At 37.3% G+C, this 72,089-nt stretch overlaps 1 protein-coding gene across 4 annotated transcripts; it reads right to left on the bottom strand.

Annotated features, from left to right (window-relative positions):
- Positions 1–21,977: 21,977 nt before the first annotated feature.
- Positions 21,978–32,742, bottom strand: LOC100781872 (putative disease resistance protein RGA4). Of its 4 annotated transcripts, none has more exons than XM_006578432.4 (3): positions 32,650–32,742; positions 29,154–32,017; positions 21,978–22,218 (listed from the first exon to the last, which is right to left on the bottom strand). In XM_006578432.4, the coding sequence occupies exon 2, from the start codon at positions 32,014–32,016 to the stop codon at positions 29,449–29,451; it is 2,568 nt and encodes an 855-aa protein (XP_006578495.1). In that variant the 5' UTR covers position 32,017; positions 32,650–32,742; the 3' UTR covers positions 21,978–22,218; positions 29,154–29,448. The 4 variants fall into 4 exon arrangements, with proteins under 4 accessions (XP_006578495.1, XP_014630157.1, XP_006578494.1 ...); XM_014774671.2 differs by lacking the exon at positions 21,978–22,218 and adding an exon at positions 26,813–27,336; XM_006578431.3 differs by lacking the exon at positions 21,978–22,218 and adding an exon at positions 26,813–27,316.
- Between the last annotated feature and the right edge of the window lie 39,347 nt (positions 32,743–72,089).

The following is a 72,089-nucleotide window of genomic DNA, read 5'->3' as shown; positions in this document are numbered from 1 at the left end:
GGAAATTTTCCTTCTCTTCCTTTTTGCTTCCGAGGGTAAGGATTATGGTGAGTCAGGATTTTGGCTCAAGGTTTGTAGAATGGCTAGACATGATACATGTCGGGGTTTGGTTTGGCTCAAGGATAAAAGGGATGCCTCACATTATTTCCATGACACAAAATGCAAAAATGATGATTTGGAAACTTTATGCAAAACTGGTCATGCATGCACCTATGTGGACACTCAAGTGTCAAATTTTTATGGTCATGTGATGCTAGGGCTCAGGATTCATTTCCTCTATTTTAGTCAACCCAATGTTTCCAAAATATGTTCTTTTATCAATTTGTGCATTCATCCGAGTCCATTTTGGGCGTCCGGGGAAATTTCATAGCATTCACCCTTCAGGTGTACACACATTTTTTTTCAAAAACTAGTTATGATCAATGAATTTTTTTTTCAAAGAAAAGTTGGAAATCATCTCTTTTCAAAAGCATGTCGGTTTTTAGCTAGATAACTTATTTTTCTTTTTTCTCCTTCTTTTTTTTTTTATCATTATCATTTGTTTATTTCTTTTTCTTGTTTGTTTTTTTTTTTTTTTCATGAGGTATTTTGCTACCTAAACATGTCCATATTTTTGTGAGGTATTTTTGCTATATACATGCATATCCAAGGTATCTTGCCACCTAAACATACATATATATGTTTTGCGAGGTATTTTTTGCTACATACACGCACATCTAAGGTATCTCTCTACCTAAACATACATATATATATTTTGTGAAGTATTTTTTTGTTTATATACATGCATATCTAAGGTATCTTTCTACCTAAACATACATATATATATTTTGTGAAGTGTTTTTTGTTTACATACATGCATATCTAAGGTATCTTTCTACCTAAACATACATATATATATTTTGTGAAGTGTTTTTTTGTTTACATACATGCATATCTAAGGTATTTTCACTACCTAAACATACATATATATATTTTGTGAGGTATGACTACCTTCCGAGCTTGCGCTTGTTTTATTTAAATCCCCAGGATCATGAGCAACTAGGTGCGTCCTACTATAAAAAGTGATCAAATAACAAGCATAGATTCAAAAGGTACTAGGTTGCCTCCTAGTAGCGCTTCTTTAACGTCTTTAGCTGGACGCATGATGGCTTGTAGGTCACGGACCTAGTACTTTGCTTACCTTTGGCTTTGGACTTGGTTGCCTATTGGTCGGCCATGTGTCGTAGGCAACGCTCTAACTTTTTTGCGGATGAGCTGAGGTTAACTCTAGAGGTGGTGGCGGTGTGTCTATTGCCCGCTACCGGCCATCCCAATGCTGCTGTGGTGTTTCGCCCTGCGCCTGCCTGGGGGCGCAGTACTTCTTGATGAAAGCTCGATTAGTAGGGGGCCTGATGCCCTTGCTGGAGGTTACTGGTACTCCGTAGAACTGATAGAGACCTGTAATTAGAGCTTGACAACTCCAAGACCCTGTTGGACTTCTTCGGGTCCACTGGGTGTCTTGCAGGCGCGATCCCTGCAAGCAATAGATGAAATCAGAAATCAGTTGAGCGATGTGCATACTTACCTATGATGACATAACCTTGCCGGGGGGGTACGGGCACCCTATAGGACTGATAGAGGCCCGTAACCAGAGCTGGAAACCCCAGGGCCCTGTTGGACTTTTCCGGGTCCACTGGGTGTCTTGCGGGTGCGATCCCTACAAACAATAGATGGTATCAGAAATCAGTTGAACCATATGCATACTTACCCATGTCGGGACGACACAGACCAACTGATACTTTTGCAGGGGGAGATTGGCATTGCGGTCGCTGGGCAGAATATTGCTAAGTAGCAATGTCATCTATGTAAGAGTGGTCATGTTGGTGCGCATGATCCGCACTCGTCTCTTTGCAGCGGCTCGGGTGAAATCTTGCCCCAGTATGCATAGTAGCAGTGTGATAGCCTCCCTCTCTAGTTGTGCTCGCACAGTTGGCGCTCCTCCAATATCAGGGGGTGGCCCAGGAACCATTAAAAGGAAACTACTGGTCCCTTAACCGGGAGTGCAAGTCTCGGTTAAGCATTTAAGGACAGAGGACCTTAAATTATCTGAAGGTGTGGATATGGAGCCCACTGAAAGTGAGGACACGTAGTCCTCTAAAGGTGAGGGCGTGCAGCCCTTTCAAGGCGAGGATGTGTAGTCCTCTGGAGGTGAGGGCGTGCAGCCCTCTACTGGTGAGGACGTGTAGTCCTCTCAAGGCGAGGACGTGTAGTCCTCTCAACGGTGAGGGTAACTAGTACCCAAGGTGAGGGCGTGTAGCCCTCTCAAGGCGAGGACATGTAGTCCTCTGGAGGTGAGGGCGTACAGCCCTCTGATGGTGAGGACGTGTAGTCCTCTCAACGGTGAGGGTAACTAGTACCCAAGATGAGGGCGTGTAGCCCTCTCAAGGCGAGGACGTGTAGTCCTCTGATGGTGAGGGCGTGCAGCCCTCTGATGGTGAGGACGCGTAGTCCTCTCAAGGCGAGGACGTGTAGTCCTCTCAACGGTGAGGGTAACTAGTACCCAAGGTGAGGGCGTGTAGCCCTCTCAAGGCGAGGACATGTAGTCCTCTGGACGTAAGGGCGTGCAGCCCTCTGATGGTGAGGACGTGTAGTCCTCTCAAGGCGAGGACGTGTAGTCCTCTGACGGTGAGGGTAACTAGTACCCAAGGTGAGGGCGTGTAGCCCTCTCAAGGCGAGGACAGGTAGTCCTCTGGAGGTGAGGGCGTGCAGCCCACTGATGGCAAGGACATGAAGTCCTCTGATGGCGAGGACATGTAGCCCTCTCAACGGTGAGGGTAACTAGTACCCACGGTGAGGGCGTGTAGCCCTCTCAAGGCGAGGACGTGTAGTCCTCTGAAGGTGAGGGCGTGCAGCCCTCTGATGGCGAGGACATATAGTCCTCTCAACGGTGAGGGTAACTAGTACCCAAGGTGAGGGCGTGTAGCCCTCTCAAGGCGAGGACAGGTAGTCCTCTGGAGGTGAGGGCGTGCAGCCCACTGATGGCAAGGACATGAAGTCCTCTGATGGCAAGGACATGTAGCCCTCTGAAGGTGAGGACGTGTGGTCCTCTAAAGGCGAGGACAGATAGTCCTCTGGAGGTGAGGGCGTGCAGTCCTCTGATGGCGAGGACATGTAGTCCTCTCAACGGTGAGGGTAACTAGTACCCACGGTGAGGGCGTGCAGTCCTCTGATGGCGAGGACATGTAGTCCTCTCAACGGTGAGGGTAACTAGTACCCACAGTGAGGGCGTGTAGCCCTCTCAAGGCGAGGACGTGTAGTCCTCTGAAGGTGAGGGCGTGCAGCCCTCTGATGGCGAGGACATGTAGTCCTCTCAACGGTGAGGGTAACTAGTACCCAAGGTGAGGGCGTGTAGCCCTCTCAAGGCGAGGACGTGTAGTCCTCTGAAGGTGAGGGCGTGCAGCCCTCTGATGGCGAGGACGTGTAGTCCTCTCACTGGTGAGGGTAACTAGTACCCAAGGGTCCACCCTTATGAGAAAGCAAGAGATCGACTCATCGAGAGGGTCGGTCATCCCAAATCCACAAGATTTGGACATTTAGATGTAGGGAATCTATGTAGTAAACATGATTTTTAGGGATGCAGATGCATGCAACCTTTGTTGTGAAATTTGGTAAATGCGGACTTCATATGAAATAATGCAATGAAATGGAAAGTTTGTACAATGTTCATGTCATTCTTTCCTTGTTTTGTGATTTTGATTTTGATTTAATTTTTTTTGGAAAACACAGATTGACTGTCCTTTTGAAAGAGGTGATAATTCATGCAACCTCACCCTATCCTTTTTTGCAAATCTCCCCGGGAACTCCCTCAGAGTGTATGTTTTGTTTGATTTAGTCGCTTGACCATTTTGGAATGACGGCAATGGAGTCGTTTGATGTTTGATCAATCCATCGAAATCCTAGGGTTTGTCCCCCCCCTTTTTTTTTTCCTTGTTTAAAAACATCGACGGGTGTGAACTTTTGATCGGCCCCTATGTTCACTTGAGGCTCATGCACGGTGCCCCTCATTGCCCCAGTGTAAGGCTTTGAGGTACCAATCGTTGCCTTTCGTCATGACCTTGTAGGAGGGAACCTATTGGGTGAGAACTTCTAATCTGCCCCTAGGTTCGCTTGAAGTTTTTGCATGGTGCCTTTCGTTGCCCCAGTGTAGGGCTTAGAGGTACCAATTGTTGTCTTGTTTTCACGACCTCGTAGTGAGGAAGAATGAAAGAAGCAGTTGATTCTTGCAAAAAAGAATTTTCCAAGGACGAGAAATAATTGAAGGATCTTTCAGTTGATGGATTAAGTCAAATGACTCCTATGTAGAAGCAAGATGTTTTGATGTCTTGATGATGCTAAAGGATCAAATGCTTCTAAGTTTTAAGACAAGAATCCAAGAAAATCAAGATATATGATCAAGTTGATCTCTAGAATCTTAGGAAGAAGTTTCCAAATTGAAGAAGCAAAAGGTTTGACCAAGGAATTCTATCCTTTCAAATTGAGATTTGCTCTCTGGTAATCGATTACTAGCAGTTTGAAAATGTTTTAATTCAAATTTTTAAAACCTGTAATCGATTACATAAGTCTTGTAATTGATTACCAGAGGGGATTTTCAGAAAATAATCTCCCAGAGACATATCTATTCAAATGTTTTATGAATGGCCATTCAAATGTTTTAAAGAGAGTTTTCATTGCCCAAACAGTTTTATCCTCTCGAAAGATCAAGAGTTTTTCTGAACTGAAATGTCTTATCCTCTCAAAAAGATTCCTTGGTCAACCACTTGCTTATTCAATAAGGAATTTTTGATTGATCTTCATTTTACAATCTACCTCTTTTACGAGAGACCTCTTCTTCTCTTCTTCTTATTTCTGAAAAGGGATTAAGAGACCGTGGGTCTCTTGTTGTAGGGGATTCTTGAACACAAGGGAAGGGTTATCCCTGTGTGTATTGTTAATCCGAAAAGAGAGATTGATAGCTCAATTGGGGAATAGTCATTCAACCCCCCTTTTTCTTAAGGTAACTGAGGCCATTTGTCCAACATCCTATTCTTGATAACTCACTTCTCTCTAAAAAGACAAAATGAGGTCACATGAACGTCTATATTTTTACTTGAAAACACAGTCAATCAAATGTCTTTTTATTTTTTTTGATTTTGAAACTTATTTTTTATTTTGAAACTTATTTGTTTTGAACTTTACTCATTGTTTTACGGCAACCCCACCAACGTGCAAGACGAGTAATCTCTGATTGAACGGTCTTGGAAGTCCAAACTCAGGAGCAGGTCGCTTGAGCAAACTGACCAATGGCTTGCACTTGAAAATCCTGATGAGTCATTAGAGACATCTAACAACAGTTTTCAAAATTGCCCCATGTGTGGCATCTCTTGTCAATGTCAGGATTTACACGCGATTCTCCTCAAATTTCAGCCAGCCCGCATCAATTAGACCTTGCACCTTACGCCTGAGGGTCATACAGTGCTCAATGGAATGCCCCAGGGCTCCCCCACGATATGCACATGTTGCGTTCGAGTCATATCCTCAGAAAAATGGGGGTTTGAGGGAACCTAGCAGGGGTTATGGCTACCATTGCGTTATCAAGTAGATATGGGAGCAAGTTAGCATATGACACCGGAATTTGGGGTGAATCCTACAGGCTTTTCGCTGCAAAATTCATTTCTTGGTTGGTGTTTTTTCTTGGTTTGTGCTAAAGGTGGTCTTCGTCATTGGAAGTGCGGTAGACAGGCTTTGTGGTTGATCTAGGGATGGCCTTTGTGGATAACTGGGTGGTGGGTAAGGAGGTGGTTTGTTATTGACTGAGTAATAACGTTGTTGGGTTTGTGGGAAACTTGGCCGTACAGGGATGGCAGTCACAGCATGGGTTTCTCCCTCATCCTCACCCTCTTTATTTGCCCCAGTTTTCTCATTCGTCCAAGCAGGATGATTAAATTTGCCTCTTTTCAGATCCACTTCGATCCTTTCACTGGCGAAGACCAAATCCGCAAAGCTTTGAGGGTGCGTAGCCCACCATCTTTCCATAGTAGAGTATCGATAATGTGTCTACCATCACGATCATCGTCTCCCTTTCCATCATTGGGGGTACCACTTGGGCCGCCAGATCCCTCCACCTTTTGGGCGTGTTCTTTGAAAGATCCGTCCCCCTTTTTGCAAATGTTCTGTAGTTGCATCCTATTCAGAACCATATCAAAATTGTACTGATACTGCCTAACACAGGCAACCATTAGGTCCTTCCAAGAATGGACTCGGGAAGGTTCCAAGTTAGTGTACCAGGTAACAGCTACCCCAGTAAGACTTTCTTGGAAGGAATGTATCAGCAATTCCTCATCTTTTGCGTATTCCCCCATCTTCTGACAATACATCTTTAGATGGTTCTTGAGACAAGTAGTCCCCTTGTACTTGTCAAAGTCCAGCACCTTGAACTTGGGAATGACCATGTTTGGGTATTAGGAACAACTTTTCTAGGTTAGCAAAGGCATAATCTTCACCTCCTTCAATGGCCCTGAGCCTTCCCTTTAGATGATCCGCCTTTCCCTTTTCGGCCATAGCAGGAGGGGCTCTTCCCACCGCAAAATGCAATGGTTGTGGTTGTGGGCGAAACTGAGGGCCCTCCAAAGTGTTTTTAAAGGGTATACCACCAACTGCTTGCCCTTCAGTGGCATATCCGAGCCAAGGCTCGAAGTCAGCTAGATTGTGGTGGGGAATTTCATGTGTCTCCCCCATGGTTTGAGAGATATGTGCCTGATGAGGTTATTTGTTCTCAATGAGTATCGGAGTGGAGTTATTGAGATTTTCATTGAGAGTGTATGCCACATCGGGTGGTGTATAGTTGGGAGCCAAGCCATATGATGGGAAGGCGTGCTTGTTTTGAATTTGCACATCATGGGGTCATCCGTACTTCCCAAATCTTTGCCTACCATATTTGAGGTTGGATGATTCATTTGGTTGAGGCCAGATGGGAGCATCGGGTTCACTTTAGCGACAGCACTAATAGCGGCAACTATAATCGCATTGGCTTCCATTATCTTCTTCATGCTCATCATGGCCTTCATCATTGTGGCCATTTTTATGGCCTCCATCTTCTCTTGCATCTCCTCTACTTCACCCATTACTCTAGCTCTAGCACAAGTTCGGTGAGGACGCCGTAAAGCATGTTTTTTCTTTTAATAACAATGATTAAGTTCATTTTATTTTTCAAGGAAAGAATGCAACGAGCAATGCAACCAATGAAAAGCATGGATGTATGCGAATGATGTACAGTTGAAGTATTGCGAATGTTTACGCAGGATATGGGATTGAATCAATTTAGATTTTCAACATGGTCCATGACATCTTTGTCAAAGTGAAACTGGAAGTAACAAGGACATCAACAATCCTAAATATGTTTGGCAGTAGATGAAGCAGTGATGTGACTCGATTCATCTTTTGCCCCAATTTTGCAAGACGGTTACTTCCATATTTCAACTTGACTTGATGAACCTTTTTGTAAAAGCATGAGCTTGGTTCAACCCCGTAATCCAAGGAATGGCAATTCTGATCGCCAATACTTCAACAACATCTCATAGGGATGAATGACTCGGGCATACTTTAAGCTATGCATGAAAAATGTAATTATGAAATTGAGATGCCCGAAGAAACATCCTTTCTTAGTTAAACATGCATTAGGTACCATGTTCAATCATTTTGTTTTTAAGTGAAATGGGTTTATGATCCCAACATGGTTGGCTCATGGTACCGAATATATGCAACTAAGAATGTAGTGTGAAATTTCACGCTTCCCCCTTTTTTGTTTTTGTTTTGTAGAGGAAAACGCAAGGATGAGCAAACATGAAAACAAATGGTATGCAATTTTGCAGACCAAAAAGTTTGTTGAACGCATATGCATGATGATGCCATGACTCATGCAAAATGTGAGGCTGGAATATGATAACGGACAAATGCAGGATATGTCCATTATGATGTTATGAAGAGATGCTTATGCGATGCATGATATGAATGCATTTTACGGACACGAGAGCCCAGAAAATTATCTCTTCTTACTTGCGCATTTGGGGGCGCAGTGCCCCATGTGCACAATTAAGAAGGTGATATGGACCTTCCGGCTTCCCATGACAAAGGACGAGACCAACATACAATGCATGCTAGAGATAAAATGCGGGAGTGATTTGATTCGCACTGATTTTTGGAGTAAAAACGTGGGATAAACTCATTTTTTTCAAAAAGTTATAACTAGTCAAGATCTGAGCGACAATACAAACTTCCTAGCGGTTTCTAATCATATGATCCATTAAGTCTATCATATGCTGACAATAGCTGAGAAGTCCGTGGATCTCCTCGGGGGCAGAGTAGGTGTCCGCCACTGCTTTGGCCTTGGCTAGCAATCGGGGAAGTTCTTGACTCCTGTTCAAAGTAAGAGCAAATCAGTCCGTCCACATTGTTGCCTCTTGGTGCAATGAATCAATTACCCTTTCCCTTTTCGACGCACGAGCGGTGACCTTGTAGCGGATAGACGGGCCTACCTTCTTGGAGAAAAAAGGTGTGAAACCAGCCACACCTAGAGAGCCAGTGCACAACAATTCTTGCGCTGCTCTTTTCACATCCCCGGTCGAACATGTCATACATGGCCAAAATGGCGACGACCGGGCTTTCCTTGCCATGATGAAAGGCGAGGAAAGCGTCAATCGCTGCTAGGTCCACTAACCCTTCCATATTCGGAAAGAGGACAACTCCAAAGATAAAAAATGCCAAGATGTCAATAAAAGAAAGCCCATTCGCCTTGATTTTCCAAGGCCTTTGCCCTTTCCTCCAAACACTTCCTTGGTACTCCGACTACTCCATTTCTGTTTTGCTTTAGACGTTCCAACTCTTGTGCTGAGATTTTCACTACCTTGGCAACTCTTGTCGTGGAGGGATAGAACCCAAAGAAAAGATATGGCTTCCTTCCTCCCAGTTGGCATCCCAGGATTTCTTCCAACTCTTTCACAGTCGGCACTAGCTGGAAGTCCTCAAATGTGAAGCACCTTAGGGGCTGGTCATAATACTGGGAAAGGGATGCAATCGGTTCCATGGAGACTTCTACCCTAGCTAGGTCCCAAATCTTACCATAGGCTTTGCGAAAGGCTTACCGTTGACCCATTAATTGCCCCAACTCTCCTAAACTAGTGACCTCTAAGCTCTTGATTTTGACTTGATAGAACCTCTTTTTAAGCGAAGGCTTTTGACTTGATCCCATGTTTTACTAAAGTGAAATAAAATCTAGTGCGAATCAATAACTCTAACATCTATCATGGGTGGAATGGATGAATGCATGAAGAAATGCATATGACACAGATGCAATTTACGAATACGGGAGCCCGAGAAACTGTCTCCTTCTTATATACAACGTCTAGGGGTAGCAAAGTGCCCCAACGTATGTATTTAAAATGGTGACACGGACCCTTCGTTGGTTTGTTTACAGAGGGGATCAAGACAGAACCCATGTGCGATGCATATGCGAAAGGCGCAACACGGGAATGTACATAGTATGACAATACTCACTGAATATAAGTAAAAGGGTATATGACACTTATGCATGGCAGTGTGAAAAATGGCACGCAGCGTGTTTGCTCCGTGCCCCTATTTAAGGGACCTATAAGGGAGAGAGCTAACTAGGCTTTTAGTAATAACCCCCAAGGTAGTCATATCTCTTTTGATGGTTTCTAGAGGTATCATCCCCTTCGAAGAACATACTGCAGCAGTAGGGACTACTAGCAACAATATGTTTTCAAAGAGAAAAACTCTAGATGAGGGTTCACTGTAATCAAGCAAGTCGGAGACCTAGCATGATCACGGATTCACCTCCACTCCTTATGTTCCCACAAACCCGGGTATAGGGCCCTTTTTCAACTCACCGTGTGTGCAAATAGTGTTAGTGTTTGTGTGCATCAAATGAATAAATATTTACCTCATGCATACATTCTAAAACACACTAAAAGCAACAAATAGTTTATATACACAAGAAAATAAGACAAATAAAGGGAAACCAACAAAGGAGAAAGTCATGATAAAACATTGCACAAGATTAAATGGCCTAACTCTCTAAAAAACAGTCCCCAGTGGAGTCGCCAACTGTCGCAACCTACCCTTCGGCGGGAGGGCGACGCGTGACTCGCGGGATGCGTGTTCCACGAAAGGAATACGCGCGGAGTCGCCACCAACGTTTATTTGAGGAAAACGTCGGAAAAACCGGAAAAGACGCGATCTACGAACTTTTAAGTGAAAGGTTCGGGAGTTGTATTTACGCACGGGGAAGGTATTAGCACCCCACACGTCCGTCCCAAGGGACGGCAGCCTTTAATCGAATGTGCAAACATGACTTTGATTTTTATGTTCCCTTTTATGTTCTTATATCCTTTATACCCTTTTTATATTTTTTCCTTTTTTGTGGTCGACAAGGGTGTTTCCCTTTGCTCCTACGTATTCCTCAATTTGGGATGAGAAAATCAGACCTACGTAGTTCTTTTGGAACAAAGTGTTTCTTTTTTATTTTAAGAGGTGATCATTTTAAGGCGTTGGACCTTAAAAATGATCCATTTTACTTAGTGAGGAAATGAAACGACAAACTTCAAAAGCCTATTTTTATGGACGAGCTTGACTAGGCGAATTGATCTTAGCCTTTAGTTTCACTTTAGTTATTAATCAATTCGATTAAGAATGAGAAATCCCAAAGAGAAAACGTCCGATTGATTTTCCGCTTTATTTTACTAAAAGATGTTTTTTTGATTATTTATATTATTTTTTACCTCTTTTTGATTTCCAACGTGGTTACGGCATGACCGAACGGTCGAAATTTATTTTAACCGAAGTTAACGGATAATGCAATTCAAATGTTCGGTGAAAATTTATTTTATTTTTAAGTTAAGCGAGAAATGACTTAAGTAAAATGGCTTAAGCACGTCAACAGGGGGTATAAAGAGTAAACAAAATGAGAATCAAAATGCACGAAACACAATGTGGACCACTACGGGTGCATAGAATGAATCGAAAAGCTTGGTTCGAGGTACTTACCCGTTGAAGATCGAAGAACGATGAAGAACGAATGAAGAACGTCGAAGAACGGTTCAAACCTTTGCGAGATTCCTCACGGAAAACGTTACGGAAACGTTTCGGAAGCGCCTCGGCTTAGATTTTCTTCACGGAAACAATTTTTCCAAGCAAATTCCAAAGAGAGAGAAGTGCCTAAGGGGCTGGGGTCCTTTTCTTCTTCATTTTCTCCCCTATTTATAGCAAAATAGGGGAGATGCTTGCCGCCCAGCTCGCCCAGGCGAGCTCAGCTCGCCCAGGCGAGCAGGGTTGCTTCCTCCAGAAGCAACCGCCTTCTGGAGGAACCTTCTGGAGGGCCCAAATGGGCCTGGGTGCTATTTGCACCCCCATTTTTACTAAGTTCACCCCCTCTGCTGTTTTTTGGTGATTCTTTTTTCGTAAAGTTACGGAAACTTACGAATTCCGTAACGATACTTGTTTTCTTTCCGTAATTGTTACGGAACCCTGCGGATTACATAATCATCCCCTTTTTGACTTACGGAATGTTACGGAACCTCACTTAATTATGCAACGACGCTTCCTTTTGATTTCCGGTGTGTCACGGAAACTTACGGATTGTGCATCAATATTTTTTTGGTTTTCCGGCATGTCCTGAAATTTCACAAATTGCCTAATGATGGGTGCCAAGCACCTCACGAGGACCAAAGAATGGTCGCACGTCATCGAGCAAAGGTTCCCGGACGAAATTAGGGTATGACAGGTTCAAATTCTGTAAGTATAATTTACGTTACATATAAAATTTAATGTTGTGACAAATTGTCTTTCACATAGAAATTTAATTATACAAACTATAATCGTAACAAAAAAGAATATGTCCCGTTAGAAAATAATAAAACTACAAAGAAGAATTCTATATGAATTATTAATCTCTCACAAGTATACTCTAAAGGATTTGAATCCTTATATTTTCTCTTTTTTCTGATTAAACTCTTAAAATCAAACATTACTACTTTACATTACTTTACTTATTTAGGGTTATACATCTTACTCAGTGATTTCACCTAGACACACATGTTTTGCTACTCTATATGGCACATGACACTTATTTATCTATATTTGGTGACCAACTGACCATGGAGATTCACTTGTTTATCATTATCTATTATTTAAGCATGTATGATTTATTTATATTTCTATTTTTTTTCTCGCCAACTCAAAGTCTTAAGAAGTTAAGTGATTATTACGTTTTACTAAGCACATTTTGAAAATCAAGTGATGGTTTACGAAATTGGAATATAAAGTTTTTATTTTTGCCATAAATTTCCGTTATCATTTCTAATCTTTTGAGTTAACCTTATTGAGAATTGAGGACTATCTAATTGTTAAGTAAATCAAAGGATTATTTTGATAGACTATATTAAGAGTGTTACATTAACACTACCTCCAAGTATGAAAATATAACCAATCAAGGACCTCTTACAATCAAGATCACCTGCATAGTTTGAGTCACAAAATTCAATGACATTGTAACATCTCATTTTTTGTAAGCCAATTTAAAAAGAATTTTTATTGTTAAATAAATAAAGTTTTAGAAAAATGATCAGATTTTTATAAATAAATAAATAATGAGAAATAATGAATTGAAAAAAAATAAAGAACATTTGATTTATTCATTTGATAGGGAATAAAATAGAGTTCATTTTTATAAAATATTAAAAATAAATAAATAGAGTAATAATAAGTTGTGTGTACCCTAGGTATAAATAGCGATGTTAGGTCAGTTTTTAGATTGACGATGTCTCTTCTTTCCCTCATTTTCGTTTTCCCTCTCCTCCTCCCCAAAACCCCAAAATCCTTTCTTTTTCCCGCAGCCCACAAAATCTGTCTCAGAAAAACGATGATTTCGAACTCATTCACCGTTGGATCGTCGTGAAATTTGAGTACCACGTTCGCAACCCAATTCCGAACATTCTCACCGTTGGGAATTTCAAAATCATGTATGAGCTTAGAGGAAAACCCTTCGCATTGTAGCCTTTTATTTTCCCACAGAAACCAAAAACTGTCTCGGTAAAACTATGATCTCGGATTCGTTAACCGTTGTATTATAGTAAAAATTGGATATGTTGTTCGAAATTCAATTGTGTACACTTTCACCGTTGGGATTTGCGAGATAATATTCGTGGAGGGAGAAGAAGGAATCGCATGAAGACAGTACAAGTGGAAGCTTCAATTTCTTCTTTGACGTTTGGGAATTATATCGTAACAGTCGGAGAAATAACTGGAGGAATATCAGGGAATCGCTAGAGATGCCGCTATCGCTGTCAGAAGACACGTGAGTCCGCTTAAAGGTAAGGGATGAGTTTATCGCAATTGGGATTAGAATAAACATGTGTAGGGATCCTTGGAGAACTAAATTTGGGTTTATTTTGGGATGTTTATTGAATTATAATTTTTCCTTTATGATTATAAATACAATATTGTTGTGTTCTACGTACCAATTGATGTTTTGATGAGAATTAATTAATAAACTTGAGTGTTCTTGATATTTTTGCGTTTTGACCCATGATTTTGATATAATTGTGTGAAATTATTTGAAGGGTTTTATTGCCCATGTTGTGACAAACCTTTTATATAAATTATTATATTGAGATTACGAAATGGTGATTCAAATTACGAGTATGTGATAAATCGAACCTGTGATAAATGGTGAAATAAATGTATATTGATGTGTGTATTGAGTTGTGAGCTATGAACTGTGCAATGACACAATTATAAGACCCTTTAAGGGCGACGGGTATTGTGATGAGATCCACTATGGGAACCCGACGGGTTAAAATGACTTTGAAAACAATTGAGTAAATGTGTGTATTGCATAGTTCATAGGTAAAATGTATATGATTCATGAGGTGTGATAACGTGTTAAATTGAGATTATACCATTGTGAATGAGATTAAGTGTATGTGATAAATTGAGTATGTATATGATTGAGATATATATGTGCATTGAGGTGTTGTGTGCATTGAGTTGTGAATTATGAATTGTACAATCACGCGATCATAAGTCCCTTTAAGGACGATGAGTTAATGCTAAGTCCCTTTTAGGGCGACGAGTTGATGTTAAGTCCCTTTTAGGGCGACGAGTTAATGATAAGACCCTTAAAGGGCGACGAGTTAAAATTATTTTGAGAACAATTGAAGAGTCGTGTGTTTTGTACAGTTCATAGATAGAGTCTGTGTGCTAAAATGTTTTTTGGGTTGGACCTGAATCAGGAGGGAGAGGCCCTGACGGACTCTTCGGAGTGTAGGCCTTGGGGGTCACACGGTTTGAGTGCTCCTTTAAGCCTATGTTGATCCTTTATGGTTGGAGCATTCTTGCAAAACACTGTGACCCTAACTGATCTCCCTATGATATTACCTAGTGAGAGTGACTTGACTTGCTAGTGTGTGGTTTGTCTTGTCATGTACTCCTAGGCGCTCGACGAGGTTTTTCACTGACATGGTACCACATTGCATATAGGCTTGAGTCTTAGCACAACTGTTGCATACGCTTGCTAATTGTTTATTATGAAATTGATGTGTTATTGTGTCTTGATCGGAGTGTGTGATTCTTGTGTATTGTGATTGATGATTGAAAAGTGAATTTTGAATGATAAAGTGATGAAATAATGTGAGATATGCTAAGTAAATTGTATTTGGCTACTATATGTTGTCTTGTTTCTCTCTAGTAGTTAGGAATGTGATAACTCACTCCTGGTTTGTTGTTTGTGTTTGGATCCTGTGATGATCTTGAACTTTGTATTCGGGGGAGCAGATGAATAGGTGGATGACTATGAAGAACCTCATGCTAGAGGACACGGGAACACAACGCTCTGATAGGATGTGGCATTAGGATATAGGTTCTATATTAATTGTATGAAGCTTAGACGGCCTTGTTTGAGCCGAGATGACTTTATTATAAATTTGGACAAGTTTAAATATGATGTAGAAGAAAATGAATGTGAGCCTTTTATCCCTTTGAAAGACTTGTATTTAAAAATGTTTTAAAAATACTTTTAATTAATATTTGATTTTTTATTCCTTTATTAGTATATATGTGAGGGGTAGAGGGTGTCACAGACATGACTATGAACTTCATTTATTCCTTTGCCAAATACCAATCCCATGTCAGTTTAACCCTTTAAGTATCTCAAAAACCACTTCACAACTTGCCAATGAGCCTTCCCTAGATTAGCCATATAACTACTAACAACACTCACTACATGTGCAATATAAGGTCTAATTCAAACCATGGCATACATTAGACTTTCAACTACATTATAGCAAGGCACTCGAGACATGAACTCTTCCTCTTCTGTTTGTGGTGACATTTTTGCAGATAACTTAAAATAAGTCACAAAAGGCACGCAAGTCAATACCATGTCTTTGTGTAAAGCCTTTTGCTACAAGTATAGCTTTGAACCTTATTTTGTCTTTGTTCTTAAATATCCACTTACAAACCACAATCTTCTAACCAATTGGTTTCTCAACGAGCTCCCAAGTATGATTCTTATGGTGGGATTCAAGCTCTTTTTTCATGGCACCATTCCATTGTGGCACTTTATCATAATTAATTGTCTCATGGAATGAAGTGGGTTCTTGTTCATCAATGCTTTCTACCATGTTGAGTGCAAAAGCAAAAAAATCCCCACATCTTTTAGGTGGTTTGATCTATCATCTTAGCCTATCTCTAGCCAATTATACCCAGACTCTATTATTGCGACTTCATCATGTGTCTACTCCGATTTTTTGTTTAAGAGCTTCAGTTTCATGCTCCACCTTTTTGCAAACACCATGAACTTCAAATTTATTATTATGGTCCTCATGTGGTCTTGGATTAAGTATGATTGTCTCATCAAAGATCACATCTCTACCAATCAAGAGCTTTGATTCCTTAGGGTCCTATAGCCTGTACCCTTTTACACCATCTTGATAACCCAAAAATGTGCATTTCTTGGCTCTTGGCTTCGATTTTCCTTTATTAACATGAGTATAAGCTAGACACCCAAATACACACAGAATTGAATAATTTATTCTAGAGCCTGACCACATTTCCTCTAGTGTCTTGCAATTAATAGTTGTAGAAGGAGATATGTTCACCAAATAACATGCAATATTAATTGCCTCTGCCCAAAATTGCTTAGGCAAGCTTGTATTTGAGAGCATGCATTGGGCTCTCTCAAAGTAATGTTTTGTTCATTTGTTTTGCTATGTCATTTTGTTGTGGTGTATGTCTCACGGTTCTATGGCGAGCTATTCCTTCATTTGCACATAACTCATTAAATTGCCTATTGCAAAATTCCATCCCATTATCTGTCTTGAGTTGTTTAACCTTTTTCTCTGTCTGCTTCTTCACTATAGATTTCCATTGCTTAAACTTAAGGAATACATCACTCTTTTGTTTCAAGAAAAAAATTTAAACTTTTCATGAGTAGTCATAAATGAAAGTTAACATTTACCTCGCTCCACCATGGGAAGGAACACTTGACGGACCCTATAGGTCTGAATTAATATAATCAATAGTCCCTTGCCTTTTGTGAACTTCATTGCTAAATTTTACTCTGCATTTTTTTTTCCATAAACACAATGCTTGCAAAAATCTAGCTTTCTAGTCCATTGTCTATCAAGTAAGCCTCTCTTGCTAAGCTCATCCATTCCACATCCACTCATATGGCCTAACCTCATATGCAATAAATGAGTTTGGTCAATTTCATAAATAGAAGAAACTACGACTGCACCTACCATTGTGCTACCTTGCAAGATATATAGTTCATTATTCAACTTTCCCTTCATAATTGTTAAGTCACCTTTAGGAACTCTTAAGACTTCCACCTTCAGCTCAGTATGAATAGCCAAGAGAGTCTAAAGTGCTCAAAGAAATTAAATTCTTGTGGAGTTTGGGCACATACCTCACGTCAGTTAATGTTCTCACAGTACCATCAACCATCTTAATTTGCATTGTACCTTTACCAACTATGCTACAAGCACCATCGTTCCCCACCAGAACTTTGCCACCTTCAACCTCTTGGAACATGAAAAACCAAACTCTGTTAGGCGTCATGTGGAAGGTTCATGCTGAGTCAAGAATCTAGTCATCATCATTGACATTAGTTGAGACAAAGAACATTTCAACCATCCGATTATTTTGTGGCCACAACTAATCCACTGAACTCCGAAGTACTTTATCTTTCTGAGCTCCGGGCAATTTCTATTCTAATGCTCTTTTCTCTGACAGTTATGACATCTGTCATTGTTCTAATTTGTGATGCATGACTTTGATCACCTTCTTTGGAAATCTTCTTCCTTTCCTCCATTCTTCCTCTTACCATTAGATCTTCACCTGAGCTAGTACCACCATACAAATTAGTAATTCACCTTTTTAATTCCCAAGACTATAAGGTTTTTTTCACTTCCTCCATTGATAGTGAATTTTTCCCAAAAAAAATATTTTGTCTACAAAATTTCCATAAGCTCTCGGCAAAGAACTAAGAAGAAGAATAACTTGGTTCTTGTTATCCACTACAACATCAATATTTTTCAAGCTAAGACCAATTTGGTCGAAATTGTCAATGTGTTTATGAATGGACTTACCTTCATGCATTTGCATGGTATATAATTGTTTCTTCAAACAAAGATGATTGTGGAGAGACTTTGTCATGTACCAACTTTCAAGCTTTGCCCAAAGCATGTCGACAGTCTTTTCTCCAGAGACTTCTCCCAAAACTTCATCACCTAGCGTTAACAATATTATACTATGCGCCTTTTTCATTATCATATTCTTCTATGCAGATGTAAGCTCGGTTGGCAACTTTACTTCTCCTTCCAACGCCAACTCATATGCTTGTTGTGTGAGGAGAGCGAGCATTTTCACCCGCCATAGATTGCAATTATTTTTACTAGTAAATTTCTCAACGTCAAACTTTGCAGATGCCATAGCTCTGATACCAATTTTTTGTGACAAATTTTGTTTGACATAGAAATTTAATTATACAAACTATAATTATAACAAAGAAGAATCTCTATCACGAGAAAAGAATAGAAATACAAAGAAAAATTTTATATGAATTCTTAATCTCTCAGAAGTATACTCTAAAGGAATTTGATCATCCTTATATATTTTTTTCTCTTTTCTAATTGAGCTCTTACAATCAAATGCACCTATTTATATTACTATACATGTTAAGGAATTATTGGTAACAAAAGGAACCTTGTTCGTAATCATCCATGATAAATGGCTTTTATCCATTTGCTAGAAATAGAAATAGCAATGGTAATTCAAGGCAAACATAACATTTAATTTATGTAACCTCCACTAAATTACAAGAATAAAACGTTCATAATTGAGAATTTAACTAATAAAAGATAAACTACCAAATATTAGAAAATTTCCAACGAACAAGTTGAAAAAAATCAATATGAAAGTGGGGACAGAGTTGAGGATCATAATGAATGTTTGATTTGCCAATTGATGAGATGCTTGAATAGGACGACATGAACAACGATCCATCTCAAAAGTTCTGTTGCTCTCCAGAAAATCTTATGATCTATTTGTCTTTCTTCACTGCATGCAATAAGCAATGCAACCATTAATATATAGAAACAGGTTCATGCAGCCATGACATTGTAATATGAAGTATATTATTCATACAATAATTTTTTACAAGAGTTTCAAAATTAGTACTTTTTCTCTGTCTCTCTCCATCACATCAACCATCTTATTACACACTCATCTCTCTTGTCTTCCTATCTCTGAGGTCAGTGATGTCTTTATTGTACAATTTTTGGTCAATTAAATTGTATATAAAATGTGAATAGTAGAACAAAAGGAAGTAACAGTCACCATTTACCCTTTTGTAGTGACTACAATAATCTCATACTTGGACTAGGAATTTGCTCATTTCACTCTTATCTCTATTGTTATTCTTTTACAGCTAACTTATTTCTTATTTTTCTTGAACATTTTTTGTTTAATAGTTGAATCTTACTAGTAGTCTATCACCATTTTCTATACTTTTCTAAATTTTTGTTTATTCCATAAGGGCCTATTAGTTTTGTCAGAACATTTGCAAGAATGTCAACAGTCTAAAGGAATTTCTCACAATACTCCTATTGGTGGACATTCAAGGATTTTAAGAACCTATTGAAACTAAAGATTGCAGGCTATTGTTAGACTATTTGGCAAGTTGTACCAATTGTTGTTGTAGGTTTCACATTTATAAAAGAGTTCATCTTCATAGGGACTTGAGTTTACTTAATTCATTCGGATAAAGGTTATTAGTTCAAAAGTTATGTACAAATTTAATCGAATGTCATTGGTTTTGGTTTGATTACTAAGAAAACTTAAAGTAAAAGAATAGTAAAAATAACGAAATTATGGGAATAACGGAAATATGGAAATAACAGAAATACAAAAATAATGGAATTCAATTCGTTGGAAATACGTAAATTACAGAAACGACTTAAATTAATTCAAGAGAACATAGGATTGGATTTCATCATTCTTACCCTTAGTATCCAAATAAGATTAAAATATATAAATCATTTTCTAACATTACTGATGCACACATAGTTATTCCAAGTCGATTCCTCGCACTTGAAACCTAAGAATATTTACTAATATCGATCCCTCGTATATGCAGTAAAAAATTATATTCTCGTGCTTTTTTTTGCAATCAAAATGTTATGTTTTATTCCTAGCAACGTAACGTAAAGAGTAAAATCATTCGGTTCAAATTCTAAGATTACTTTCCAGTCTCGCTTAAAATCTAATTTCATGACACTAGTGATGAAATAGAATTAAGCATTACGAGTAGAATGAAATTACCAACAATGAGTAGAAAAGATTCATACTTATATAATATCAAAAGGGGTACATAAGGGTACAAAGATTACAACCAATTCTTAAGAAAAACTAACCGATCATTACACAAAGCATAAGACTAACAAGAGAAATGACGAAGGAAGTGATACATGGTCACAACTCTGCAGTGCCTCGGCTCCACTTTTTCTTTTCTCCTTCTTCTTCACTCTTTCTCTGCTTTTCTTTCTAGATTTGAAGGCTGTTGGATCATATTTCTTCTCAACAATGCATGGCTATTTATAGAAGACAACCAAGGGGTGCAGGGAAATTAGCCTAGGCAAGCTGCAGCTCGCCCAGGCGAATTGTGGCTTAATGGTGAAGGCATCCACTCGCCTAGGTGAGGTGCTTGCTAAGGGCTGAAGTTACATTTTTAGACTAGGCGAGCTGGATGCTAGCCTGGGTGAATTTAGGGTCAGAAACCTTTGTGAAAAGACCATTTTGCCCTTCCTTTTAGCTTTGTTTCTGAATCTAACAAACAACCATCAAAACCTACAAAATTATGGAAGAATCTTTCATATATAAATAACAATATTAGTAAATGTACAATATATATAAACAACTAGAGTTAAGAGTAGTTTATAAGAAAACTATTACAATCAAAGGATAAGTGCTATCAATTTAATGCTAAAAATAACTGAAATTTGGAACTTATCAACTCCCCCCAACCTAGAATCTTGCTTATCTGCAAGCAAAGCAAAGAAAAATTATCATTAATAATATTATAAAAATAAATATGCTTCAAAAATTATGAACATGCTTTGTAAAGAACCAACCCCCAAACTGATCAGAACAACATTTTTCAAAATGCAAAAATGAGAAATGAAAGCACAAAGATGGAATTCACAGAACCAAAAAAATGAGATTTAAGATCATTTCACATTTTATTTCTAAAGAACATAAGAGGAAACACTGGATGCATTCAAACAGAGGAAAACCCCTCAAAGGTGTGTAATTCTCACATAAGCAAGTGTTTCATCTCAATTCCAATCACTAATATGTCATAAATCAATTTTGCAATTCATTTCCCATCAAATCAAAGATAATGTGCATAATCAACAGGTCTTTTAAGGTTGGGTCTGGTTTTGAAGGAAATCTTGATTTTTCTGGATATTCAAACATACCTTTAGAATAGGAGAGTAGATATAAAAACCTAGCTAGTAACTTAAACGAACGATAAGCTCCTATCCTTTTTGTTTCAACCAAGTTATCACTTCTTTCTATTTAGATATTTACAACAACCCTGTACATGATTCATACATTTATTATTCACAAAGAACTTGTTTTTCCTTTTCCTTTTTCTTTTCTTTTTTTTTTCTTTTATGTTTTTGTTTTTTGTTTTTTCTTTTCTGATAAATATTTAATTTCCTTTAATACCCATAAAACAAAGTATTTACATCACATTTGTCACCAAATGATAGAAATCCCCATCAAAACACCCTTGCTCTCCTAACCTAAGGTAAGGTAGGAAACTTTTATCCTAGGTTAGTGTTTCAACAAAATATCAAGTGTTTAACTCAAAGGGATTGCAAATGATAAAATAATATACATTGAGATAGTTGTTTGGCCAGTGGCTTAAAATGCAAAGAAAGAAAGAATGCTTAGATCATATCCATGAATCATGTTATGACAATTAGAAATTCATACAAAATCAACTGTAGAACATATCAATGAGGACACTCAATGTAAAATTTATGGTTTGCACACAGTCACTAAAGCTTAAGGCCTGTTTCCATATTCAAATCAAATCAGTGTTTAGAAAGTTTTCCTTTTATCAAGTTCATGCAATAATATATGAATTCATTTGGTTTTTGGGAAAGTCCTTCATTGTTTTCATTCTCATTGTTTTTTTAAAAAAATCCTTTTGTTGTGTTTTGATCCAAAAATAAGTTTCAAAAAAACAGGTTGTTGATTCTTTCCAAAGCATGTTATGTTAAAAAAAATTTGTTTAAGTTCCAAAAAGTTATAATCTATAACTATACTAACAAAATATCAAAGGATGCATAAATTACTCAAAATAAACTCGTGTAAGATTTTCAGAAAAAAACCAAAACAATAAATAAGGTAATAAAGTACTAAAATTTAATACAAAGCGATAAATAAACATAAAGACAAGTTCACGAATTTTTGAAGATCATGGCTGAGGAGCTCAGTCTTCTTGATGATCATGGTTGAGGAGCTTAGTCTCCTCCAATGAAATAATCAACAAGATCTGTCATGTCTTCATCCTCCTCTTGAAAAATAGGCCTGTCCCCAGGCAATGCAATGATAGCTCTAACAAAACAGATTAGAAATTCAAAAACATAATTCGTGAATAAAGACTGAAAAGTAAGTTTCAGACATATAAGACATAAGATTAAAGTAACACAAATTAAGACAAAGTTAAAAAACACTGGGTTGCCTCCTATAAGCGCTTCTTTAACGTCTTTTAAGCTGGACATTATTGTTGTGGTTGAGCCTTCACTATTTCACCATCCATAATTCTTTTCTTTTTCATAAGCAAATCCTTCATGAATTTAGCATATGTTGGCATCTGCTCTAATGCCTTAGAAAAAGGAATGTTAATCTGCAGTCGTTTGAAAATGTCTATAAAACGCTTGTACTACCTTTCTTTATCTTTCTTTGATGGAGCATGCGGATAAGGAAGATGCTTAATTGATGGATGATTTACTATAGCTTTACCTTTGTTAGTGGCTTGTTTCTTTGATTTCTGCTTCTGTTCTTCACTTACCACTTTCTCTTCCACTATTTCACTAGCCACCACTTCATCATTTTTCTCGTTTTCTTTTTCAACTCCTTCTTTATTCTTTTTCTCATCATTATCCTTCAAACCAATCACAGTCCCCCACCTTGTTGTAATTAAATTACAATGTTCCTTTGGGTTGACCTGTGTGGTTGCTGAGAAAGATCCACTTCCATGTTCAGATAGTTGTTTTGTCAATTGTCCAACTTGAACTTCTAGATTTTTAATAAAAGCATCAATGTTCTTCTGGTTTATGATGGATACTTGCATAAATTGTGTTAAAGTATCTTCCATCTTTAACATTCTATCTGGCTGAGTTTGTTGTTGTTGTGGACCCCTATTTGAAAAACCTCCATAAGACTTGTTAGAAGGACCTACAAAAGAAGTGTTAGTGGGACCAAAATTTTGTGGTCTCCAGCCATAAGGATGATTTGAACCTAAGCCACCTTTATAGCCTTGGTAGCTTCCTTGAAATTTTTGTTGAGGTCTGGCTTGGTTATTCAGATAATGGGCATCCTCTTCTTGTTATCCATCACCAGGCGCTGAATAGTGGTCATTCTAATGGTTACCTTACCTCCACAAAAATCACATCTCAAAATTTGTTGAACTTGGTAAGCTTGATGTGTTTTTCGTGGTCCACCTTGGTGATATTGCTGAGGAAGTTGGCCTATTTGCTTTATTAAGACCTCAATTTGTTGCATCAAGAGTTTGTTTTGTGCTAGAATTGCATTTTGAGTGTCCAGCTTCATTATACCTTTTCTTTGGGTTAGAGCTCTATCATGATGACTTTGATAATCACTGGCTACTATGGAGTCAATGATTACAATAGCTTCCTCTGGACTCTTGGACATCATAGTGCCTCCAGTTGAGGCATCAAGGATCATCTTGGTTTGAGGTTTTAAACCACTATAGAAGATATACAGTTGTGCAGCATATCAAAGTTATGGTTTGGGCACCTGCGCAACAAAGCTTTGAATTTCTCCCACGTCTCACAGAGAGGTTCGTCATACCCTTGGGAAAAATTCGCGATGGCAGATTTTACACTGAAGAATCTAGATGGAGGAAAGAACCTCGCTATGAATTTTTCCTCCACCTCTTCCAAAGTGTTGAGGCTTTTATTTGGATGTGATTGGAGCCATGTTTTTTCCTTACCCGCTAATGAAAATGAAAAAGCTCTGAGGTAGACAACTTCAACATCTTCGTCAGAAGCTCCCATAGTACTGCATTGTTCCATTAAGGTAGACAAATGTGTGTATGGATCCTCAAGATCCATTCCAGCAAAGGGATGTGAGCCAATTAGACTAAGCAGTGTTTAGCTTCAATTCCACGACCTTATTGCTGAAAAGAGGAATGACTATGTTATTGTAATGCTTTGGTCCTTGTTCATAATCATAGTCACCAAGAGTCCTCCTTGGTGGTCTATTTCCTTCTCCTCCTCGATCAACCATGTTATTTTCTACAAGTGGCTTATGAGTTGAAAGATAATCAGAAGAAGAAGAAGACTTACCCGATGTTTTAGTGGTTGCTTGTTTCTTTTTCTTTCTATTCTTCTTTCCAGTCTTGGCAATTTCTAGACCAATTGGCGATTTATCTGCAAGAAATTTACCTCGCATAAAGGAAAAAAGAACACACTAGAACAATCCGTAAGCACCAAGGTTAGTGAAAGTAAAATTAAGAGAAAATTTATACAAAATCAAAATAAAAGAAATAATTACAAAGGAAAATAGCCTATCAAATTGAAAGTTTAAATCTGAAAGAACTAAGTGTATGACTCAAGTCTCCAGCAATGGCACCAGAAACTTGTTATGACTATTTGGCAAGCATACCAATTGTCGTTGTAGGTTTCACATTTATAAAAGAGTTCGTCTCCACAAACTTGAGTTTGCTCAATTCATTCAAATAAAGGTTATTAGTTCAATAATTATGTACAAATTTAATCGAATGTCATTGGTTTTGGTTTGATTACTAAAGACAACTTAAAGTAAAAGAATAGTAAAAATAATAGAATTACAGAAATAAAAAAATACAGAAATAACGGAATTCAGTGCGTCAAAAATACATAAATTACGAAAATGACTTAAATTGATTCAAGAAAAACATAGGATTGGATTTCATCGTTCATACCCTTAGTATCCTAATAAGATTAACATATGTAAATCATTTTCTAACATTACTGATGCACACATAGTTATTCCAAGTCTGTTCCTCGCACTTGAAACCTAAGAATATTTACTAAATATCGATCCCTCACATAGGCAATAAATATCCCAGCATTTACAATTATATTCTCGTGTTTGTTGCATTCAAAACGTTATGCTCTATTCTTAGCAACATAACCTAAAGAGTAAAATCATTCTGTTCAAATTCTAAGATTATTTTCCAATCTTACTTAAAAGACAATTTTATGACACTAGTAATCAAACAGAATCAAGCATTACGAGTACAATGAAATTACTAACAATGAGTAGAAAAGATTCATACATATATGTAGAAGTAAGGCTTCATGGTGAATGTGATTCAAAGGTGTTTTGATGATAACAATGATGACAACAAAAGATGATGACAAAGGTGATGAACAAAAAGCTCAAAGATCAAAGAATAACTCAAGTGAATCAAAGAACATCTCAAGAGAATCAAGAACAAGTCAAGAGTTCAAGAATCAAGAAGAATTCAAGACTTAAGAAGAAAGCCTAGAATCAAGAATCAAGAATCAAGATTCAAGATCTCAAGATCAAGATTCAAGACTCAAGATTCAAGAATGAAGAAAAGACTCAATCAAGATAAGTATTAAAAAGTTTTTTCAAAACTTTGAATAGCACATGGTTTTTTGACAAAACCTTTACCAAAGAGTTTTTACTCTCTGGTAATCGATTACCATATTGTTGTAATCGATTACCAGTAGCAAAATGAGTTTGAAAAAGTTTTCAAACTGAATTTACAACGTTCCAATTATTTTCAAAAGGCTGTAATCGATTACAATGTTTTGGTAATCGATTACCAGTGCCGTTGAATGTTGAAATTCAAATTTAAATGTGAAGAGTCACATCCTTTCACTCAAAAGCTTTGTGTAATCGATTACACTTATTTGGTAATCGATTACCAGTGTTTGTTTCTGAAAAATCTAAAGATGTAACTCTTCAAAAAGGTTTTGACTTTTTCAAATGGGTTTTAAGTTTTTCTAAAAGTTATAACTCTTCTGAATGGCCTTCTTGACCAGACATGAAGAGTTTATAAAAGCAAGGCTTTGTTTTGCATTTTCAATGAATCTTATATAATCCTTTACAAGCCTTGAATCTCTTTGAATCTCTTTGAATTTCTTCTTCTTCTTTGTACCAAAAGCTTTCTGAAGTTTTCTGGTTTTCTAAACCTTGAAAACTTGTGCTATTCATCTTTTCATTCTCTTCTCCCTTTGCCAAAAAGAATTCGCAAGGACTAACCGCCTGAATTTTTTTTGTGTCTCTCTTCTCCCTTTTCCAAAAGAACAAAGGACTAACCGCCTGAATTCTTTTGTGTCTCCCTTCTCCCTTATCAAAGAATTCAACACGACACAGTTTGAGAATTCTTTTGATTCTTCCCATTCCCTAATACAAAAGCGTTCAAAGGTTTAACCGCCTAAGAATTCTTTTGTATCCCCATTCACAAAGTATCAAAGGTTTAACAGCCTGAGATCTTTGTCTTAACATATTGGAGGGTACATCCTTTGTGGTACAAGTAGATGGTACATCTACTTGGGTTTGACTGAGAACAAGAAAGGGTACATCTCTTGTGAATCAGTTCTAGTGGAGGGTACATCCACTAGGTTCAAAGAGAACAAGGGAGGGTACATCCTTTGTGGATCTTTGCTTGTAAAAGGATTTTTACAAGGTTGAAAGAAATCTCAAGAACCACAGGTCGCTTGGGGACTGGAGGTAGGCACGGGTTGTTGCCGAACCAGTATAAAAACTCTTGTGTATTTGTTTCCTTCTTCCCTGCTCTTTTACTTTCCGCTGTGCATTTAATTTCCGCTTTTACTTTCTGTTAAGTTTCTCTTCTACTCCTCATTCTCTTAACAATTTAGTAAAAGCCTTAAAATAGTAATTTTTTAATTGGTAAAGTTTTAGGAATAATTAATTCAACTCCCCCTTCTTAATTATTCTGAGGCCACTCGATCCAACAATATATAATATCAAAAAGGATACATAAGGGTACAAAGATTACATCCAATCCTTACGAAAAACTAACTGATCATTACGTAGAGCACAAGACTAACAAGACAAATGATGAAGGAAGTGATCCACGATCACGACTCTGCAGCGCCTCGGCTCCACTTTTCCTTTTCTCCTTCTTCTTCACTCTTTCTCTGGGTTTCTTTCTGGATTTGAAGGCTGTTGGATCATATTTCTTCTCAACAATGCATGGCTATTTATAGAAGATAGCTTGCAGGGAAATTAGCCAAGGCAAGCTGCAGCTCGCCTAGGCGAATTGTGGCTTAATGGTGAAGGCATCCACTTGCCCAAGCGAGTTGCTTGCTTAGGGCTGAAGTTACATCCAACTTGCTTGGGCGAATTTAGGGTCGGAAACCTTTGTGAAGATACCATTTTGCCCTTCCTTTTGGCTTTGTTTTTGAATCTAACAAACAACCATCAAAACCTACAAAATTATGGAAGAATCTTTCATATTTAAATAACAACATTAGTAAATGTACAGTATATATAAACAACAAGAGTTAAGGGTAGTTTATAAGAGAACTATTACAATCAAAGGATAAGTGTTATCAATTTAATCATAAAAATAACTGAAATTTGACACTTATCAACTATGTATTAAGAAGTCAAAGATTAAGAAATAATAGAAACTTTTGGCAGCCAACCATTGGCAACCTCGGTTGTAGAAGATTGGGAGTTGAGGGTACAACCAACTGAAGCTCTAAGGGTGAGAAGAACAAGATATAAAGGCAAAACTGAGGGGCATGTTTGATGAAAAACCTTAGAATGTTTATGTGTCACTACCCTAGAGAACCAATTTCCTAACTTTCATCTTTGGAAAAAATGTAAAACCGTTGGGAGAGAGTCGGGGAGAAGTGTTCACTAATAAGAAAAACAAGGACTACAGAGGCATGCAAGTTCTTCTTGTTTTTCTTTCCCCTTCATTTTTCTTCTTTAATTCTTTGTGCTAGCTACTGAATCAGTGAGGAGGGAGAGAGGATCTGATGTTATAAAGATCTTGTGTTACTGATCATACCATATCTAAATAAGACTTGAGGGATTTGTAGTAGTAAATCAAATATATGAGTACCATTTTTTAGATTGTCATATCACATTGAGATGGAGTGCGTCTAGATACGCATCCAAAGCACACATAACACATAAAATTTGTAAGGGACACAAAAGCTAGTTATACAAGCTTCAATTAGACGTGTGTCATCCCCTTTTTCAAGTGCAATCAAGCACACTAGGAGTTGTTACAGTGCAGTTTATCATAAACTGTTCATCAATAATGCACTGCCTAAATTAGTATGCCATACACATCAAAATCTGTGATTTATATGTCATCATGCAGGTAACAATTCAAAATTTTCAATCAATTCACCGCTGCCACATTGTTATTATGCATTGTAAATTTAATAAAAATAATTTTTAAAAGGTGCAGCAACACAGATGGATTTCTATCCCTGTGATAAAAAAGAAAATAAATAGCCTAAAATATGTTTTCAATCCCTAATATATACCCAGATTTTTTGTTTGTTTCCCAATAAATTTTTTCTTTGCATTGAGCCTGTAATAAAAGAACAATTTTGTTTTTGGTTCTTAACACTTTTTCTAGTCCCTCATAAATTAGTGAATTTTGTGTTTGTTCCCTGATAAATTTTTTCATTTGTTATTAGTCTTTTTCAAAGGGACTAATGACAAATGAAAAATTATCAGGGAGTAAACACAAAGTTCTTTATTAATCAGGGACTAAAAAAGGGTCAAATATCAAAAACAAATTTTTTGTTTTATTAGGGAGAAAAACAAAAAAAAAATTATTAGGAAACAAACACAAAAAATCGGATATTTATTAGGAATCGCAAACATATTTTAGCCCAATAAATAAAATTAAAAAAAAAACTTCAGAAGATATAGCAACACACACTGTAGATTGATTTCTACCCCACTTGAGTGATAACTCAAAGAAACATAGAAATGTTCTGCATGCAGTACCAGGAGAAGATAACTTCTGGTTCTCAAAGCAAAAATACAATTACAATCTAAAGGGAAAGAAATGGTTTGTTAATTTTTTATATATTTTACTAAAACTTGGATTCTCTCTTGTGTCAAACACCATGAAATAGGATTGGGAAACTAAGTCATGTGCAGAAAATCAAAACCATCAATCCCAAGTCAGAAAATAAAGAGACATAAGGCTACTGCAAGTGTGGAAAAACTTGAATATCATCACAGATTCAGTACTTCAAAAGAAAAAATTAGACAAGTGAAGAGAAACTCACCTCCACAACTGATATGAACCATCAACTTTGCTAGAAAATGGTGATTGACACAAAAAATTGGTGGCTGCCTTCTGCATATTCATCACAAAATAAGTCACTTGCAGAATACGGAAGTGAAGCTTGAGGCAAGAGAAGAATGGACACTGAATGAGGCTGAATAAGTGCAAGCAAGTCAAATGATGGGGGTGAATTTTTAAGCTCTCTGGGAATCCGAGTGCATAGATTATGGAGGCCAGAGGACATGCAATTGATAATATTCATGTAAAATGGATAGGTGTAGCACCAAGATCTCGACTCAATTAATATACTTGAGAGCAGATGGCGTATACGCAGACACCATAACTTTTGGGATATGAGCTATTTTCGGCCAGTCTTCACCACTTATTCTTCTATATCTTCTTTCTAACAGTGAGCAGTTATATACGCAGAGTTGCTGTAAAGATTTTAGTTTACAAATTCCTTCAGGTAGTGATTTCAAACCAGAGCAATTGCTGATTTCAAGACTCAAGAGTGACGAGAGATTCCCTACCCAGTCTGGTAAACTTTCGCCACAATATCCATTTATTACTAGTCTTTTAATTGAGTGATGTGGCTGCAGGCATTGTAATATCTTCTCATCACTCTTCTGGAATAGGATCCTCCCTTCTGCAATAGGATCCTCCCACTGTAGTGGCGGTTCCACATTCTCATCATGCCACCACCATAATTCCAATTCTTGAAGATGTTTCTTCTCGAGAAGTACCTTTGCAGACTCAACCTCTTCAGCATTATCTCGCAGGGAATCCAACCATTTAATTACTAATTTCCCTTTAAGGCTGTTTAGCCCACTCAATTCACTTATATCACCGTTTTCATTTTTATGGCCCAATAAAAAATGTGTCAATGTTTGAAGATGGGTCAACTGTCCCAACCCACAGGGCATACATGTCAATTCCTCACATTCATTCAATTCGAGATGCCTAAGACTTTTGTTGATATCTGAGGGTAATTCTTTGAGTTTTAAACATCGAGAAAGTTTCAGAGTTTGCAAATTATGTAGGCTAGTAACATCTGGGGGAAGATTTACTAGAAAATGATTCCTTGAAAGATCAAGATATCTCAAATGCTTCAACTCTCTAATGCTCTTTGGAATTTTTATAATATCCGACCCACAAATTGTTAACACCCGTAAGCACTTCAGGCTCAAAAGAAAAGGAAAATGAACATGTAACGGGTCCAAATTTTTGCTTCCATAAAGTGGCTGTTGAAGCACAATAACTGTCCTTAACTTGTAGGAAGATGATGTCTTTGCAAAATGTAACGAAGTACGAGATGATAAATAACGTGTTCTGTTTCCGAGGTTCTCTTTTTTCCCCTCAAAAATGGCATATTCTTTTCCAACCACTAGTTGTGCTAGATCATGTATCAGGTCATGCATTTTGCAAGTACTTATGTCACCATAATCATCTGTAGTCACCTCTTGGAAAAGTGACATTAACAACAAATTCATGAAGTACTCATGTCCAACATCTTCTTCACATCTATTGTCATTTGATGGTCGAATGAACCCCTCAGCTAACCATAATTGAATGAGTGTTTTCTTGTCAAACTCAAAACCTTTGGGAAATAATGAACAGTAAGCAAAACATTGTTTCAAAAATGAAGGAAGATGGTCATAACTCAGTTTTAGGATTGCAAAGATCTTATCCTTCTGCAGATCTATCTGTGAAAACTCAACTTCCTTAAAATATAGCCAATCACTCCGGCCCAAGTTTCGAGAATACAAGAGGCTGCCAATAGTTCTTATGGCAAGGGGAACCCCAGCACATTTTTTAACAATATCCCTTCCAATGGCTAACAACTCCCTATCATTTGGTTCTTTCCCCCCATCAAAAGCCACATGAGAGAAAAGCTTCAAAGATCTTTCTAAATCCAGACCTTTTAAGAAAATGGGAGGATGTGTGGCCATTATTTTTGCCACGGTCCTACTACGTGTTGTTACTATTATGATGCTCCCTTTACCTCCTTCCATGACTAAGCTCTTCAGTTTAAGCCACAGCTCACGATCCTCATTCCACACATCATCCAGCACAAGTAGATACTTCCTCCCCTGAATTTTGTTTCTGAGATCCTGTTGTACTTGCTCAATCTCACTATTCTTGTCATCCCCAATCATCTTTTGAGCTATTTTCTTTATGTCAAATTCATCCGAGACACACACCCACAGTTTTTCCTCAAAATAGCGTTGGACAGCATTATCATTATAAACAAGTTGAGCAAGGGTAGTCTTACCTAGTCCTCCAATCCCAACTATGGGAACTACACAAACATTGTCTGCCACACTTGCATCGGGGTGTAGTAAATAACTGGTAAGAAGTTTCTTTTCCTCCTCTCTCCCAATGACTTCATCTTTACGCACAAAAGAGTAAGTTTGTCTCTGCTCCGTACATCCAATTGGAGTCTCCCTTGGGCAGTCAGTCAATTGCAATGTAGTCTTGTTTTTAGCAATATCCTCTAGCCTCTTCCGGATTTCTTTCATTTCATGTCCCAATTTAAAACCATAGACAATTTTATTTGAGTGGGAGAAGAAAATCTTAACCTCTCTTAAGAGGCTGTTACCACCCATCGCTTTTCTTTCCAAAACTTTAATAGAGATATCCTCTAGCAAGTCATCTGCATCATAGAGTACATCTTTCAGCTCCTCCAACCAATTACTAACTTGAAGGTTGTTAGCCTTTGCCCCTGCATCCTGGCATACAGCTTTTATTGCAGACACTGTCCTCTTCATCCGTTGTATATCATCTTTGAGATTCCAAATGATTCCAAACTCCTCTTGGGAAAAAGAGTTTAAGTTTTGTAAGACTATCCGAACAATGGCTTCCATCCTTTGCCAAATGAAGTTTTGTACAAGCATTAGTAACAATATTAGGGATCAAATAATTTCACAGGCAGATAAAGTTTTGTACAACCATTAGTAACAACAACATTAGGGATTAATAATTGCACAGCCAGAAGCAGTTTTGTACCAGTAGTAGTAACAACAATATCAGCGATCAAATAATTTCACAAACAACAAATCAAGCCTTTGTTCAATAAGTGAGGTAGGCTGTATGAATCAACAGATGCCATAATATTTTGTTATGAATCATATTTGCAGACAACTTGTTGACCTTAGAAGTCAAACAATTTTTGTTTCCTATTAGATGAAAGGGGCCTACTAAATTACAACCAAGATCTATCATATGATCAAATAAACAAGAGTACTAATTTTTTTTCCTAACATATTTATTAGCAGACTAGATCATGAATAAATAACTAAGTAAGCAACCAACATTAGAATAAATAAAGGAAATTTGATGGATGTATATGTCTGGAATTGAGTGAGCAAATTTTAGAATCATGATATTAGGTTCCATGCTTTATCATGATGTTCAGAGCTGTTATCTACAACGGAAAGACACCGTAGTGATTCAGTACCACAGAGTTAGAGAGAGAGAGAGAGAGAGAGAAAGCTGACCTGCTTTGTCAAAATGAGTGTGAATGCAGAAGGAACAGTTGTGCGCGTTCGTTGAAGATGGAAACATTATATTCATATACTTGGTGGAGAATTTTTTACCTAAATAATAGAAATAAAATAAAATGATATAATTTACTGTTTATGGATGAAAAATAGGTTTCTTTCAAATTGATTTTTAATCTCTGTTTTAATTTTTTTTCATCTTTTACGAACTGCTTGACGTGTTATATTTTCTTTTGGAATCAACCTTACTACATTGGTTCGTGATGAACTAGTGGCGTAAGGCCCTTGTTTTTTTTTTTCTTTCAAAAAACCCAGTTGGAAATGTGTTTTTTTTCATGTTTTATTTATTTATTTTGATTTATTTTTTAAAAAAATTGTTTTTTACTTTGTTTTTTATTTAAAATGAACTGTTTTTTTATTTATTTATTTGAGTTTTTTTTGTTTTTATTTATCTAAAATTGTTTTTTTTTTGTTTTTTTAAATTTATTTAGTAGAGTTTTTTTTTGTTGATTTAAAATTGTTTTTTATTTTTTTTGAATATTTATTTAAAAATGAACTGTTTGTTTTTGGTTTCATTTGTTTTAATTTTTTAGTTCGCTAAGTTATATATATATATATATATATATATATATATATATATATATATATATATATATATATATATATATATATATATATATATATATATATATATATATTAAATTATTAAAAATATAATTTAGTTAAATATTTATGAAAAATTCATATATTTAAGTGATGTAATTATTTTAGCAAAACAAATTAAATAAATGAAACATGTTCAATTTATATATTTTACAATGGTGTAGCACTATGATTACTTTAATATGAATTAACCTACAATAGTGTTTTACAAAAAATCAATCCTTAAATAAAACCAAACAATTTTACTGATGTGTCCTCCTTTTCAATATTTATTTTTCCAAATCCTTAGTACAAAAATGATAATCCATAAAATGAAACAACATTACACGTACGAAATAAAACAACATTACACAAAAAAATTAACGATAAGCCATTCATGAAACCTACTTAATGACATGTTGTACGTATGAAACACAAAGTGCTTGACAAGAGGTCAATTCTCCTTTAGAAACACATGCATCAAATCTGAACCATATATGGGTATACAATGCAAATTTTTCGATACCAAAATTATTGATAACCTCAAATGTAAAAACATTACATTCACAACATTGTGTAGTGTAATATTAAAAAAAAACATTTGGAGTGAGGAAGAAAGAGACAACCACAATGTTTGTAGAGTATACCATTTAGTTCAATAAAAAATAAACTCTATACGACACAAAAAGTAAGAAATTAACAACAAGAGTAATAAACTTACGTCTCGTAGAATAAAGACAGAACCAACGTGGATGTCCATCATATATGAGCTACAATCTTAACCTTTTATGATTGTCTATTTCGTGGTGTCATCAATAGTCCTCGTAGGATCTTGAAATTAAAACTCTCATGAATGAATATCCAAAAAATAACATTACAATCATTAGAGAGTGAATTAAAGTGGACTACCTTGAGTATAACTCTCATGTCGCCAAAGCCCTTGGGGATACAACTTTTGACAATGACCACCGTTAAAGGGACATGATAACAAATATAAGCAACAGACCTAAGCAGTGTCCTGTGAGGTGTGCCATCAGCATTTAGCAGTTATACAATTATACGAATTCAACAATCAATTGAATGTTTAGGTGTATCAAATACAATAAATGTTTTACAATAGTTGACCTTGTGATTGAAGGAAATCTAAAGCATATAACCATGAATTTCTGTCAAATTCACATTGGGTTACTTGGTGGGCACACGTTATGACTTCTTGAGCTGGGAGTGGCTCCTTAGATTGTCGATTTTGTAACGACTCACCTCATCGCTACGATATCACTAACACTAAAACACGTAATTTCAATTTTTAAATGAAATCTCCATTAATTTGATTATGAAAACAAGAGTAAATTTTTTGCGATATACATTCACCAAATAACACACAAACACTTAAATAAACACACACACACACATATGTATATCTTAAACCATTATACACCATTCACATGACAGAAAATAATTTAGTTTTTACATGTATCTAAATTCGAGATTTACATGCTCAAATAAAAAAGAATCATGGAACCAGAACGGAGGAGCTGATAACAAAACACAACTCTCTCCCAAAATAATCTCAACGTCATCACGTCAGCTTGACGGCTCCCACAAAAAGAATCTCCATCCATGTCATCTAATGCTATTCATCTATTCCCATGAACGAAAGTTCACGATCATCATAGGTACCAATCACATGGTACAAAATTGCAAGGATGAGTTTATTATAAAAGAAACCAACAATTATCAAATGACCATAATTAGCAAGAGAAACAATAACAAGTATCATGATCATACACAATTATCCATCAATTCAACATACACTTAACAATTATTCATCAACTTTTCCATAATTCCAATCAATCATACTCAGTATGATGTATACACCTGACCTCAACTCTCAAATGCAATGTGGTATCATTTGTCAGGAAATAGCTTGAGCGTGTTCACGTGACACTCACACTCAAGAAAACTAGGTAGCAAGTATTGAGATTACCCTATAGTGCACAAGCAACTCCCCCCCCCCCCCATAGTGATTAGTCTAAGTCATAAGGGAGTTCCAAACTGAGTGGCATGTCCCCAAGTACAAGTATTTTCCCTCATGAAAAACTATAAGTACTTACGAACAAAGTTTATATTATTTCCATGCAATATGAAGTATGACACATGGACACCATCAATGCACCGATCATGGATAATTAAAGATTTGAAGTCACCCTTTCACTCCATAGATGCTTAAAACTCTTTAATCACTCTATTTCTCCCACTAGGGATATCCAACTTGGTCACTGCACCCCCCATGTACATACACAACATACATCACAATGACATTATCAACATCAGCAACATCTCATCTCAATTTCATTATCAACATCAACATCATCCTATCTCAATGTCATCCTCAACATCAACATCATCTCATCTCAATGACATTATCAACATCAACATCATCTCATCTCAATGACATTATCAAAAATAACAACATCATCTCATATCAATTATTATCATCAATAACAACATCATCAGTAACTATTCCATAAATACATACATATAAATTTCATGCCTAAGATTCAAACTCCCCAGTTCTTGAGACAACATAAGTCTAATAAAAAGATAATGTCATTTATCAATAACAGATGTATCACATTTCATTAGTCGAAAACATCATCTTTCTTGAAAACCAACATGCAAAGGGATAGACATACATTCCCATAATTGGGTTCCCTGACCCCAATTATGGTATCAAAGCTATAAATTATAATAAAATCCCTTCACTTATAATAAGCTCTTTGTCAACTCCTCTCTGCGTCGCTCAGAGGCGTTCATGTTTGTTGGTCTAAACGCAAAGTTCTATATACCAAATCAAAGACAATTTAGTATAGATTTAAAAAACAAGATTAATATCAACATTCAGGGTCAAATACCCCTATCAAAATAAAAGGGGCTAAGGGGTGTTTCGGATTCTACTACAAAGAGACATTATTTTAAAATTCCAATCATGCTAATGTGATCGGGGTTTAGTCAAGGTCACAAAAGTAACATCAATTTTATAAAAGAAAAAGAACTTTTACAACGTCTCATTTTCAAGAGTTTTTCAAAGGAAGTGCAAAAACATCATATTACGGTACCCAAAACAAAAGAGATACTAAGAGAAGCTCAAACTAACTATGAGAAAGGCATAGAAGTCAAGGTTGCCTTAGAGAAACTACGAAAGAAAAGATTAAGCCCTTGTTTCTCTACCAAATCCTTGAGGTGGATTTTGAGGATTTCACTCTGATTAAAACATTCTTCTCCGTGTGGTGGTCCGATGGCAAGCAACGACAGCTTGTGGTGGCCAGCGGTGGTCGTGGGTGGTGGAGAAGAATGTGTTAGGGTTTGGGTGGGCGTTTGGAGAGAAGAAGAGTGAAAAATTGTGTTTTTCACGCTGAAGAATGTATTTATAATTTATAGATTTTGCTTAGCGAGCTCATCTCACTAAGCGAAATTCAACTTTTGGTGCTAAGCGCGATATTTCGCGTTAAGTGCAATTCCAAGGGCGATATTTCGCGATAAGTGCAATTTCTCCTCTGATTGGAATTGCACTTAACACTCTTGTCTCACTAATAGAGATGTCCAACAACTTTATTTTACAAATCCCAACGGTCAAAGCGTGAAGGCTTGGGTCACAAATCTACTGTCCAAATTTGAAAGCGATTTAACGGTTAACGAGTTCGAGATCGCAATTTTCCCAAAATAGGTTTGGGTAAAACTTGAAATCTGACAATTTCAACATAGGTCAATCAAACTCCACATAACCTAACATTCACATCAAGCAATCACACATAGCTAATTCACACAACACTCCAACTCATCCAAATTAATCAAATAACACAAGAGATATATTAAACATCAATTTTTAGTTAGTAAAATTTTAGGGCATTATAGATTCATCATGGCAGCCTATATGACCCCAACCAGACCATGAATAAGACTTGTTGAATTGGAGGATGACTAATTAGAAGGGTGAAAAAACAATGGGAGCTTTGTCCTCTGTGCATCAACAATCAACGACCCATAACGCATTCACGTAAATGATTTGGATTGCACTCACAACAATCTCACCACTCCTTTTCTGGCACAGAGGACAAAGCTCTACAAAATTCTTGATGGATGAACAATAGCCTCGTTAACATGAACGCATTATGGGTCATTAATTGTTGTCAGTGCAATCTCGCCCACTTCTTTTCTGGCACAGAGGACAAAGCTTTATAGGATTCCTAATGGGTAAATATTAACCTCGTTTACGTGAATGCATTATGGATCATTAATTGTCATCGGTTCAATCTCAACCACTCCTTTTCTAGCAAAAAAAGACAAAGCTCTGCAAGATTCCTGACCAGTAAAATCTTCACGTGTTACTAATTTTGTCTTATTTTTGGATACTTTGTTTTTTGAAATTGTGTTTCTATTTTTTTCTTACACTTTTTTTAAAAAAAATTAATTGTTATGTTTTATGTTTTAATTTGTTTTAAATTTTTTATTTTTTTGGTTGATATATATTTATTTATAACAAAGTATAATTTATATTGAATTTTCTTATGCTAAGATGCATATATTTGAATACTCAATATAAATATAATTTAGTTAAATATTTATCAAAAATACATATATTTAAGAATAATTAATTCATGTAAAACTATTATTACTAAAAATAGTATTTTTTAAAAATAATTAATCCTTAAATTTATCTAGGTTGAAACACGAATAAAAAATGAGTTATATGAATGGTGTAGATTGAGTCTTAATTTATTACATTTGGTTTGCGTTATTCGAAAAAATTAGTGTGTAGTGAAATTGTTGTTTAGAAATCATTGTGCAGTCACATTGTCTCGATACAAGCAATGTGAGGTCATATCGTCTCGAAGAAATAAATATTCAGGCAATTCATATGAGAAAAATGTAGTGTTTAGTGAATTAATGCATTGTTTACTATCCATTTAAGCAACAAAGACAAACTAACAATGAACATAATAGAACATAATTAACAAGGGCAAGCAATTAATGTCGTGTGTGTCCACCAGTATCACATCTGGGTGGTTTCCTATTTCTTGCTAGTTGTCGATGTACTCAACCATGTTGTTGTGGTTCAACTTGTTCATCAAGAACAACAACTGGTTCTTCCTGCACAAAGTCATTAATGGAAGAACTCCCAGAAATACTTTGGTGAAAGAATACAAACGAAGGTATGGGCATACTTTGCATGTATGCATAAGAAAACTAGGTGTGTGAACAACTGTACCCAGGAGATTGATCATAAAGTTTTCTCTGCTTGCACTGAAGAACTATAGATTGTGCCTATAATCTTGTTGAAGATGATGAGGTTGTGGCATGAATTCATATGATTGAGCATGTGATGGTAGTCCTTCATCATGCATGTTGGCATTCACTGGTGGACTTTGTTGTGAAGGATGTTGTTCAGTTTCCATTTCTTGAGCTGAGCAAGATGTCGCTCCAACATTTAGATAAGTTGCAAATTTGTAAGGAAATTTTTAGAATTTGCTCGGTACCAATTCATGTAGTGACTCAAATGTTCAATCTTTCCTAGAATTGGTTGGCCGATTAACACACATTTGACTCTTTCCTTCCAAATTGCAATCCCCTGTTGATGTTCCTCTACCCAATTTATGTCACTATGTCCTCTCATGTCAATATGATGGATTTTTTCAAAATTATGCGGTGGATCTGGTATATCTCAACAATGGCCAAATTAGAGCATGACTCTATCAATTTGATGCTATACTACCACTGGAAAACAAATTAAAGCTACACAAGCACTCCATATTTTGGAATCCTTGTATGCATTTTCTGGCAAAAATGACTCAACCTCTGTAAGGCATCTAGTGGAACTGAAAAATTAATTTGCATTAGTAATTTTAAAAACAATGAAATTTATATTTGAATAAATAAATAAAGAGTTCAACCTCCTCGTTATGCATGCTATTGAATCTTGACCTGTAGTTGATGACATCACTGTGTGGGATTCCAGAAAACCATAAGCCTTTGTTGCTCCATCTGGGTTAGAGTGATATGTTAGTGTCAAATACATTACTGAAAAATGAACTTTCTTTGAGTTAAATTTTTTTTGTTTACCTATTTGCAAGTGGATATGATGGCTGACACTCGACTCTTGGTTGAATGAACGACATGCAATACCATGCCTAAAACTGTAACAACAGTGTACATCCTCCCATTTTTTTGGATGTGGGATAAATAGTCCTATACATTTCTTTGTACAAATGTGCTAAACATGCCGAACCCTAGCTTTACTTGCCAGCCTTATCAAAATATGCTAACAGGGGTAGATACATTAGATGAACTTTGTTCCCTGACTTATCTGGCACTGACACCCCACCAATCTGCCCTAAAATGTATGCCCTACAATAGTCTGCTAGTTGTTGTGGTGTGAGTTCTACTGGGAGAGTCAGCATGTGTTCTTTTAACCACTTTAGTTTAAGTGTTGACCCCACCAGTGCATTCTCTGGGGGAACAACACTTATATATTCTACACACGTTTGTTTCCAATCATAATATGTTGGGCCAGTAACTGGTCTACCATCAACGTGTAAACCCAGTTGTAGAGCAACATCTTCGAAGGTGATTGTGCATTCAACGATAGGAAGATGAAACGCGTGTGACTCAGGTCTTTACCTTTCAACCAAAGCAGTCACTAAAGCGCCATCAATTTTAACTTGTCTGAGCTTTGCAACATCTAAAAACCCAGCTTGAACTAGCAAATGTTCAATTTTGGGATCTGGAGAGGGCATTGTCTGAGCATATGATTGGATTACATCATTTGTTACCTGAAGAAATCAAAATAATAACAACATCATCATTTTTGAATCATAACATAATTAACATTCAATTAAACATAATGTATTACCTACTTCTCCAAATCTATGAAGGTGTTGTTTCCAAAGAAGAAGAGTAGATGTAGATGCCATTGTTTAGACTTTGGTGCTAACATCAAGAAGAACTTAAAGAGGGATATATGAGAACTAAAGAAAATGAGTCTGTGAGTTAGTGTATATGATGACAATACATACATTTTATTTATAGGAAAAATCTAACAATAACATAACTCATTCAGTGATATGCAGGTCGTTTATTTTGTTGATGGGGTCTTGGTTGTTCAACATTTGTTGCTTTAATTGATGATATCTTGGTCATTCGTTACACACATTAGGGAATCCAATTTATTTCATACCCTTATCTACTCATGTCATGGAATTCAATGTTTCAAACTGTCATTTATTCACCCCATGGAATCCAATGCTCCAAACCCTAACCCTTACCCTGACCTTAGGTCATAATCCATTAACCCTGACCCATATATATAGAACCCTGACCCATATCATGCATGTAAATAATTGTTGGTTTGTATCATTTAGGTAAATTTTTATTTTATTTGTATTATTTGGGTCAAAAATTCACTTGGTGGACCAACTAGAAATTCAGTTTCATTTTCATATACTTAGATTCGCGTTCTTTATCGACCTTTGAGGTTGGGTCTAGCGGAAAGAACTAGTCTCCCACAATATGGTGACAAGGTTCATTCTCCATTGGAAGAGATGTCCTCATTTAGTGTTTGACCATCCCTCAAACAAGATTTATGAGGGTCAATTCTCTTGCATCTTGATAGAACTTAAGAAAGGTGTTTTATCTATAAAAAAATAAAACATGGGTGATAAAAAATCAAAAGTTGAAAAAAATATACTATGCTAAAATATGTTTTTTGTTCTCATACAAATAGAAATTTTCGGGTTTCGTTCCTACAAAATTTTTAGTACATTTTTGTCCTCATAAAATTGGATTGTATCAAATTTTGGCCCAAAGTTAGATTCAGATAAATCTAAACCTACATTCTACAATTTGTGTTTTTTTTTTTTTTTGCAACTCGAGGTAGTTGGATTTTCAAGGGTTAAAAACTGTCACAAATTTTTAAAAAAAATTGTCACAAATTGCAGAAAATTGCCACAAATTGTAGAAAAATTATCATATATTGTAGTTTGGAAATTGTAGCATTTTTTTTCAATTTTAGTCCCTTTAAGATTCTAAAATTTTCATTTATACTTCCCATAAGTTTTTTTTGTTCATTTTTAATCCTTTTTAGTTTGTGTTTTTTCAATTTTAGTCCCTTTAAGATTCTAAAAATTTCATTTATAGTTCCCATAAGTTTGTGCTTATAGGGACCAAAGTTGAAAAATTCAAACTTTCAAGGACTAAAAATGAGCAAAATATATTATAGGGACCAAAATTGAAAAAACACAAACTTACAAGGACTACAATTAGAAAAATAAACTTATAGGAACCAAAAATGGAAAAGCGCTAACTTACAATGACCAAAAATGTATTTAAGCATGGCTATTATAAAGGGTGCCAATTATATATGTTGTTCTTAACTCATTTTCATTTTAACTTATTTCATATAATAAATAAAAAAATAATGATTATTTATAGCATATTAATACTTATGTAAAAAAATAGATTTAGATGGACCAATATGATATATCTGGATGATTAAAAAATACTCATAGTTTTGATGAGAACAAAGATATAAATTGTTGATGGACTAATGACTTACATGAACTGAAACAGGATATACTTATCTTTATCTTTATGTTTTTACAAGTAATCATGCAAAGGAAAAATGAACTTGTTTTATTAACAAACTTATTCAGCGTTTGACATGCTATTACTAAACAAACGTCCAACAATATTGTGAAAACCAGTACCAATGTATTGTGTGCTTTACAAGTCCAAAAGAACATAACTAACATACATAAATGATTTGTATTTAGTTAGTTAACATCCGTATGATTGGCATGCACATGAAAGTCTCTCGAGGTTGATGCTCACTAGAACATTCTATTATTTCAATTTTTCCTCTTGATGTATGTTGTGAAATTATTCTCACATTTGAAATTTAAGTGTATAAAGGCAAAGACAAAATGGAAGGTCATCAGCAACAAAATTAATTGTCCAAGTAGTGGAGCAAAGAGTTGCAAAAGCATTGTACCTGTGTCTCATCTCTCTTTCCTCAACAAGTTGTCGTGTAGCAAAAAAAATATAACTTCAAGTGTAACAATCATCACATAAGAAATATTTTCGTTAAAGTCACTTCATAATTACATGAGTCATTATTAGATTAAATAATCTAACAAAGAATTCACTCAAAAATTCACATGTGTTGAAACATTATAAAAAGTATTGGACGCTCAAAATTAGAACTTAGCAAAGTTATTTTATTGTATTCTAGCTTAAGACTATATCTTCTCTTTGAGAGATTTGAATATTGTATTCATTAAAATTGTTGTTTGGAAAGTTAGGAGTGACTTAGTGATTAAAGAATACTAGTGTGTTCTTAATCTCAGGGGAAAATTAAGGATAAGCCAGAAGTGGCATAGAAAATATTTGTTGTAGCCAGAAGTGATAGAGAAAAAAACTTGTTTGTAATCAGTTGTCACCAGTGAAATCCATTATAGTTGGTAAAGAAGAATTGAACGTAGTTGAGGTTGAGTGAACCAATATAAACACTATGCTTTTATTCTAGCTTCCATCATAACTTGTTTATTTTCTATTGTTTCTATCTTATCTTTGGAAGTATAAGTTTTTTAAAACTGTCTTTGTGAAACTTTGTTGTTATCATTTAGAAACTATGCTTAAGAACACACTATTCAATTCTCGTTCTAGTGTGATATTCATTATTTCAAAAAATTTAGAAGTATATTTAAAAAATATTTAATAATTATAGTAATTAATTTGGGCAATTTTAAGTTTGTGAGATAGCTAATATTTGGGTTGGGTTAAATCAAATAAGATTGTGTTAGGTTAAAAAAAATAAAATTGTATTGTGTCTTTGAAAGTTCTGACAAATCTTTTCTAAAGGATGTTTTAATAAATAGACGGAGGTTTTGTCATTCCTGAAAAATGATTTTATGAGAAAAACTTTAATCTATAAAGTAAAAGACAATTGACAACAATATCAACTCTTTTAGTTAGTAAATAGAAAAAATAATGAATAAAAATAAAATACACAACAAATTATATTGGTTCATCTTACTCATTTTTTTTATTAGGCAATGTTAGTTGTTAGTTAGTATTGGAATGTTAATGGAGGGATTTGAATCCATGACCTCTCATCTCTTTTCTCTTCAACCCTTAACCCTCATTTTCAACCACCAAGCCAACTTTATAACTCATCATCTCACTCAAATGTTACGTCTAATTTTTTATAACCCACAAAAAATTCCACTATAAATAGAGTTATTGGAAACACAATCCTAAAACAGTATATGTCTTCCTAAGCTTTTTTAAGTTCACACAAGTGTTCTTAGTTCTTACCTCTTCAAGCTCTATACAAATAACTAAAATATTCTTTCAAAGGTAAATACAAAGCTACCAACCAAGATGAATAATTAGGAATTAAATAGCCTATAAGCTCTAAAAATGTTCTACATTACAGAAAAATATTCACAAATTAAAATTCACATATTGACTTTTCTTGATCTTTTATAAAGAGCTTAAATGTTTGTTGTAGTTTGTTGGAGCTCTCTTGTGCTTGAAATATCACAAATCACATTAGAAGGGGGGGGGGGGGGGGTGAATAGTGTGTTAATCAAAGATAAGAACTTTTTCGTAAATTGATGGCTTTGTTACAAGTTCGAAAAGATATATACACAGAAGTCGTCCATTGATAAGGAAAAACAAGTTTCATGAAAAATAGAAGTTGATCGTCCAGTAAATGTAAAACAATATTTTCAAAATGGTTTTCAAATAAACCCTTGGTGAGAAAATAGTGACAAAGTAAGCTAAGAGAATACTTAATAAAAATCACTTTAGAGAGACATAGAAACACTTGGTTTATACTGATTCACTTAAACAGAGCTACATCCAATCCTCCTTTACGCAATTGTAAAGGGTTCCTTCCACTAATCAAAACTTTGCTTACAAAAAAATATATTATATCCTGCTACTCCTGACTATAAAAGTATTCTTCTAGCCATTACTAACACACCCTTAGACTCCCCCTAAATTTAAGAACACCCAAGTATTGTCTAACACTAAGTCACTCCTGGATTTCACAAACAAAAGTTTGAATGAATACAACGATTTAATAATACTCAAAGAGTGAATAAACAATATAAGCTTGAATACAAATAACTTTTCTTTGCCAAGAATAAACAATATGATCTCTGGAAGAATATTCCATAAATGCCTTATATTCTCTTCTATTTTGTCATTTCCTTAAATTCAAATGTTAGCAATTCAAATAAAAAGAGGCAAAATTGAATTTTATAAAGAGAGAGGTCATGCATTTCCCTTTGTGGCTAACATTGTCTTTTCATACTCAATTGGACATCACTTATAAGAGTGTAAAATGAGTATGCAAGTGACTTAAAACAAGCAGACGCGAGTAGTAAAATCACTTAGTGTATAAACACTGGTTTTCAAAAGAAATGGATGAATTGATTTTATAGTGCATTGGATGCTAGGTATATCTTAACACAAAACTTTCCACTTTAAGCATGGACACGACTTACTGAAGCTGTAGATGTTGATATAATAGCAATTAAGCCCTTTTTACGAAGTTGTTCATATGCACTAAACATCAACTCATTAATTATCAACACTTTATACTTTTGTAAACATCAAAATCTAAGGTGTGGTAGGTCGTCTAGACCTAACAGTACTTTTCATGAAAATGTGAATGTTGGTGCATTTAATATTGAATTTACTATCTTTTACCAACTGGTCACTTCATATTTGATAAAATATTTTGTTTATCTCCTATCCTGGTATTGTGATTGTATAGTAGGTAATGATCTCCTTCTTTTTTTGAGCGAGTACCCTATTGCCATTTTTACACTATCTTGTCTTTTGCTTTCGTCTTTCATTTTCATGGATTTTGATGTAGGAGTTAGTAGTCTTCTATTTTTGTCTCATAGTGTTGAACAATGAAGCATTGGAATATTTTTAAATAAGCTTCAAAACTTAAATCCAATAAGTTACCTTCCTTCATTAGACTTATGTTGGATTATTTTATATTGGACTTCATAACTAGCATTATTATTTTCCTAAAACTCATATTGATAGGATGTCAAAAATATAAAACTATGCTTTTTCATTAGTCTCAATTTTTTTATTAACAAATGTTAGTTGTTTGTTTGTTAGTTTTTGTTAGTGGGAGGGAAATCCATGACCTCTTCCTCCCCCCTTCTCCTTTCAACCACCAAGCCAACCTTATAACTTCTTTCATGAGTCTCAATTATGTGATCATTGATTATATTGATTATTATTATTATTATTATTATTATTATTATTATTATTATTAAGCACTATTAGTAATATGTTGATACGATGGGTTGTGTGTGGACTTTCTATGATGGGTAAGTAAGCCCATATTGATTAAATACAAGAAGAGACCCCTATTTCTAATCACTATGTAGTGTAGTTGCCATATTGAGACTTCACAAAGAAAAGACATAATGGAATAGGAATAGGAATAGCTTATCTCGTCCATCATAGGAACTATTGAACGGATCAAATGTCTTCTACTTATTCAAGTATTCTTCTAGATTTACTATCTAAGTATCTATTGTATGATACATGTTACAATTAGGGATTAATATCTATATATGCGGGGTTTGCTAATATACTCTTTATTTTTAGTTGGAGTACATTAACAACCTTCACAAAAAAATTTGTCCAAAAATGCCCCCATGTCTCTTCTATTTTAGTGAACTTGAAACAGGGACATTACAGTAATATAACATTTATTTTTTTTTTTGAAAAAAAACTCAATTAAAATACTAATTTTTGTTGTTCATATGTTATGATTTGAATATACCACAAAAATTCATTATGTATGGATGATGAGATTCCACTAATATAGAGCTACTCATTCTTTTTTCTCTGGTAGATGGTCAGAACATTTTAGTGTAAAATATGTAAAATATATATTGGACTCCACAATGGAATCTAATAAGTGAGATTTCAGGTAATTGTTTACATAATCTTTTTCTGTCTGAAGAAATTATTCATCAAAATAATTCTTGTTATTTCCTAAATTCATGGACCCAATTCAATTCAACGGGATTTTTCATTCATATCTTTTTTCCATCAAGAGAGTCTTATTTAAGAACTCTTCATACTGGTAGAGTATTCACAGGGCGTATTGCAGAATGGGTATGAGCACCTTATAATGGAAAATTTCAATTTAATGATGATTTGTTTTATCCTACAAGTACACGTCATGGGCATCATGCCCTTCTATGATGAACGAAGCTAAGCGATTTGTCAAAGTTGTGGGATGTAGAAATCAATTGGTAGGGAGCATTCCACCTGAAAGGGAAGGACCCATGCAAGCAGTGCTAAACGAAGCAATAAAAGCTAATTGGTATCATATTCTACCAAACAGGTGATTTTTGGACATGGCCAACTCCCATAGGGTGACAGGTGGTGTGTACAAGGCTCAGGAATGAATTCACCGTTGTATGGCTAACTAAAGATTACTAGTGATTTTGGCTTCATGCAAGTGAGTTGTAGCCTACAATCTGAACTAAGGACGTGTTTTTGGAGTTAGCTTACCCTGTCGGGATCACAATCCTTTGTCCTGTCCATTGTAGTATGTGTGTCTCCCGGGGCATAAGGGGCATGATGACTTGAAAAACATGTCAACCTTCACTCTGATTTCTTGCAATACTCTATTTCAATGTCCATTCTCCAAAAAGTAAAAAATGTTTCAACCTCAACTCTACAGTCTCACTCGAGGCAAACATGTTTCTTATGTTTGGTGTTCAATGGTTGTTTAATCCTACTTCTTATGTTTTAACATCTTCTTATATTTAATCCCTTATTGTACTATATTTAATCCTCCATGATGCACAAATTTGTTTTAGATAACATTCTTGAATGGTGACTCATACGAGGATATGTACATGGATCAAGCTGATGGTTTTAAAGAAAAAGGTAAAGAGAACTTGGTTTGCAAATTGAGAAAATCTATTTCTAGATTGAAGCAAGATTTTAGGAAGTACCTGGAATTTGTTGACATTGTTTGCTCTCTTGGTTTCAAAGAAAATGTTGTTGAATAGTGCATTTATCTGAAGAATAGTGGGAGTAAGTTTGTTATTCTTATCCAAGGCACTCACTTGGTGGTGAATATTCTCCTTCCATGGCTTATTCTCTAGTGGATGGTGCCTCCCCTCACCTCTTCTCCTCTACCTTCCACAGCAACTCCATGGATGAAAATCACCATTGAAGGACCTCATTGAAGCTCAAAGATCCAGCCTCCATAGAAGCTTCTCAAGCAAGCTTCCATCAAAGATCTTTTGTGGAAAGGATTGATCAAGTTGTGTCTATCTTTACACTTGGTTTTCATGTATGGTTTTACACATCCTTTGTTTATGTGCGAATCTCTGAAGGCATGCTAGAATAGGTGTTTCTAGTTTGGGCTAAGGGTAGGTTTCTCCTAGGCTCTTATCCGTAGTGTTGGGTGCCTAAGTCTCTTTTTCCAGGGTGGGAACTATAGATTGTTTGTGATTGCTTGTAAGGATTCTTTATGCATAGTGAAAGTCTAATTCAGGTTTTGGATTAGATAACCGGATTAGCTTCTCTAGTGATAAAGAGTAAACTAGTATTAAAAGATCGTGTACTTCTTCTCTTGATCTTATCTTTCTTTCTCATTCTTGTCTTAATCAATTTACTAAAGGTTCAAGAAAATATCTTTTTGAAAGAAAGAACTTTAACAAGGATCTTGTGTAAAGGGTGGATTGGTTCAGTATTGATTGAGTTCGGTTTATGAAAGTTTTGTGATACGATCCATGCAAAGAAGTTTTTGTAACTCTAGTTTTAAAAGTTTGATTTGTTTTGAAAACCAATTAGTTGGTGGTACATACCCAAGTGAAGCTAGTGTTTACCATGAACTATAGTGACCATTGTTTGGGTGCTAACAATGAGGGTGTTTACAGTTGAATGATTCACCTAAGGGATGGAGGTAGACAACAGATTGAGAGCATTCACAGTGGTTGTGTTTTCCCTTTCCCAATTAGAGAATGACAAATTAGGAATGACAAAAAAATAGAGAAAATAAAGAATAAAAAGTCTCAAAGAGACATTATTTTACTGAATGTACGTATCTGCTAACAACCATAAATCTTCCTGCATGGTGGGAAACCTATCAATGTTTCATCCTATAGACTTCGCCTGCATCTATAATCTAAGTGGCATGATCGGTACACAACAAAAGGCATAGAAACCAAAGAGTGGTGGTGTGTGTAATAACAAATTGAAACAAAGGACAAAGAAAAGGATTATTTGTGTGTTACAAATTACGCTTGAGCATTGGACGCGTTCGGGTGAGTTCAAACCTAACATCCTCCATCCAATGAATGGTTATTCTACCTGCACCAGCCCAATTTCTTCTACACCCAACAATTGAAGTGAAATTCACAAATTGCCCTTCAGTTAAAACTCAAATACACCTATCCCTTGTATCACACCATTGCAATAGTCATTGTTGATCTTCCTCCCCTCCATTCTTCTTCACTATTTTGTGGTTGCTCAATCCATATGACTTTTATGGATTGACAATCCGTATAATTATAATATTTTTAAAAAAAATTATAATGTATTTATATAATATATTATTTTTAAAATTTATTTAAATAACAAATATATTTGTATAAATATTATTACATTAATGACATTAAATATTTATATAAATAGTTCTTTCAAGTCTAAATTTTTTTAAAAAAATTGTACATTGATTTTTAAATATATAAAAGTATTAAAATATTCTTTGGTAAAATAATTAAATAGTTATTTATAATATATTTAAAACAAATTTGTACATTGATTTTGAGAATATATTTTAGTCTACTCGATTAATCATTTAAAGTTAATTTAAACTTGTTTTACAACATGTATTAAAATATAGTACATTTAATAAATACTAGTATGGTTTCATTTAATAAGACTATTTTGTTGAAGTTGTAATTTGATTTGAAGTATTTCAATAATACTTGCGCATGTCTAATCTTTTGATCACACACAACGAGATAGTGTAGGTTATGATTAGTACGATGTCATTAATTGATATTAATGTGCAAATTTTTAGATTATGGTTAGAACGAAGGATTACATCGAGCTTTAGGTGGAGTTTTAGGTAGAGCTTTAGGTAGACAAGTAAGTGGCGATGAGCAAGAAGCCCTTATCATTGAAGGCCGACAACATCGGCATGTAGACAACGGGCAATTGCAGCTGTTGCAGAGGATATTGAGAATATGAATCATGTTGTTGACGAGCCTCATGAGGAGCCTTATGATCCAGTTACGAGTGATGTATGTGATGATTCACAGAGTTTTCCAGGTGGGCCCCAAGATACATCAATGTTTACTTCATATATGTTGATCATGTGACAAGCAAAGTGTGGGCAGGAAGGTAGTTGTATTTGTAATTATATTGTACTTAAATTTTATTGGTCAATTAACTTTACCTAATTATTTATAATTATTTGCAGGAACATGCTGAGTTAAAGTTGGCCTCTCATGGGAGCAAGGTTACGAAATTTGGAAAGCCTGCACCTGAGATTAAAGGTTTAGTGGTTGCTACAAGCTTAAGTTCTCTGATTACATGTTCATTGGAGATAGGGAGTAGGGGAATTTTGTTTGCTTTTGCAGAGAGGTGGCACAAGGAAACTAGCAGTTTCCATCTACCCATAGGAGAGATGAGTATAACCCTCAATGATATGTGTCATACCCTAATTTCGTCTGGGGATCATTGTTTGGTGGCATGCAACCTTCGCTTGGTCGCCTCAAGGTACTCAACACCCATCGTTAGGAAATCCGTAAAGTTTCGTGACATTCCGAAAGTCAAAAAGAAGCATTGTTGCGCAATCCATAAAGTTCTGCAACATTCCGGAAGTCAAAAAGAGTCTTGTTGCGTAATCCGTAAAGTTTCGCAACATTCCGAAAGGAAAATGGGTGTCTTTACGTAATCCGTAAAGTTCCGTAACATTTCGGGAAGGAATCACCAAAAAAAACACGAAAACAGGAGTGTATTTAGCAAAGTGGGGTGTGTAAATAAAAGGGAGTGTATTTAGCAAAGGGGGGGGGTGAACTTATCAGGATCCTCCATGTTTTGTTGAAAAATGGTTTTCGGGGCTTCCATAATACTTCCGTAAAAATTCCGAAAACCTTGAGTAAGCATATTTCACTTAATATTGGTGAAAGGGAAGAGGAAAAAGAGGAGAATCAAGTCCTATATGCTTCCATATGGCTTCCGTAAAATTCCCGTAACCCTAAATAAGCATATTTCACTTAATATGGGTGAGAAGGAAGAGAAAAAAAGAATAAAGTCAAGTCCTATATGCGTCCATAAGGCTTCTGTAACTTTTACGTAAATTACGAAAAAAAGGGGTGAACTTATCCAGATGGCGGGTGCAAATAGAAATTTTCAAAATTTTGAATTTGGGCCTTCTAGAACAGTTTTGAAGCAGGGTTGTTAATGGAGGAAGCAACCTAGCTCGCCTGGGCGAGCTGGGCGGCAACCTCCTCCCCCCTTTTCCTATAAATAGGCGAAGGGAGGTTGTTCCAAATATCCCTAACCCCCTTGGCTATGCATTTCAGCTGTTTTTGGTGAAAACAATTGTTTCCGTGAAGAAAATCCAAGCTGAGGTGCTTCCGTAATGCTTCCGAGACATTTTCATGAGCAAATCCGTGAAGGTTTTCTGTCGTTCTTCACCGTTCTTCATCCATTCTTCGTTCGTTCTTTGTTCTTCAACTGGTAAGTTTTCGAATCCGAGACTTTCAATTCATTTCTTGTTTTTTTAGCTTTCATCTTCATTTCGTTCATTTTTGGTTTTGTTTTCTTCCATTTTTAACGAGCTTTAACCGATCGTTTAAGCCGTTATCTCGCCTAATAAATGATAAAATGAATTTCAACCGATCATTTTCGTTGTAATCTCGTTTAATCACTGTTAAAACAAAATCTAACCGATCGTTCACACTATAACCATGGTTAAACCAAAAAAAAGCAAAATAATAATAAAATAATCAAAATATCTTAAAAAATAATAATAAAATAATCAAAATATCTTTGAATAAAATAATCAAAAGAATCAATCAGACGTTTTTCTTTGGAAGTTTCCTTGGGTCAATTGACTAATAACCAAAGTGAAACTAAAGTTAAAATCAACTCACAAATCAAGTTTTGTCCGCAAAAATCACTAAAAACCGTTTTAAGGTTCAATGCCTTAAATGGTCCTCTTTGCTTTTATCGGTTAACATGGACCGTTCAAAAGCATGAAATCAACATGTAACTTTACCGCTTTTGCAAGAACTACGTAGGTCTGATTTCCTCATCGCAATTGAGGATACATAGGAGCAAAAACCCAGCTTTTGTCGACCACCCCAAGAGATCGTTAATGGTCCAACGCCTTAACGTTTCTCTGCTTTCAAAAACCAAGAGATCGTTAATGGTCCAACGCCTTAACGTTTCTCTCCTTTCAAAATCAAAAGATCGTTTAATGGTCCAACGCCTTTAATGACCTTTTGTTCGGTTAAAATATATCTTGCTAAAAAAGATAAAAACAACTTAACCAACGTTTAGTTCTCAAAGAACTACGTAGGTCTAATTTCCTTATCACAATTGAGGAATACGTAGGAGCGAGGGAAACACCCTTGTCGACCACAAAAAGATAAAAAATACAAAAGGCATAAAAAGACATAAAAACGTAAAAGGGAAAATGAAACAAATTGAAGTCATATTTGCACACTTGATTAAAGGTTGTCATCCCTTGTGACGGACACGTGGGGTGCTAATACCTTCCCCATGCATAAATACAACTCCCGAACCTTTCACACTTAAAGTTCGTAGACCACACCTTTCTGGTTTTTCCGACGTTTTCTTCAAATAAATATTGGTGGCGACTCCTCGCATTTTCCTTTCTTGGAAGACACACCCGTGAGCCCTCGCGTCGCCCTCCCGTCGAAGGGTAGGTTGCGACAGTTGGCAACTCCACTGGGGTTGCATACAACTCCCGAACCTTTCATTCTTGGTAGTATGCTCGAGTCATTCATCTTTATGAAATGTTGTCGAAGTATTGGCGATCGAAATTTCCATTCCTTGGATTATAGGGTTGAACCAAGCTCGTGCTTTCTAGAAAAGGTTCATCGAGTCAAGGTCAAGTATGGAAGTAACCAACTTGCAAATTGGGGCAAAAGATGGATCGAGTTACATCAGTTCTTTGTCTACTGACAACACATGGTTGTGCCAATTAAAAAGCTTGATGGCTATTGATGTCAATGTTTTTCCAATTTCACTTTGACAAGACGCGATGGACCGTGTTGTTTTAATGAAAATCTAAATTGATTCAACCCCATGTCCTGTCTAAAATCGCAATACTTCAACCGTGCATCATTCGCATACATCCATGCTTTTCATGGTTGCATTGCTCATTGCATTCTTTCCTTGAAAAAAATGAACTTAATCATTGTTATCAAAAAGAAAAGAACACGCTTTACGACGCCCTTACCGAACTCGTGCTAGAGCTAGAGTAATGGGTGAACTAGAAGAGGTGCAAGAGCAGATGAAGGCCGACATGGAGGCCATGAAAGAGAAAATGACCACAATGATGGAGGCCATGATGAGCATGAAGAAGATAATGGAAGCCAATGCGGTTGCAATTGCCGCTACCAGCGCTGTTGCTAAGGTGAAACCAATGCCCCCATTTGGCCTCAACCAAATGAATAATCCAACCTCAGATATGGTAGGCAAAGATTTGGGAAGTACGGGCGGCCCCCATTATGCGCAAATTCAAAACAAGCACGCCTTCCCACCATATGAAGTCCCAACTATACACCACCCAATGTGGCATACACTCCTAGTGAGAATGTCAATAACTCCACTCCCATACTCATTGAGAGCCGACAACCCCAAACTGATCATGCACATGTCTCTCAAACCGTGGGGGAGACACATGAAATTCCCCACCACAATCTTGCCGACTTCGAGCCTTGCCTCAGATATGCCACTGAAGGGCAAGCAGTTGGTGGTATACCCCTGCAAAACACTTTGGGGGGCCCTTAATTTCACCCCTAACCACAACTCTTGCATTCCATAGCGGGTAAAAACCCTCATGCTATGGCAGAAATGAGAAAGTTGGATCATCTAGAGGAAAGGCTCAGGGCCATTAAAGGAGGCAAAGATTATGCCTTTGCTAACCTAGAAGAGTTGTTCCTAGTACCCAATATCATCACCCCTCCCAAGTTCAAGGTGCCGGACTTTGACAAGTACAAGGGGACTACTTGCCCCAAGAACCATCTAAAGATGTATTGTCGGAAGATGGAGGCATACACAAAAGATGAGGAACTGCTAATACATTTCTTCCAAGAAAGTCTTACTAGGGTAGCTGTTACCCGGTACACTAACTTGGAACCTTCCCAAGTCCATTCTTGGAAGGGCCTAATGGTTGCCTTCGTTAGGCAGTGTCAGTACAATTTTGATATGGCTCCGGATAGGATGCAACTATAGAACATGTGCAAAAAGGGGCATGAATTCTTTCAAAGAATACGCCAAAAGGTGGAGATACCTGGCAGCCCAAGTAGTTCCCTCAATGACGGAGAAAGAAATGATAACAATGATAGTAGACACATTACCAATGTTCTACTATGAAAAATGGTGGGTTACACACCTTCAAGCTTTGCGGATTTGGTCTTCGCCGGCGAAAGGATCGAAGTGGGTCTAAAAAGAGGCAAATCTGATCATTCTACTTTGATAAATGCAAAAAAACCTGGGGCAAATGAAGAGGGTGAGAATGAAGGAGAAACCCATGATGCGACTGCCATTCCTACATGGCCAAACTTCCCACCAGCCCAACAATGTCATTATTCAGCCAATATCAGCTCCACTCATTACCCACCACCCAGTCATCTACAAAGGTCATCCCTAAATCAACCACAAAGTCTATCTACCGCACTTCCAATGATGAACACCACCTTTAGCACAAACCAAAACACCAACCAAAAAAGGAATTTTGCAGCAAAAAGCCTGTAGGATTCACCCCAAATTCCGGTGTCATATGCTAACTTGCTCCCATATCTACTCGATAATTCAATGGTTGCTATAACCCCAGCCAAGGTTCCTCAACCTCTATTTTTCTGAGGATACGACTCGAACGCAACATGTGCATATCATGGAGGAGTTCCAGGACATTCCATTGAGCACTGTATGACCTTGAAGCGTAAAGTGCAAAGTCTAATTAATGCAGGCTGGCTGAAATTTGAGGAAAATCGCTTGTGAATCCTAACATCGACAAGCAACACCACACATGGGGCAATTTTGAAAGCTGTTGTTAGATGTCTCTAATGACTAATCAAGATTTTCAAGTTTATGCCATTATTGTAAACCATAGTTACAATGTTAAATAAAATGGATAAATTTGACATCTTTGTCCCTCATCCTTTCGTAATTACATCTTTGCTTCCACTGGAATGTGGGTGCAAGCTGTTGGATTGTTTGCTCAAGCGACCTGTGCTTCTGAGTTTGGACTTCCAATACTGTTCAATCATAAATTACTTGTGCTACACATTCAGTGAGGGTGCCGTAAATGACGAGTAAAACAAAAAAAAATTTCAAAAAGAAAAAGGAAAAAAGCATTTGATTAACTGTGTTTTCAAGTAAAATATAGACGTTCATGTAACCTCATTTTATCATTCCAGAAAGTTTGTCTTTTTTTAGAGAGAAGTGAGTTATCAAGAATAGGAATCATTTGACTTAACCCTTCAACTGAAAAAAAATCTTTCAACTATTTCTCGTCCTTGAAAAATTTTTTTGCGAGAATCAAACCGCCTCTTTCATTCTTGCTTGCTACAAGGTTGTGAAAACAAAACAACGATGGATACCTCAAAGCCCTACACTGGGACAATGAAAGACACCATGAATAAACCTTAAGTGAACCTAGGGGCAGATTAGAAGTTCTCACCCAATAGGTTCCCTGCTACAAGGTCATGACGAAAGACAATGATTGGTACCTCAAAGCCTTACACTGGCGCAATGAGGGGCATCATGCATGAGCCTCAAGTGAACATAGGGGCAGATCAAAAGTTCTCACCCATCGATGTTTTTTAAACAAAAGAAAGGGGGACAAATCCTGGAATTTCAATGGATTGATTAAACGTCAAACATCTCCATTACCGTCACTCCAAAATGGTCAAGCGACTAAATCAAACAGAACATACACTCTGAGGGAGTTCCCGAAGAGATTTGCAAAAGATAGGATGAGGTTGCATGAATTATCACTTCTTTCAAAAGGACAGTCAATCTGTGTTTTCCAAAACTTAAATCAAAATCATAAAATAGGGAAAAAATGTCATGAACATTGTATAACTTTCCATTACATTGCATTGTTTCATATGAAGTCCGCATTTGCCAAATTTCACGATAAAGGTTGCATGCATTTGCATCCCAAAAAATCATGTTAACTACATAGATTTCCTACATCTAGTGTCCAATCTTTTCAATTTAGGATGACCGGTCCTCTCAATGAGTCAATCTCATGCTTTCTCATAAGGGTGGACCCTTGGGTACTAGAACCTATTGCCTTTAGAGGACTACACGTTCTCGCCATCAGAGGACTACACGTCCTCGCCATCAGAGGGTTGCACACCCTCACCTTTAGAGGACTACACGCCCTCACCTTCAAAGGGTTGCATGCCCTCGCCTTCAGAGGGCTACACGCCCTCACCTTCAGAGGACTACACGCCCTCACCTTCAAAGGGCTACACACCCTCACCTTCAGAGGACTACACGTCCTCGCCTTTAGAGGACAACACATCCTCGCCTTTAGAGGGCTACACGCCCTCACCTTTAGAGGACTACACGCCCTCACCTTCAGAGGACTACACGTCCTTGATTTCAGAGTACTACACGTCCTCGCCTTCAGAGGACTACACGTCCTCGCCACCAGAGGACTACACGTCCTTGCCATCAGAGGGTTGCACGTCCTCGCCTTCAGAGGACTAAGTCCTCACCTTCAGAGGGCTACACGTCTTCACCATCATAGGGCTACATGCCCTCACCTTCAGAGAACTACACGTCCTCGCCATCAGAGGGTTGCACACCCTCACCTTCAGAGGACTACACGTCCTCGCCTTCAGAGGACTACACATCCTCGTCATCAAAGGGCTGCATGCCCTCACCTTTAGAGGACTACATGTCCTCACCTTCAGATGTCTACACGCCCTCACCTTCAGAGGACTACACGTCCTCACCTTCAAAGGGCTACATGCCCTCACCTTCAGAGGACTACACGTCCTCGCCATTAGAGGGTTACACATTCTCGCGTTTAAAGGACTACACGTCCTCACCTTCAGAGGGCTGCATGCCCTCGCCTTTAGAGGACTACACGTCCTCACCTTTAGAAGGCAACACGCCCTTACCTTTAGAGGACTACACGTCCTTACCTTCAAAGGGCTGCATGCCCTCGCCTTTAGAGGACTACACGTCCTCACCTTCAGAGGGCGGCACGCCCTCGCCATTAGAGGACTTCACGTCCTCGTGTTTAGAGGACTGCACGTCCTCACCTTCAGAGGACTACACGCCCTCACCTTCAGAGGACTACACGTCCTTACCTTCAAAGGGCTGCATGCCCTCGCCTTTAGAGGACTACACGTCCTCACCTTCAGAGGGTGGCACGCCCTCGCCTTTAGAGGACTAAACGTCCTCATCTTCATAGGACTATGCGACCTCACCTTCAGAGGGCTGCATGCCCTTACCTTCAAAGGGTGACACATCCTCGACTTCAGAGGGCTGCACACCCTCGCCTTTAGAGGGCTACGCGTCCTCACTTTCAGTTGGCTCTACATCCGCACCTTAAGAGAATTTAAGGTCCTCTGCCCTTAATGATTAATCGAGACTTGCACTCCCGGTTAAGGGGCCAGTAGTTTCCTTTTATCAGTTCCTGGGCCACCCCCTGATATTGGAGGGCGACCAACTGTGCGAGCACAACAAGAGAGGGAGGCTATCAGGCAGTTACTATGTATACCAGGGCAAGATTTCACCCGTGCCACTGCAAAGAGATGAGTGCAGATCGTGCGCGCCAACATGACCACTCTTACACATATATGGATGACGTTGCTACTTAGCAACATTCCTCCCGGCGACTACAATGTCGATCTCCCCCTACGGAAGTATCAGTCGGTCTATGCCATCGTGACATAGGTAAGTATGCACATTGCTCAACTGATTTCTGATGCCATCCACTATTTGCAGGGATCGTGCCCACAAGACACCCAGTTGACCCGGAGAAGTCCAACAGGGCCTTGGGGTTTCCAGCTCTGGTTACGGGCCTCTGCCAGTCCCACAAGGTGCCCGTCCCCCCCAGCAAGGTCATGCCATTGTGACATAGGTAAGTATGCACATCGCTCAACTGATTTCTGATGTCAGCTACTGTTTGCAGGGATCGCGCCCGTACGACACCCAGTGGACCCGGAGAAATCCAACAGGGTCCTGAGGTTTCCAGCTTTGATTACGGGCATCTGTCAGTTCTACGGAGTGCATGTCGCACCTAACAAGGTCATCAGGCCCCCTACTAACCGAGCTTTCATCAAGAAGTACTTCGCCCCCAGGCAGGTGCATGGCGAGACCCCACAACAGCCTAGGGATGGCCGACAGCAGGCAACAGACGCACCGTCGCCACCTCCAGAGCCCTTAAGCTCATCTACAAAGGCTGGAGCGTTGCCTATGACTCATGGCCGACCAGCGGGCGACCAAGTCCAAAGCCAAAGGTAAGCAAAAGTACTAGGTCTGTGACTGACAAGTCATCACACGTCCAGCTCAAGACGTTAAAGAAGCGCTACTAGGAGGCAACCTAGTACCTTTTAAATTTCGGCTTGTTATTTGATCACCTTTGTTTCTCAAGTCATAGTAGGACACACCTAGTTGCTCATGATCCTAGGAATTTAAATAAAATAAGCATATGCTCGGAAGGTAGTCATACCTCACAAAATATATGTATGTGTGTTTAGGTAGCGAAAATACCTTAGATATGCATGTATATAGCAAAAATACCTCACAATATATATATATATATATATATATATATATATATATATGTGTGTGTGTGTGTGTGTGTGTGTGTGTGTGTGTGTGTGTGTATGTTTAGGTAGCAAGATACCTTGGATACAAATGTATATAGCAAAAATACCTCACAAAAATATACATATGTTTAGGTAACAAAATACCTCATGAAAAAAAAACAACAACGAAAAAAAACAAAAGCAAACAAGAACAAAAAATATATCTTTCGACTGAAAAGCCAGCAAGCTTTTGAAAAGAATTAACTTCCAGCTTTTCTTTGAAAAAGATTCACTGATCATAACACCAATTTTTGAAAAAAATGTGTATGCACCTGAAGGGTGAATGCTGTGAAAATTTTCTCAAACGCCTAGAATGGGCCCAGATGGATGCATGAATTGATAAAAAAGCATGTTTTGGAAACACTGGGTTGACTTAAATAGGAAAAATGAATCTTGAGCCCTAGTGTCACATGACCATAAAAACTTGATGCTTGAGTGTCCACATGGATGCATGCATGACCAGTTTTGCATAAAATTTGCTAATCATCAGTATTGCATGTGTATCATGGAAATAATGTGAGACATCCCCTTTATCCCTAAACCGCTGGCCAAACCAACACTCTGACATATATCATGTCCAGCCGTTCTACAAGCCTTGAGCCAAAATCCCAACTCACCATAAACCTTGACCCAGGGTGAGAAGGCCCATCCTTTCCCTCAGAAGAAAACAAAACAAAAGGAGAAAATTCCCAATCAAAGATTGGGAGAAAGCAAAAGAAGAAAATTCCCAATCAAAGATTGGAAGAAAGCAAAAAAGAAAGAAAAATTCCCGATCAAAGATCGGAAGAAAACAAAAGAAATATATAGAAAGGTCTTTGGACCAGAAAAATATCTGAACAATACAGAATTGTCACAAGTAAACAAGAAAAGAAAGGAAACCACAACCTGAAGTGGTCCTCTCCCTTTGATTGTCAACCAAGATCCTGTGCGCTATCGACTTTCTCGCCCCGCACTAAACAAAAAAAGAAAAGGAAAAGGCCCAAACACTCAGAGCCAAATTCCTCACCGAAACACCATTCCCGAAAAGTCCTATTGATCCATGATCACGCATGTAATCTTTGATTTGATAGGAAATGATTTGCAAAATCAAGTCATGACATATCTATGGTTCGGAATTAGGATAAAACACTTACCTGTGTGAGATTGATACACTTTGAGTGGTTTTCTTCTATTTTGTTGGACCCAGTGTTTCTTCTAAATTCTCGTTTAGAGACGAAACGCTAACATCCGAAATCTCATTTATGGTTGTGAGAAAATTTCATCAGCATACTCTCCTTCCCCAATAGACACGTTGTTTTTCATCAAAAATCATATGTTGCTCTGATCAGTTGGAGGTTTTGTTTCTTTACTAAAGCATGTTCGCATTTTAGTGAAAGAACACTGAGACTATTTTATTCTCACAAGAAAGAACTACGTAGGTCTGAGTTCCTCATCACAAATTGAGGATACGTAGGAGCAAAAGCCTCGCTTTTGTCGACCGCCCCACCTTTTGCTATCATGACCCAAGAGTCTGGTAGTATGCGGAGACACCTTCTGGTTATCCGCACCTTATCATTCGGAGACCCCAAGTCCGATTGACAAGTAGAGACCAACATGGTCATCTGCACCCTTTTATTAGCATCTTCCGGTAGAGACTATTTTAGTCTCACATAGCGAAAGCTAGAACTACGTAGGTCTAAATTCCTCATCTCAAATTGAGGATACGTAGGAGCAAAAGCCCCGCTTTTGTCGACCGCCCCACGCTTTCTGTTATCCTGACCCATGAAGTCAGGTGACGTGCGGAGATACACAAGTAATTGTCCACACAAACAATTTCTGTTAATACTAACCCATGAAGTTAGGTGGCAGGCGGAGATACCCAAGTGGTTATCCGTACAAACACGCTTTCACTATCGGTAAGACTCAAAGCACGATAGCATGCAGAGACTAACGTCGTCTTCTGCACCCTTTGTTAATCGCGGCCAACGAGCCTGTTGACACGCGGAGATTTATGTCGTCTTCCGCGCTTTCTGTCATCCTGACCCGTGAAGTCAGGTGACGTACGGAGATACCCCGAGTGGTTATCCGTACACAGACAATTTCTGTTAATATTAACCCGTGAAGTTAGGTGGCAGGCGGAGATACCCAAGTGGTTATCCGTATAAACACTCTTTCGCTATCCATAAGACTCAAAGCACGATAGCATGCAGAGACTAACATCGTCTTCTACACCCTTTGTCAATCGCAGCCAACGAGCCCGTTGACACACGGAGATTTACGTCGTCTTTCGCGCTTTTTGTCATCCTGACCCGTGAAGTCAGGTGACGTACGGAAATACCCCGAGTGTTATCCGTAAACAGATAATTTCTATCAATACTAACCCGTGAAGTTAGGGGGCAGGCGAAGATACCCAAGTTGTTATCTGTATAAACATTCTTTCGCTATCTATAAGACTCAAAGCACGATAGGCGCAGAGACTAACATCGTCTTTTGCACCTTTTGTCGTCCTGACCCGTGAAGTCAGGTGACATGTGGGGTTACCGTATGGTTACCCGCACCTTTCGTCAACCCGGGCAAACAGGCCCGTTGACGCGCAGAGACTAACATCGTCTTCTGCACCTTTGGTCGTCCTGGCCCGTGAAGTCAGGTGACATGTGGGGTTACCTTATGGTTACCCACACTTTTCGTCAACCAGGGGCAAACGAGCCCGTTGACGCACAGAGACTAACATCGTCTTCTGCACCTTTTGTCGTCCTGACCCGTGAAGTCAGGTGACATGCGGGGTTACTGTATGGTTGCCCGCACCTTTCGTCAACTAGGGGCAAAGGAGTCGGTTGACGCGCAAAGACTAACATCGTCTTCTGCACCTTTTTTCGTCCTGACCCGTGAAGTCAGGTGACATGCAGGGTTACCATATGGTTACCCGCACCTTTCATCAAACAGGGGCAAACGGGCCCGTTGACGCGCAGAGACTAACATCGTCTTCTGCACCTTTTGTCGTCCTGACCCGTGAAGTCAGGTGACATGCGGGATTACCATATGGTTACCCGCACCTTTCGTCAACCAGGGGCAAACGGGCCCGTTGACGTGTAGAGACTAACATGGTCTTCTGCACCTTTTTTCGTCCTGACCCGTGAAGTCAGGTGACATGCGGGGTTACCGTATGGTTACCTGCACCTTTCGTCAACCAGGGGTAAATGAGCCCATTGACGCGTAGAGACTAACATCGTCTGCTGCACCTTTTGTCGTCCTGACCCGTGAAGTCAGGTGACATGCGGGGTTACCGTATGGTTACCCGCACCTTTCGTCAACCAGGGGAAAATGAGTCCGTTGACGAGCAAAGACTAACATCGTCTTCTGCACCTTTTGTCGTCTTGACCCGTGAAGTCAGGTGACATGCGGGGTTACCATATGGTTACCCGCACCTTTCGTCAACCAGGGGCAAACGAGCCCGTTGACGAGCAGAGACTAGCATCGTCTTCTGCACCTTTTGTCGTCTTGACCCGTGAAGTCAGGTGACATGCGGGGTTACCATATGGTTACCCGCACCTTTCGTCAACCAAGGGCAAACGGGCCCGTTGACGCGCAGAGACTAACATCGTCTTCTACACCTTTTTTCATCCTAACCCGTGAAGTCAGGTGACATGCGGGGTTACCGTACGGTTACCCGCACCTTTCGTCAACCAAGGGCAAACGAGCCCGTTGACGCGCAGAGACTAACATTGTCTTCTGCACCTTTTGCCATCCAGGGACAGCGAGTCTGGTGGCAGGCGGAGATACCTTATGGTCATCCGCACCTTTCGTCAACCGAGAGGAACGAATTTGACGGTATCATAATGATGTTGGTCATTTGGTTCTGATTATTTTCAAAATTTTTGCAGGTTTTACTCTCGTCGTCTGGAAACACTCAAGCCCGACGACGCGCGAGATTCTTCGCTGCTGGGCAGGGACGATCAAGTGCAATGGCGTAGGGAAGTGTCGTGGTTGTCTAACTTTATCGCTTTCAAGACACTGAAGTTTGTTGACGCTTCTAATGCCTTTTCTTTTCTTTCTGAATGACAGGTTCCATTGGTGGGGATATTGATCGGTCTAATAATGTTCCGCTCGAACGAAATTAGTGTCTTATCTTTACTTCGCTTTTATCTCCGATAAAAGATAAGTAAAGAGGGGCAACTGTCATACCCTAATTTCGTTCGGGGACCATTGTTTGGTGGCATGCAACCTTCGCTTGGTCGCCTCAAGGTACTTAACACCCATCGTTAGGCAATCCGTAAGGTTCCACGACATTCCGGAAGTCAAAAAGAGCCTTGTTGCGTAATCCGTAAAGTTTCGCAACATTCCGGAAGGAAAATGGGTGTCATTATGTAATCCGTAAAGTTCCGTAACGTTTCGGGAAGGATTCAGCAAAAAAACACGAAAACGGGAGTGTATTTAGCAAAGTGGGGTGTGTGTAAATAAAAGGGAGTGTATTTAGCAAAGGGGGGGGTGAACTTATCAGGATCCTCCATGTTTTGTTGAAAAATGGTTTCTGGGGCTTCCGTAATGCTTCCGTAAAAATTCCGAAAACCTTGAGTAAGCATATTTCACTTAATATTGGTGAAATGGAAGAGGAAAAAGAGGAGAATCAAGTCCTATATGCTTCCATAAGGCTTCCATAATGCTTTCGTAAAATTCCCGTAACCCTAAATAAGCATATTTCACTTAATATGGGTGAGAAGGAAGAGAAAAAAAGAAGAAATTCAAGTCCTATATGCTTCCATAAGGCTTCCGTAACTTTTCCATAAATTACAAAAGAGGGGGGTGAACTTATCAAGATGGGTGTGCAAATAGCAATTTTCAAATTTTTGAATTTGGGCCTTCCTGAACAGTTTCGATGCAGGATTGCTTATGGAGGAAGCAATCCAGCTCGCCTGGGTTAGCTGGGCGGCAACCTCCTCCCCCCTTTTCCTATAAATAGGCAAAGGGAGGTTGTTCCAAATATCCCTAACCCCCTTGGGTGAAAATAATTATTTTCGTGAAGAAAATCCAAGCCGAGGTGCTTCCGTAACGCTTCCGAGACATTTCCGTGAGCAAATCCGTGAAGGTTTTCCACCGTTCTTCACCGTTCTTCATCCGTTCTTCCTTCGTTCTTCGTTCTTCGTTCTTCAACAGGTAAGTTTTCGAATCCGAGACTTTCAATTCATTTATTGTTTTTTTAGCTTTCATCTTCATTTCGTTCATTTTCGGTTTTCTTTTCTTTCATTTTTAACGAGCTTTAACCGACCGTTTAAGCCGTTATCTCGTCTAATAAATGATGAAATGAATTTCAACCGATCTTTTGCGTTGTAATCTCGTTTAATCACTGTTAAAACAAAATCTAACCGATCGTTCACACTGTAACCACGGTTAAATCAAAAAAAGGCAAAATAATAATAAAATAATCAAAATATCTTGAAAAATAATAATAAAATAATCAAAATATCTTTGAATAAAATAGTCAAAAGAATCAATCAGACATTTTTCTTTGGAAGTTTCCTTGGGTCAATTGACTAATAACCAAAGTGAAACTAAAGCTTAAATCAACTCACAAATCAAGCTTTGTCCGCAAAAATCACAAAAAACCGTTTTAAGGTCCAACGCCTTAAACGGTCCTCTCTGCTTTTATCAGTTAACATGGACCATTCTAAAGCATGAAATCAACATGTAACTTTACCGCTTTTGCAAGAACTACGTAGGTCTGATTTCCTCATCGCAATTGAGGATACGTAGGAGCAAAAGCCCAGCTTTTGTCGACCACCTCAAGAGATCGTTAATGGTCCAACGCCTTAACGTTTCTCTACTTTCAAAACCCAAGAGATCGTTAATGGTCCAACGCCTTAACATTTTTCTCCTTTCAAAATCAAAAGATCATTTAATGGTCCAACGCCTTTAATGACCTTTTGTTCGGTTAAAATATATCTTGCTAAAAAAGATAAAAACAACTTAACCAACGTTTAGTTCTCAAAGAACTACGTAGGTCTGATTTCCTTATCACAATTGAGGAATGCGTAGGAGCGAGGGAAACACCCTTGTCGACCACAAAAAGATAAAAAATACAAAAGGCATAAAAAGACATAAAAACATAAAAGGGAAAATAAAACAAATTGAAGTCATATTTGCACACTTGATTAAAGGCTATCGTCCCTTGTGACGGACGTGTGGGGTGCTAATACCTTCCCCGTGCGTAAATATAACTCCCGAACCTTTCACACTTAAAGTTCGTAGACCACATCTTTCCGGTTTTTCCGACGTTTTCCTCGAATAAACGTTGGTGGTGACTCCACGCATTTTCCTTTCTTGGAAGACGCACCCGTGAGCCCTCGCGTCGCCCTCCCGCCGAAGGGTAGGTTGCGACAATATGGCATCGTTATTACATCTACCCATTATGGGTGCCTTCCATACATATGATGCAATAGATGTAGAGCAGGTTGTGAAGTTGTTAGTTGAGTTGCTTGAAGTGTCTAGAAAAGAAGCAATAGATGAGACAGAGCAATGTAGAGGGGCATATGTTTGCCTAGCCTAGCTATGAGGCATTTATCGTACCATATGTGACGCATGACAATGGACACTAGCAACTAGAGCATATTTGTTGCATCCTCTAGGTTGCACACTATTTGCTAACAAGAGTATCACACATATCAGTGTGGTATTCTTGGACGCATTTTGTGACCTTAATCAATCTGAAGGGTTTTCATGAGTGGTCAAACTTGTACATATGTATGAGAATCTTAATTATGCATCTTTGCACAAGGCTAAACATCTTGAAAGATATATCACTCTCTTACAGGTAGTTATATTGATTTTTATCATTGTTATTTGTTTTAAACTTTATATGTACTATTGATTAGAATTCTTATTGATATTTTTAAATATGTGTAGTATTGGATCTACGAGCATTTTCCAACTATTGCAAATATTATTGTTGATGAGTACTACCACAAAAGGAAATCTCGTGTTTATCACTGAAAGTATAGGAAGGCATTACCAGTGATCACCTATCGTAAGCGCTTGGATAGGTCGATGTTAGATGTTATTTGTTGGATACCTTATGGTGACCACCGTGGTTTCAAAGAATTTGAGCTCATTTCACTATTTTCTTGACATATCAGATGGGGTTCATCTATTGTTAGAGAAGGTATTATGATAGTTTGGTTATGTTTAGTCCATTCCTCCACTCCATACTTCTCCATCTCTATCCATAGAGGAGATTGATGATAGATGGCTTCAGTTTTCTCAATACCTTGCATTGGTTGGAGACCTTTGTACTTATGTTGGTTAGTGTGCTCTAGGCTATATAGAGTGTTTGTATATGATATCTCACCCATTCATGAGTTCGCCATAGGTGGGGGAGTCTCTTAAACATCCCCCATGGTGTATGATCATACATCAATTATGTCAAATCCACCTATGTTTCCTATTCATACAACAGTTATGCCACAACCACCTACACCAGCAGCTGTTGATGCAAGCATGCCTCGACATGTAGTGGTATAATATATTTACAATTTGACTAATATAATTTTTTCTTACACATTCCAATATTTATTATTGACATTGTTGTCAATGTCGTAGGTCGCTTGCCAAAAGATAGCAAAAAGCTTGCAACACATGATAAATATGAGGATGGTCACTACTAGAATTGATGCATACACTATGACTGAGCACTGCTTAAGATTAGCCATGTGTGTCATTGAGAAAGGAAAAGTTTATCTTCGCTCAAGATGAATAAGGGATACACAAGACACAGATGGTGGTGGATGAGGATCATGATTTTCTATTATTTGATTGAATATTGTATGACTATGATTAACATATGCGTTTATTTTGTATTTGACTATTATGTTTGATCAAAAACAAACACTTTGGTCATTACGCAAATATAATTAGGAAGTGTTACATGCATTATCCATGGCATTACAACTATGTAAGTTACAAACAAGTATACAATAACAAAATGTTCAATCTTCTCCTAAATCAACATGTTGTGTGGTCAACCTCATGGAATTAGTATACTGGTGCATTCGACTAATATAAGGAGTAGGTCACTATTTTTCTTGATAATGACAATGTGTTGACCATAACAAAGAAGTTGACAGCATGGGATAGCCATCTCTTAGAAATACTTGTTACAATGACAAGTACGCATTCAAATGTTGATAACACGTGTTATAATCCAAAAATTAACAAATGTCGTTATCATTGCTATACCTAAACAAAATGATTGTCATATACATGACCAACACATATAATGCTATGAACAGAACTATCTCTCGATAGTTGACTTCTAAAAGGGAAAAACATCATGCTTTGTTGGAGAGAAAGAGAAACAAGGATGGTGTTATACCTTGATGCAATCACATAACCCATATAGGTAATATTTATTCATTTATCCATGGTTACCTGGACATAACAATTTTAATCAGTATTATTAAAAAAAAATTATCCATGAATACGTAACAAAAAACTTATATACCAAGGATAGTCCATCAACAAGCAGGGATCACTTTAGCTGCTCATATCTATCTATGCCCCTAAGCAAGTCTATATACTCATTAGACCATTGTCCAAGTTCTTTCAGAAAATGATTACAAACCAAAGACCATGAATCTTCACTCATACCTAATAAGGTAGCAATTACATGATATCCACAATTACGGATCACGCTTCATTGATTTTTCTTGTTTGGTCATCTTTTTCTCTTGAGCACTTTTTGTTTTGACCTTTTTAGGAGGAGCACACATCGAATTTAGATCAGGGTATGCAATTTCCTGAAGTTTACTCTTTAGAGTCACTTTGCTACATATATCAAGATCTTCAAACTACTTGGATATGACTTCCATCTCTTCGGTTATGCAGACTTCGGGCTCAGATAAACCTTGGTCTGAAAATCTTAACCTCCGCCAAAACATGTGCACTATGTCAAGGGGTATGCTACCAACGACATATTTAGCTAGCTCACATGCACATGAGATACCATGAGTAGTTCTCATAATACATCCATAACGAGAACTATCAATGCCAACATAATTCACTCACTTAAACTCAACAACAATTTGGTTTAACACATATCTTGATACCATGCCAATTAGTCTCTTGTATAAGGTAACTTAACATGTCCGACCACATGTGTGCTTGTCTCAAAAGATGTCTTTATTTTAGTGTGTTGTAGAGTGATCATGTTGTTCATGGCTTCCAAAACACTACATAGGTCTCCAAGGCTATTCTGCAATAGTCTTTTTAAGGCCCAATGTACAGATCATTCCTTGTTGTCGCAACCTACTCTTTGGTGGGAGGGCGACGCGAGGGCTCACGGGTGCGTTTCCAAGAAAGGAAAATGCGCAGAGTCGCCACCATCGATTATTCGAGGAAAACGTCGGAAAAACCGGAAAGACGTGGTCTACGAACTTTAAGTGTGAAAGGTTCGGGAGTTGTATTTATGCATGGGGAAGGTATTAGCACCCCACGCGCCCGTCACAAGGGACGGCAACCTTTAATCAAGTGTGCAAATATGACTTCAATTTGTTTTATTTCCCTTTTTACGTTTTTTATGTCTTTTTATGCCTTCTTTGTATTTTTTATCTTTTTGTGGTCGACTGTAGAAGCAAATGACTTTGATGTTTTGATGATGATCATGATGATTTGATGCAAATGATGCAAATGCGCTTTTCAAGTTTAAATTCAAGACAATGATTCAAGAATACAAGCCACAACATCAAGATGATCACTAGTATTTTAGGAAGAGAATTCCTAATTGATATAGCAAAAGGTTTGGCCAAGTAATTTAAGTTAAAAAGTGTTTTTCAAGAGATTTACTTTTTGGTAATCGATTACCCGAGGATGTAATCGATTACCAGTGAAGAAAATTATTTACAACAGCTACTAAATATTTGAATTCAAATTTTAGACTATGTAATCGATTACACAATATTGGTAATCGATTACCAGCAGTTAATAAACGTTTTAATTCAAATTTTAAAACCTGTAATCGATTACACAAATCCTGTAATCGATTACCATAGGAGATTTTCTGAAAATAACTTTCAAGAGTCACATCTATTCAAATGGTTTATGAATGGCCATCAAAGGTCTATTTATATATGACTTGGAAACACGAACTGGCAGAGAGTTTTCATTGCCCAAAAAGTTTTATCCTCTCAAAAGATTAAGAGAGTTTTTCTGAATTAAAATGTCTTATCCTCTCAAAGATTCCTTGGTCAAACACTTGCATATTCAATAAGGAATTGTGATTGATCTTCATTGTACAATCTATCTCTTTCAAGAGAGATTTGTTCTTCTCTTCTTCTTACTTCTAAAAAGGGATTAAGAGACTGAGGGTCTCTTGTTGTAAAGGATTCCTGAACACAAGGGAGGGGTTGTCCCTGTGTGGTTCAGACTTTGTAAAAGGAGTTTTACAAAGAGAGTGGAAAATCTCAAGTGGGTTGCTTGAGGACTGGACGTAGGCACGGGAAGTGGCCGAACCAGTATAAATCAGTTTGCATTTATCTCTTCCCTTAAACTTCTTTTATTTATTGCATTTATCTTTTGCTTTAAAGAAGTTTATTTTGAATTGTCTTTTGAGTAATTCATGTTAAAGGTGCATTGTTAATCTAAAAAGAGAAAGAGAAATTTTAATTGGGGAATAGTCTTTGTATCTTAATTCAACCCCCCCCCTTCTTAAGATAACTGAGGCCATTTGTCTAACATCGACAAGGGTGTTTCCCTTGCTCCTACGTATTCCTCAATTGCGATGAGGAAATCAGACCTACGTAGTTCTTGGAGAACTAAACGTTGGTTAAGTTGTTTTTATCTTTTTTTTGCAAGATATATTTTAATTGAAAAAGGGTCATTTAAGGCGTTGGACCATTAAACGATCTTTTGATTTTGAAAGGAGAGAAACGTTAAAGCGTTGGACCATTAACGATCTCTTGGTTTTTGAAATTAGAGAAACGTTAAGGTGTTGGACCATTAACGATCTCTTGGTTTTTGAAAGTAGAGAAACGTTGAGGCGTTGGACCATTAACGATCTCTTGGGGTGGTCGACAAAAGCGGGGCTTTTTCTCCTACGTATCCTCAATTGCGATGAGGAAATCAGACCTACGTAGTTTTTGCAAAAGCGGTAAAGTTAAATATTGATTTCATGCTTTTGAACGGTCCACGTCAACCGATAAAAGCAAAGAGGACTGTTTAAGGCGTTGGACCTTAAAACGGTTTTTAGTGATTTTTGCGAACAAAGCTTGATTTGTGAGTTGATTTTAGCCTTAGTTTCACTTTGGTTATTAGTCAATTGATCCAAGGAAACTTTCAAAGAAAAACGTCCGATTGATTTTTTTTTATTATTTTATTCAAAGATATTTTGATTATTTTATTATTATTTTTCAAGATATTTTGATTATTTTATTATTATTTTGCTTTTTTGGTTTAACCGAGGTTACAACGTGAACGATCCGTTAGATTTTGTTTTAACAGTGATTAAACGAGATTACAACACAAATAATCAGTTGAAATTTATTTTATCATTTATTAGGTGAGAAAACGGCTTAAACGGTCGGTTAAAGCTCGTTAAAAACGGAAGAAAAGAAACCGAAATTGAATGAAATAAAGATGAAAGCTAAAAAAACAAGAAATGAATTGAAAGTCTCGGATTCGAAAACTTACCCATTGAATAACGAAGAACGGATGAAGAACAGTGAAGAACGACGGAAAACCTTCACGGATTTGCTCATGGAAACGTCTCGGAAGCGTTACGAAAGCACATCCGCTTGAATTTTCTTCACGGAAACAATTTTTTTCACCCAAAACAGCAGAAATGCATAGTTGGGTATCAACGATCTTTGGAACAACCCCCTTTCGCCTATTTATAGGAAAAAAGCGGAGGAGGTTGCCGCCCAGCTCGCTTGGGCGAGCTGGGTTGCTTCCGAGAAGCAACCCTGCTTCGAAAATACTCTGGAAAGCCCAAATTCAAAATTTTCAAAAATTGCTATTTGCACCCCCCCCCCATTTTGATAAGTTCACCCCCCTTTCTTTTGTAATTTATGGAAAAGTTACGGAAGCCTTACAGAAGCATATAGGACTTGACTTTCTTCTTTTTTTATCTTCCCTCTCATCCATATTAAGTGAAATATGCTTATTTAGGGTTATAGGAATTTTACGGAAGCATTATGGGAGTCCTAGAAGCCCCGGAAGCCATTTTTTAACAAAATGGGGGAGGTGGTTGCCGCCCAACTCGCCCAGGCGAGCTAGGTTGCCTCCACCTTAAGCAAGGAAATGCCCAGAATCCTCTAGAAGGGCCCAGATTTGATAATTGCTATTTGCATCCCCCTATTTTACTAAATACACCCCCCTTTGCCCCCTTTTTTTGCTGATTCTTTTTCCGTAACGTTACGGAACTTCACGAATTACGTAACGATACTTGATTTCTTTCCGTAATGTCACGAAACTTTACGGATTACGCAACCATCCCCTCTTTGGCTTCTGGAATGTTACAGAACTTTACAGATTGCACAATAATGCTTCCTTTCGACTCCCGACATGTCGCGGAACTTCACGGATTGCCTAACGATGGGTGTCAAGTTCCTCAAAGCGGTCAAGCGAAGGTCGCATCCCAGCAAACAGATGGTCCCTGGACGAAATTAGGGTATGACACCTACATTTGAAAAATACAAACAATTATTCTTATCCATTAATGTGTTCTTATTAAAACCAATATACATTAACAATTTTCATACCTGTTAATTGTTGTGCTTCCTAGATGCATCACCTTATTCGTCCATGCTTTTACAAATCTTCTTCTGTGGTGAATCAACCATGTTTGTTTCACATAGTCAACAAATATTAATCATGGTGAGCAAGTAATTTCAAACTTCGTAAGGCAGTTATCGTTAGGGGTGGGAATAGGCTAGGCCGGCCTACAGGGGCCTACGACCTGGCCTACATAAAGTTTGGCCTGGCCTGGCTTATTTAATTAAAAGGCTAGGCTCAGGCTTTTTTAAAAGCCTATTAAATTAAATAGACCAAGCTTAGGCTTATTAAAAAGCCTTATAAGCCTGATAGGCCGGCCTATATATATATATATATATATATATATATATTATTTTTTGGATACAATTAATATTATTTTTTAAAAAACTAGCAGATTTCATCCCTATAATTAAGTAAAATTTTAATTACAAGGTGTGAGTCAGGTGTTCCTTTATATTTCTCATTTTTTTATTAGTTTTCCTATTTCTGTTAACAGTTCCTTTTTCTATTCCTATTAGGTTTCCTTTTTCTTTTATTACGTTCATGTATTCTAGAACAAATAAAAATCATATCCTATCATATCCTATTACGTTCCTATACAAAAATTATATCTTTTTTCTATCAGGTTTTTTTTTTAACTTTCCTATTACGTTCCTAACCAAACAAAAATCATATCCTATCATATCCTATTACATACAAAAATCATATCCTATCATATCCTATTAAGTTCATATACAAAAATCATATCCTTTTTCTATCAGGTTTCCTTTTTTTTTAACTTTCCTATTACGTTCCTAACCAAACAAAAATCATATCCTTTTCACTTCAAGCTTTTTGATAGAGGTAATTAACATTCTGTGTTTAGCCTATTATAGAAGGTGTGTTATTTTTTTT

This window comes from Glycine max, chromosome 4 (genome assembly GCF_000004515.6).
Source record: "Glycine max cultivar Williams 82 chromosome 4, Glycine_max_v4.0, whole genome shotgun sequence".
NCBI lineage: Eukaryota > Viridiplantae > Streptophyta > Magnoliopsida > Fabales > Fabaceae > Glycine > Glycine max.
This window is presented reverse-complemented; position numbering and strand designations above follow the sequence as displayed.

Coding starts and splice junctions, on each gene's coding strand:
- LOC100781872 (XM_006578432.4), bottom strand. CDS start 32,016: ATGGAAGCCATTGTTCGGATAGTCTTACAAAACTTAAACTCTTTTTCC.